This window comes from Hyperolius riggenbachi, chromosome 10 (genome assembly GCF_040937935.1).
Source record: "Hyperolius riggenbachi isolate aHypRig1 chromosome 10, aHypRig1.pri, whole genome shotgun sequence".
Taxonomy (NCBI): Eukaryota; Metazoa; Chordata; class Amphibia; order Anura; family Hyperoliidae; genus Hyperolius; species Hyperolius riggenbachi.
Genome location: NC_090655.1, coordinates 214111796 through 214183884, shown reverse-complemented (window position 1 = coordinate 214183884; position 72089 = coordinate 214111796). Strand labels below are relative to the sequence as shown.

The 72089-nt window shown below is 45.3% G+C and overlaps 3 protein-coding genes across 8 annotated transcripts; all 3 read left to right on the top strand.

Moving 5' to 3' along the window:
• The first annotated feature begins 20970 nt into the window (after positions 1 to 20970).
• LOC137534445 (oocyte zinc finger protein XlCOF22-like) lies at positions 20971 to 55044 on the top strand. Of its 4 annotated transcripts, XM_068255936.1 has the most exons (6): positions 20971 to 21013; positions 21348 to 21459; positions 21567 to 21662; positions 23436 to 23544; positions 48740 to 49238; positions 51729 to 55044. In XM_068255936.1, the coding sequence occupies exons 5-6, from the start codon at positions 48833 to 48835 to the stop codon at positions 52811 to 52813; spliced, it is 1491 nt and encodes a 496-aa protein (XP_068112037.1). In that variant the 5' UTR covers positions 20971 to 21013; positions 21348 to 21459; positions 21567 to 21662; positions 23436 to 23544; positions 48740 to 48832; the 3' UTR covers positions 52814 to 55044. The 4 variants fall into 4 exon arrangements, with proteins under 4 accessions (XP_068112037.1, XP_068112038.1, XP_068112039.1 ...); XM_068255937.1 differs by lacking the exons at positions 20971 to 21013; positions 21348 to 21459; positions 21567 to 21662; positions 23436 to 23544 and adding an exon at positions 46919 to 47006; XM_068255938.1 differs by lacking the exons at positions 20971 to 21013; positions 21348 to 21459; positions 21567 to 21662; positions 23436 to 23544 and adding an exon at positions 46971 to 47033.
• LOC137536796 (zinc finger protein 84-like) lies at positions 31390 to 32493 on the top strand. Its single transcript, XM_068258997.1, has one exon. It carries the CDS (start codon positions 31390 to 31392, stop codon positions 32491 to 32493), a length of 1104 nt encoding a protein of 367 aa, XP_068115098.1.
• Positions 55045 to 62094: 7050 nt separating the features above from the next.
• LOC137536260 (oocyte zinc finger protein XlCOF22-like) lies at positions 62095 to 71786 on the top strand. 3 transcript variants are annotated; one of them, XM_068258397.1, is made up of 5 exons: positions 62095 to 62142; positions 64389 to 64704; positions 66715 to 66791; positions 68635 to 69213; positions 70684 to 71786. In XM_068258397.1, the coding sequence occupies exons 4-5, from the start codon at positions 68676 to 68678 to the stop codon at positions 71766 to 71768; spliced, it is 1623 nt and encodes a 540-aa protein (XP_068114498.1). In that variant the 5' UTR covers positions 62095 to 62142; positions 64389 to 64704; positions 66715 to 66791; positions 68635 to 68675; the 3' UTR covers positions 71769 to 71786. The 3 variants fall into 3 exon arrangements, with proteins under 3 accessions (XP_068114498.1, XP_068114500.1, XP_068114499.1); XM_068258398.1 differs by lacking the exon at positions 62095 to 62142 and adding an exon at positions 62354 to 62427; XM_068258399.1 differs by lacking the exon at positions 66715 to 66791.
• Positions 71787 to 72089: the final 303 nt, after the last annotated feature.

The following is a 72089-nucleotide window of genomic DNA, read 5'->3' as shown; positions in this document are numbered from 1 at the left end:
GCAGCAGATAGTGCTGGAGGTGTGCACAGGAGCAAGCACAATCATGCACAGCTGTGCTTCAGCTACACGCCTTATATCTACGTCCTCATGGCTTAGATGAAGTCACAGAGGACGTAGATATACTGTAGTGGTGGAAAAAGTGGTTAAAGATGTTTGGTAAATTCAGGTCGGTATCTTCTTAGCATGACGTACGTGCCAATCTTCCTCTGCCCACCCCCTGCAATAATATGGATGTGCGATATCCTTACCAGTCCTACTGCGATACCATCGTACCGTTTGGGTCCAGGGTGTCCTCCATAATTCCAGTGGTTGAAGCGTCCTGTTCCAATATGCCACTTACTGTTATCCCGTTAATGCCTGAATCAAAGTCCGTGCCGTGTACACCATCTCAGGCCTTAGCATTCATGCGGTGGAATTACAATGACTTAATCCGGCGCTGGATTCAAACCGCCCGCATAACTACAGAGGGATAACCTCGCCCATCCGTACGGAGAGCTCCGATCACCAGGGACATAACCCCGCCCTCAAATTAGCTGCATGCTTTTTTCTAAAGTTATTCAGACACTTCTGCAGCCAAATAGATCAACAGGGCTGCTAGGCAACTGGTATTGTTTAAAGCGGATCCGAGATGAAAAACTAACTAGAACAAGTAACTTGTCTATATATCTTATCTAAAGTTTAGATAGTTTACACAGCAAATCTTGCTGCAAACTGCTTTAATAGAATATGATTATTTCTTCCTGTGATATGACAGCAGCCATGTTGTTTGTAAACATTACACAGAGGCAGGCTTATCTGTATCTTGATCTCTAAGCCTGTGAAAAAAAAACCCCAATCCCCCCCTCCTCCTCCCTCCTCCCCTCTGCCTCTTAAATCAATGGCTAGTAACACCTCCCCCTCCTCCTGCCCAGACTGAGCTCCCATGAGCCCTTGCTACTGCCAAGGCTCTCTAAAAACCTGTGGGCTTGGCTTTTTTAGTTTATAGGGAATTAGGATATTAAAACAAAAACAAAAAAGTATTTGGCTTGAGGAATGCCCTATAAACAATAGGAAAGGAACAATTATGCAATGAGTAAAAGTTCACCTCGGATCCACTTTAAAAGGAAATAAACATGGCAGCCTCCATATACTTCTCACTTCAGGCTCCCTTTAAATTCGATCAAGCAGGATGTGTTAAAACCATGAGTGAGGGACCTGGAGGATGGCTGCTTATGTCAAATCCTCTACCCTGAGGCAGGGAACACACTTTCAGTTTTCTGAGCACGTTTTTCTGGTTACTTTTTCTGCACACCAAGTGTGTTTCCATGCACTAAAACGCATGTGTTTTTTCACAGCAGCTGATGTAATTGATAGAGAAAACTGACAAAATGTGCAGAATCATGATGCAGAATGTCAGGTTTTTTGCGCACGAACAACATATTAAGTGTGAACTAGCCCATTGATTAACATGAGTTCTCAGCTTTTCTGTGCAGAAACCGCGCACGAAAACAGTCAAGTGTGTTCCCTGCCTCAGCTGTTCATATCCTGTGGGAGCTTCCCACAATTCAGAGTGCTCACCCTGTGGGAGTGGCCACTAATCTAGACACAACTACCCCGTACATAGCTGAAATCTTACACCACACTAATGTTCCTCTCCAATACACTTTATTATCATTATTTAGTATTTATATAGCGCCAGCATCTTCTGCAGCGCTGTCCCTCTGAGGTGCTCACCTACCAAAGTCATATGCCGGTGTACTTATCGCGTAGTGTATGCATCACATTTCATCCACCCACCCCCCTTACAAGTTAAACAACATTCACATCCCAAGAGCCCCATGTCACTAACAACCATCTCTCACGCCACATCCCTCCACCATACACAGTGTGCCCTTACCCTTTACAGCTTACCCTCCATCCACCTATATGGCTTCCCCTCCCTTCTGATTTATTGCTGCTCAACTTGCTGTCACTCTTTGGTGCAAACAGTATATATTGCAAATATAAATCTAAAAATAAAATTCCTCCATTCTTAGTGTTAAATTAACCTCCCTGGCAGTATAATTATTTCCAGATTTTAGGGTGTAAAAGCAGTAGAATTTTTTCACGAGCTTTAAGACCCTAAACAGGAAAAAAAATCATGTTTATATTTGAGAACAGAGGCGCCAAAAGAATAAAAACAGTATTTAAAAGTTTTAAAAAATTGCGTGAGAGGCAGTGGTGGACTTAACTCCCGCAAGCAGACACAACACTGTGTATTCAAACAAAGGGAATATTTATTGGTATACTCCAAGGGTAGATCGCAACGCGTTTCGCAGGTCAAGCCCGCTTCATCAGGCAAATACAGGATACAAATACGGTGTGCTCCGTCCTGTATTTGCCTGATGAAGCGGGCTTGACCTGCGAAACGCGTTGCGATCTACTCTTGGAGTATACCAATAAATATTCCCTTTGTTTGAATACACAGTGTTGTGTCTGCTTGCGGGAGGTAAGTCCACCACTGCCTCCCACGCAATTTTTTAAAACTTTTAAATACTGTTTTTATTCTTTTGGCGCCTCTGTTCTGAAATATAAACACGTCTTATATCCACCCTTGGTGGAGGGGGATACCCCTTCTTGTTTTCCAGTCTACAGAGAGCGACTTCTTAATCCTGAGTGAGGACAGGCTAATCTCCTCACCTGCTTATACAGTGGTTGCCTGGAGGTAACCCTGGTTTGTGAGTATCTAATTTATACTCGTTCCATTTTCCAATTGCCTTAACATACTACACCATATTGGGCTCTCGGTTCTTTTTCTTTTTTCAGGAAAAAAATCATGATGGCAGTGAGACTTCTGGCAGCCCCAGCACTTACCTCCCTCAGATCCAGCGCTACAATTCTCCCTCCATCCTTTGGGTGGCACTGTGCCCCTATAGTGATATTGCTGTCTGTCGTCATGACAACAAACAGTGATCTCATCCGAAGGATCCAGAGCCTCCGAGGACCAGAAAAAGAATGCCTGCCAGCATCTGGATCCTGGGGGAGGTGTATTGAAACGCTGCGCACTCTTCACTGTCTCTCCATACCTCCCAGCGACTACTCCGAGTCAGCCTCGGGATTACCACTCTTGGCTCCTTTTTTTCACCTTGAGCCTGACTCGGGGGTTACCGCCAAGGAGCTTAATGCAAATAAACATACAATCAGTGTAATCAAGGAAAAACAGAAGTTTGAATATAGGTTTTCATACATTATTACTCTCTGGGCAGGAAGTACATCACTGGGATTTCCAACATGATACACTGTGCTCCCATTGATAAAATTCTTACATCGCCCATTGACTCCAATGACATCCACCGCCGCATCACGGTGGAAGTCATACAGTAACGCACTGCAGACTTTGCATCAGCTCAGAAGTGATCCGGAAGTGTCCGGCGCAATGCAACATGGCAAGTGTGCAAGGCCCCATACACTTGCATTGCCATTGCGGTATCTTGTGGTAAAACAGGGTAACACAATGGCACACTTGCAATGCAAGTGTAAAAGGGGCCTTAAAGTAATGGTCCAAGCAAAAAATAAAATAGTTCTGCGCCTGCGCAATACAGACCTGATGACGTCGGCGAGACCAAGTCACTGGCGCCGCGGAGTGCTCAAGAAGCTGACCGGAAGCCGACCTGGCGATGTCGGCTTCTGCAGCAAAGGACAACGGGAGCCACCGGAGCTGCGGCGAAGGCACAGGACGGTTGCCAGGGGCTGGAGGAAGCCCCAGGTAAGTGGATTTTGATTATATTCTTTGCTTGGATGTTTCCTTTAATGTGTACCTGAGATCTAAACTATGGCTGTATTTATACTTATCTGGGGCTTCCTCCAGCTCCATGAGGTCCGTGGGCTCCCTCTCTGTCCTCTCCGACCGCTCCATTCTCTTCTTATCGCCAGTCATGCACTTTGTGCATGCGCTTCCCGATTACGCACGTGCTCCTGTTGCGCTTGCGCACTCGGGAGCATTTTGCACCTGCACAGTACTAGTGCAGCCATAGTTTAGATCTTAGGTTTCCTTTAACCTCTGCAGCAAGGCTGCCAGCACTCTTTTGTCTATTTACAAAATACAAGCACTAAACTTTTTTAACTTACCTGTGATTATATCACATATATATATACCTACTGTACTGATTTCCTGCACATCACTGTCAGAGCATACATATGTTTATCTGTATTTTCTTTTTAACATTGTTTTTTTTCTGAGCGTATATAACATGGTCTAATGTATTTTTATAATAAGAAGCATTACATGGTGTACCTGTCCATTTACTAAACGTTCGGATAAGTTGCTGATTTTTTTTTTATTTTACTATATTTGTTTGTTTAATTATCCTTTTTCTGTAAATAGCTCTGTTTTTTATTAAAATATGTAAAATCAATTAAGCTGAATCACTAATTTACTGAATCAACTGGTTGACACAAATATCTTTAGGAGTTGGGTAAATCTATTACATCAATTTAAACATTAATTCCAATATCAACAAACAAGCCTTATAACATAAAACACATTGTTTACATACTGTAGATTTAGGATCAGTATAAGATCCAATAAAATCCATTTGTTTCTTCAGCTGATATATTTAATAAAAACAAGGGCTTTAAAGGATACCACAACTGAAATGTAACATAATGAGATAGACATGTGTATGTACAGTGCCTAGCACACAGATAACTATGCTGTGTTCCTTTTTTTCTTTCTCTGCCTGAAAGAGTTAAATATCAGGTATGTAAGTGGCTGACTCAGTCCTGACTCAGACAGGAAGTGACTACAGTGTGACCCTCACTGATAAGAAATTTTCCTTTTTTACCTCTTTCTTGCTCTCAGAAGCCATTTTCTGCTAGGAAAGTGTTTTATAGTTGGAATTTCTTATTAGTGAGGGTCACACTGTAGTCACTTCCTGTCTGAGTCAGGACTGAGTCAGCCACTTACATACCTTATATTTAACTCTTTCAGGCAGAGAAAGAAAAAAAGGAACACAGCATAGTTATCTGTGTGCTAGGCACTGTACATACACATGTCTATCTTATTATGTCACATTTCAGTTGTGGTATCCTTTAAGTGTGATGATCCGCTCAGCTGGCTGCACAGGCAGACAGCTGTTTGTCCATTCCTCTAGTCTGTGGGCTGCAGGTCTCTGGAACAGAGACCTGTCTTTCCATTGCAAGTTTCTGTTCTGTTCTCTTGCTGGGGAATTTGCATACATTCGTTATGCAAATCCCCTACCTGCCTTCTTTGATGACTGGCACTATAAGAGCTTTATGTTTCCCAGAATGCTTCGCTGGACATTTCCCTTCCATGCTTAGTTCCTGATGGACACTGCTGGAGTGTCAGCCATTGCTATCTAGTATAGTTAATTCCTGGGGGTTGCTTTAGGCTCCCCTTCTAGCCCAGTCAGGTTGTATTATCTGTATTGCCTGTTCTGTCTTGTCTTGTCTTGCCTGTTTGCCATTGTCCTGTCCCTATGGTGGTTGACAGGAAATGGTTCTGATCTATGTTCTTGGAGTATAGCTGGTGCAGCGGTTGGTACCAGCTATCTCTTCTGTTCTGTCTTCTGGGATCGCGCTAGCTACTTTGTGCTAGCGCTGGGGATCCTTCTGTTCTGTCTCCTGGGATCGCGCTAGCTACTTTGTGCGAGCGCTGGGGATCCTTCTGTTCTGTCTTGTCGGTCGCGATTGCGCTGTCACCAGCGGCGGTTGATAGCGAATCGTTCTGTCTTGCTGAGATCGCACTAGCCGCTAGCGTTAGCGGCTGTGGATCTTTCTGATCTGTGTTCCTGCTTGGATCACACTTGCTCTGGCGGAAGAGCGGTGGATCCTTCCTGCCTAGTTCTTGTTTTTCGTGTGTCTGTCTTGTCCGCTGCGCTAGCTACAGGCTCGGTGAGGTAACCGTTAAGCAAGCGCTCGCGTCCCCTGTTTCATGTTTGTCTGTTTATGGTTAGTTAGGCGTGCTTGTCTCTATTGTGCTTATCACGTGGAGATCGCGCATAACCGCGTGCACTGTTGCGAATGAGTGCGGTGTTCGCGGTTAGCTAGCGTTGTTATTTTCCATATCTCCTTATTGTATTTGCTGTGCCTTTGCTACCCTCGTATTCTGTTCTGCCTTGTGTCACGTCTCGCGATCGCACCTCTCGCGATCGCGTTCCTATTTCGTATCTGCTGTTGTGTGTGCGCGGTCGCGGAGTGGCGACTGGATTGGCGCACACACATACAACCTATCCCTTTTGCTCAATCTCATTCGCAATTGCCTCTCTTGCGATTGCGTTCTGCGTTTCGTACAATTCCTGTCTGGCACTTGTGGAGGTACAGAGGATTGGTTCCTCTGCACTCCCCAGCGCCATCTGCCGACAGGAGTTTCCCTCTACAGGTGCGTAGCACCTTTTGCTGGGTTCCTGCAAATTATACGCTTGTGGAGGATCTCCGCCGTGTCAGCGCACGCGTTGTGCGCTGATCACGGGGAAAGTTCCACAATCGTGACAGAATGTCCAGCCCAACCCAAAACCCCAGTGTAGACGGAATTTCCGATTTGTACGATTTTGTCGAATATGGCTCTTGTACCTTTAAGAGATTTAAAAAACTTGAACCTGAATCAGCAGACGAATTTTTGTCTGAGTGTACGAAACTGTTAGCGAACCCTGAATTCCAATGCACCCCAGTGTCTACCTGGGCCCCCCAAATGGTCTACATTCTGTTGGGGGGCGAAATGTCAATGTGGGGTTATGATGTGTTAAAGCATACCACCCTGAGTCAAAGACCCCTGGAATTCTTGGCCTTTTTAATTCACAATTGGCTGAGATTACCTCAATTACCATACCCCCTTAACCACTTGCCGACCGCACACTCATAACGTGCGTCGGCAAAGTGGCAGCTGCAGGACCAGCGACGCAGTACTGCGTCGCCAGCTGCAGCCTAATTAATCAGGAAGCAGCCGCTCGTACGAGCGGCTGCTTCCTGTCAAATCACGGCGGGGGGCTCCGTGAATAGCCTGCGGGCCGCCGATGGCGGCTCGCAGGCTAGATGTAAACACAAGCGGAAATAATCCGCTTTGTTTACATTTGTACGGCGCTGCTGCGCAGCAGCGCCGTAAGGCAGATCGGCGATCCCCGGCCAATCAGCGGCCGGGGATCGCCGCCATGTGACAGGAGACAGCCTGTCACTGGCTGCACAGGACGGATAGCGTCCTGTGCAGCAGGATCTCCAGGAGGGGGCCAGGTAGGAGAGGGAGGGGGAGGATTTCGCCGCGGAGGGGGGCTTTGAGGTGCCCCCCCCGCCACCCACAGCAGGCAGGAGAGATCAGACCCCCCCAGCACATCATCCCCATAGGGGGGAAAAAAGGGGGGCAATCTGATCTCCCTGCCTGCACCCTGATCTGTGCTGGGGGCTGCAGAGCCCACCCAGCACAGATCACTCAAACCAGCGCTGGTCCTTAAGGGGGGGTAAAGGGTGGGTCCTCAAGTGGTTAATGAGTTGTTGTCAGCAGCTCAATCAGCTGTTCCATCTACTCTTTCATCCACAAAGCAGCCATCCAAAGCCTCTAAAGCTACGTACAGACATGCGATAACGATCGTTCGTAAGCAACGACGAACGATCAATTAAGGAGAGAAATGAAAAGGTCGTTAGTAAAGAGGTGTTGAAAGTGGGAAACGATCAGATCGTTTCCGAACGAACGATGCGGAAGTGACGAACGTATGATGCAGCGCATCTAGTATGCTAAACGTTATTCAGATCAATGAACCCGGAACGAACGTCATTGTTAATGGCCAGTAGGAAAGAGGAAGTTGCGTACAGATATATATATATATATATATATATATATATATATATATATATATATATATACACAGGGAGAGAGAGATATAGATAGATATATCTCTATCTATGTCAACATATATCTATATATCTCTATACATCTATCTACAACTATATATACATATATATATTTCTCCCATCGTCCTCCAGGACGGCTGCTGCTGAGACATTTGGATGTCTCCTCCCCACCTGGAAACACCTGAAATATTTTAAATTGATTAATTGCCTGTGAGCCCATAAAGGAACTCCACCCTCCTTACATCATCAGTTTTTTGTTTGTTTCCCATTTCACCCACTGGATTCACCTGGATAGGTCAGGTTTTATTATGTTGTGAATGGTATGGGTTTTTGCCTGGGGCGCCCATATCTTACATAGAGTAGTTTTATCTACTGTCTAGATGTTGGCTGGGGCTGGTAACTGTTGTTTCAGCCTGGTAGGAGATAGGTAGGACATCCCCCAAAACTCTCCTATGTCTCAGGCCGGGATGGTCTGATCAGCCGACGTTTCCGCCCTGATTCCGGCGTCTCCACTGTGAGGTGGGAAGTAGCGGTGGCGAAGTCCCGCGGGATGAGACGTCGGGCTGGCCGCATCACTTCCGCTAGCGGCTGATTGGTGGCAGACGAGACTTCTGGGCGGCGTCTTGCACCAGGAAGTGCGACTGGGTAAAGGCGCACTTCCCCTAGCCACGAGGAGACGCCGCTCACGCTGCAATGGAGCAGACGCAGCCCTCCGACAATGCAGCCGATGAGACCCCAGCGGGAGACCCAAGCAAAACGGGTAACAGCCCAAGGGTATGTTAAGAACATATATAACCTCTACCAACCCCGTTTATGTAGAGCTTGTTATTGAGGAAGATTGTTTTTCTGTTGTTTTTTCTTGCAGAAAGCCAAACAGAGAATTAAATGCCGGGTTTGCAATGCAAGGCTGCAGGAGGGGGCAACCAAAAATATATGTAGGGATTGTTATGCAGAATCAAAACAGCCTGCTAGTCAGGCTGCAGAGACTTCACAAACTACTCAGGCTTTATTAGAGTTAATGAAATCTGTACAGGATGAAATTTCAAATACATTCACTGCATTTAGATCAGCCCTGGCAGTAGAGGCAAAACAACCTCAGATACAGGGTGTCGGGTCAACTGCCTCATCCTCCCATACGGCGGATTCAGACAATCATTCTATTTTTATAACGCAGAACGTGCCTCAGAGTTCTCCTCAGGCTTCAGTATCACAGGTCCCGTCAGGTCAGCAGGCACAGGGTCCCCTTGCTCTACCGGGGGGGGCTCAATTTTCCTCAGAAAATTCTGAGGAGGAAGGTGAAGCAGTTGAGTTAGATTCTGACGGTTCCCAAAAATCTAAGGTGGTAAAACCGTCACGATATTTGTTCTCTGCTGAAGATACAGAGGAAGTTTTAAAGGCGGTGTATGAGTCAGAACAAATTAAGACTGACAGTCCGATTGTTTCTGTTCGGGACAATATTTATAGGGGATTGGGTGCCCAACCTACAAAAGTTTTCCCTATACATGACTCAATAAAAGAGCTTATAAAATCTCAGTGGAAGGACCCGGAAAAACGTTTGTTTGTTCCCAGGTCCTTTAAAAGACGTTTTCCCTTTAAAGAGGATGAGGAAACGCCTTGGATTAAATGTCCCAAGTTAGATGCAGCATTGGCCCAGTACTCAAAAAATTCCGATTTATCCTTTGAGGATGCTGGGGCCCTAAAAGATCCCATGGACAGGAAAGCAGAGGTCTTACTTAAGCGCGCATGGGATGCAGTGGCATTTTCATTTAGACCCGCAATTGCATCAATTTGTCTGGCCAGGAACCTGGTTAGATGGATTGAAGGATTACAGAGTCACTTAGTGGCAGGCACCCCTCATGAAAAGATTTTAGAGTCATTACCGGTTATTTCCAAATCTATGGCTTTTTTGGCTGATGCAGCATCTGAAAGCCTAAGATCCTCGGCTAAGGCCGCAGCCCTAGTCAATTCCTCTAGGCGGGCAGTTTGGCTAAATGCCTGGGAGGGAGATTCAGCATCAAAACACAATTTATGTGCAATGGAGTTTCAGGGGCAGTTATTGTTTGGTAAAGATCTGGATTCAGTATTGGAAAGATCATCAGACAAAGGAAAGAGGTTTCCCGATAAAAGGAAAAAGGTTCTTAAAAGACCTTTTCCAACCAGAAGGAATCCTTCAAGGGGGGAATCCTCTAACAGGGGTTCCTTTCAGTCCAGAAGATGGTCCTATAACTCAGGAAGGGGTAGGGGCTCCTTTTTATTTAACAAGCCCCAACCCGCTCCCTCAAAACCCGGAAAGTGACTATCGGGGGGTTGGGGGGAGACTAAGTTATTTTTTCCCGGCCTGGGAAAAAATCACAGACAGTCCTTACATTCGGGACATAATTCGTTCCGGATACAGGATCGAATTCAGTTCCTTTCCTCCTCCCAGCCGACTGTTGACGGAAGTACCGAGGGACCCGTTAAGGGCGCAAGCACTAAGGGAATCGGTAATTTCGCTATTACAGAAAAATGTAATCAAAAGAGTACCTCTACAAGATCATTTTCGGGGGTTTTATTCGAGGGTTTTTCTAATCCAAAAGCCATCCGGAAAGTTCCGCATGATACTAAATCTAAAGCCCTTGAACCCTTACATTGTGGAGAAGAGGTTTCGCATGGAAAGCATTGCCTCCGTCAGAAATACGATTTGGCCGGGAGCATTTCTGGCGACGTTAGACCTGGAGGATGCGTATCTCCACGTTCCTATTCATCCGGCGTATCAGAAATTTCTAAGGTTCGCAGTCCGGTTCGGAGAGTCAGTATGCCACTACCAATATCGGGCCCTTCCGTTTGGGATCTCGTCCGCCCCGAGAATTTTTACAAAGATAGTGGCGGAGGTAATGTCTTTCCTCCACCTCCACAATGTAAGGGTTCTACCGTATTTAGACGATTTTCTCTTTCTGGCAGGTTCAGAAGAAGCCTTAAAGAAGGATCTAGATTTTTCAATCAAAACTTTATCAGAATTGGGTTGGATTATAAGCAGGGAAAAATCCCAGCTAAATCCAACCAGGAGACAAATCTTTCTAGGATTACTTTGGGACACAGAGTCGCAAAGGGTTTATTTACCAGAGGACAAAATAGGAAAGATAATTCAAAAAGTTCAGACATTCACAGGAGGTACCAGAGTGTCGCTAAGGGACACCATGTCTCTCCTGGGGCTAATGTCTGCAACATTTCCGGCGGTGGATTGGGCTCAAGCCCATTCACGGACGGTTCAGGAATGGTTTCTGTCAATTTGGGACAAAAAGAAAGCTTCCTTAGACAAATTTGCAGTTCCCCCAGACCATGTCCAGGAGTCTCTGCAGTGGTGGAGTTATCCACAGCACTTGTCTCAAGGGAGACAATGGCTCCAGAAATCCCCAGCAAAGCTTTACACGGATGCCAGCATTTGGGGGTGGGGGGCCCATTATTTAAGTTACCAGGTGCAAGGAGCCTGGGATCAGGAGATGAGGAACAGATCATCCAACTACAGAGAATTGATGGCAGTAAATCTGGGATTACGTCATCTCCAGGCCCAAGTAGTGGGGAAGGAGGTCCTTGTATATTCAGACAACAGTGTCACGGTATCCTACCTCAGGAAACAGGGAGGCACCAGAGTGAAGGATCTGAGAGATCTCGCGCTGGACATAATGTCTTGGGCAGAGTTGAATACACTGTCGCTTACAGCAGTACACATTCGGGGGGTCAGGAACAGGTGGGCCGATTCCCTCAGCAGAGGGATGACGATGGAGGCAGAATGGCAGCTCAACCAACAAATATTCCTCGAAATAGTACAGAAGTGGGGGCAGCCAATCATCGATCTATTTGCGAGTCCACACAATGCAAAAGTAAAGGATTATTGTTCGCTGCATCCAACAATGCCGGAGAATCGTTTGGATGCACTGACGGTGGAATGGCCGTCAGGACTCCTGTACGCTTTTCCACCCTTCAAATTAATTCCCAGAGTGTTGAGGAAAATAGAAATTTCAAAATGCAAAGTGATTTTTTATAGGTCCTTGGTGGCCCAAAAGGACCTGGTTTCCTTTCCTTCAACAGCTAGTGGTCAAGGGTCCGTGGCACCTAGGCAGCAGGGCGGACCTCTTAGTTCAGGAGGGGAAATTCCATCCGGACCCTCAAATGTTGAACCTGACAGCCTGGATACTGAGGAGACTATCCTAACGAGGCAGGGGTTTTCAAAGAAAGTGGTAACCACGTTGGTTAATTGCAGAAAGTTAACGACGAGGAAAAAGTATGAAAAAATTTGGAGAGCTTTTGGAAGTTGGAAAGAAAAAAATGGGGTCACCTCAAATGACCTTAAATTTATTTTGGAGTTTCTACAAAGTGGTGTAGATATGGGACTAGCAATCAGTTCGTTAAGGGTTCATGTGTCAGCCCTTTCAGTTTTTCTCAATAGACGATTGTCAAAAAATATTTTCGTTAAAAATTTTCTTACTTCGGTTGCTAGATCCCAACCGGTGCCAGGGAAGTTAGTGCCTCCCTGGGACTTATCGTTAGTTCTTGATTTCTTAACGTCAGACAAGTTTGAACCATTAGCACAAACTTCACTTAAATTCCTTACCTTAAAAGTGGCTTTTTTAGTCGCCATTACATCGGCTAGGCGAATAGGTGACATCCAATCTTTATCCATTAAAGATCCATACATGGTAGTACACCAAGACAGAATAGTCTTTAGACCTGATCCAGCCTATTTACCGAAGGTCGCTACATCCTTCCATAGGTCACAGGAAATAGTGCTTCCGTCCTTTTCTACAGATCCTAAGAATGATAGGGAACGGAAATGGAGTACCTTAGATGTCAGAAGGGCAATCCTAATGTACTTAAATCGTACAAAAGATTGGAGGAGATCTAGCCATCTATTCATCACCTATGCAGGGGCAAGTAAAGGTCTACAGGCATCTAAGGGTACGATTGCAAGATGGGTAAAAGAACTTATTGCCTTAGCTTATAAGTCTGCTAGCGCAGTACCTCCTACAACTTTAACAGCACACTCAACAAGATCATTAGCAACATCTTGGGCAGAAAGATCAGGGGCAAGCTTAGACCAGATCTGTAAAGCTGCAACCTGGGCAAATCAAACGACATTTATCTAGCACTACCGAGTTGAATTGCTGTCAAGCCAGGACCAGACCTTTGGAAGAAAGGTTCTACAGGCCATCATCCCTCCCTAAGGTAAAATTTCTCGCTGGTCTCAGCAGCAGCCGTCCTGGAGGACGATGGGAGAAAGCCCCAGCTGCTTACCTGTAGCCGAGTTTCGGCGAGTCCTCCAGGACGGCTGCCTGAGTTCCCACCCCTGTGTGTGTGTGTATATATATATATATATATATATATATATATATATATATATATATATATATATATATATATATATATATATATATATATATATATATGTAGTTACATGTATGTGTATATATGTAGTTACATGTATGTGTATATATACGCGGGAGGTAATATTCATGGTTCAAAAAAAAAAAAAAAAAAAAAAAGATAACTATAAATGAATGGATACTCGTAATAAACTGATGATGTAAGGAGGGTGGAGTTCCTTTATGGGCTCACAGGCAATTAATCAATTTAAAATATTTCAGGTGTTTCCAGGTGGGGAGGAGACATCCAAATGTCTCAGCAGCAGCCGTCCTGGAGGACTCGCCGAAACTCGGCTACAGGTAAGCAGCTGGGGCTATCTATATACATATATCTATATACATCTCTCTGTCTCTCTCTCTCTGTCTGCGCATGTACGGTACTTAACGAACGATCGTTTTTGTAACGATCAGCATACACACGTACTTTTGCTAACGATCGTCGTTACAAATAATCCGCCAGGACGGATTTCCAGTTTGCAACGACTTCAGTCGCTGATCGTTACCCTTAACGATCGTTAGCGGTTATTTTGTAACGATCGTCGTTATAAACGATCGTTAGTCGTTCGTTACCAACGACTTTAGTCGCATGTCTGTATGCCCCTTTAGTCTAAACGTAAAAGATCTAGGAAGGCCTCCCAGCGGAAAGATCCGTTGCTCCTAGCAACCACAAATAAAGAGGTTATTTCTGTCAAGTCTGAAATGGGCAAAACCATGCAGTATGATAATGATGTTTATAATGCATCTGCTGATCAGTTTCCAGGTTTTTTGCCCCAATCCAAAGCTTATGTGGATCCTGCTATAGGTAGGATCGCACACTACATTAAAGCCGTTAAAAAATCTGTTCTTGTTCCTGAACTCCACCCCTATGGAGATTATTTGGATACTGGCCTGTTTGAACCCCCATTTGCTTCCTGGGATATTGGGGCCTTGCTGGAAGAATTCGATTTTGATTGGAAAGCCTTTTGCGATTTTTACATCGCAAAAAGCGAAGATGTCTTGAATGCTTGTCTCGATTCTATGTACCTTCTGATTGATTCCGATGAATGTGACAAGGATGATGTGGATCTGGTGATCTATGTATGGCAAACGATTTTGGATGAGTTGCACACACACCAACCAATTGATTCCAATAAAGAGACATCGTTGTCGGATGATTGTTCCTGCCTTTCTGGGGTAAAGCATGAGAGTCTTGACTTTGTGCAATCTGAAATGAATGACAGTGTGCAGTTTGAATCTGTGCGATCTGATGCCTGTTTCTCGGATGTTCCTGCAGATTGTGATCGGCATGAGTCTGCCGGTTTCCTCAAGGATGTGTGGGATCCTTTGTCATTTAGAAACAGATCTTTGAGATCTTCCGTCTGTGACCCTGCTATGGGGAAAATTTCTCGACTATGCAGCGTCAAAAGTAAAATTATTATGCCTAATAAAGTTTATCCTGTTGATGTCGCCATTTCTTCTGCAAATGAGTTTCTGTCTCACCCTGTTCACACCTGTGCAGGCCTGTTGCCTGATGACAGTTGCTCCAGTGTTTCTGTCCTAGATGCCTTGCAGTCTGCTCCGCAGATCGCGGAAGTTTGCGATATGGAAGCGTCAGTTTCGCAACCTAAAGCGATCTTGGATCCGCAAATTTTGCGTTCTGACTCCTCGGATTCGACATTGTTAGCCGAATCTAAGAATGAGACAGCGCTTCGGTTTTGCGAATCTGATGCTGAAGCTTCTTTGCCTTGTCCAGAGAAGCTTTCTCTGAACCTGCCCTGTACCATGAATGAAGGCATGATGTCCACTTGCATTGACATTTGCGAGTCTGATTCTGAAGAAAGTATTGACTCTCCACCCAGTACTCTGGATGAGTCAATATTGCCTTGTACAATATCTCCTGCCCTGCCCCTAGAGGCTCGTCTAGGTATTGCTGCTATTTTTACCTGTCTTTCTGCAGTTTTGGAATTGCAAGCTAGTTTGACTACTACGCAGAGTTCTGGGTGCAGTGAGATTAAAGTTAGGGAGTCAGTGTGTGGTCCAGTGAATATTCCTGTACGTTCCACTCATGATGATGAAATTCAGTCTCAGTTTATGGTGGAACCTTCCCTGGGACATCTGCCCTGTTCTCAAAATAAAGTTCCAGTTTTGCCCTGTAACATGGATAGTACAGAATCCTTCTTAGACAACTTGAAAAATGATGTTCCTGAGGTCTTGTTCGATGATCTAAAGGTCTCCGAGTTCCTCCCAAGGGGTGCAGAACTTGTGGGAGATGTCTCCTGCCCCCCAGGTCCTTCTGAGGTGTTGCTCACTTCAATAGGCATTGCTGCCTTGCTGACTACTTTTGCAGCTCTTGTAGAGCTTCATTCATGTGTAGTCAATGATGATATTACAGTTACAGAAAATTCTGAATTTGAATCCGAGTCTTCTTTTGAAAGACCAGTACCTGTGATCTTTACTCGTGATGATTTTCTGCCCGGTACTGGTTTTGGTCTTGTCGTGTCGGACTCTGAGGTTGGCAGTTCCCCGACATGTCCTGAGGTTTCTCCTGTACTAGTGTACCCCGATGTGCTCTGTGACCCAGAAAGCCCAAGTGTGCCTCGGTTACCAGCGTACTCAGATGCTTCCTCTGTGGAGACATGTTCTGATATAGCCTGCCTGCTTGCATGCCCAGAAGTGGTCCCTGAAAGTCCTGATCTTGATGGGTGTCCTGCTAATTTTGAGTCTGGAATGATCATAGGTTCCATAGGGGTTCTTGGTGGTTCTCCATGTGAGCCTGGTGAGCGTTCTGGCTTCTTGGGATCTCTGCGGAGCTTCAAGGCATTCTGGGAGATTCCGGGAAAAGTTTTGCTTGGTGCCCTGAATGCGATCAGCAATGGCTTTGGTGTTGTAAGGGACACTTCGAACAGGTATTGCGGCAGGTTTGGTATTCTTGGACGCTCCTTGGAAGGTGGTGGGTATTGTCTGGAGGGTGTCCATGGCTTCTTCTCTGGTGTCCACAGTCCTGATGGATGTTGCGCTGAGACTTGCAGTGCTGATGGGCATGTTTCGGTGGCTTCTGCTTCTGATGAGGTCGGTTTCGGATGGACTGACTCTGGAATTGGGCCTTGTCGGGCTGTCCTGACCTTCATGAGTCTTCAGTTAGAGTTTTGTGATGTTACCAGTCTTGAGGGATGTCTGGCATCCATCCCTAGAAGGGGGGGTACTGTGATGATCCGCTCAGCTGGCTGCACAGGCAGACAGCTGTTTGTCCATTCCTCTAGTCTGTGGGCTGCAGGTCTCTGGAACAGAGACCTGTCTTTCCATTGCAAGTTTCTGTTCTGTTCTCTTGCTGGGGAATTTGCATACATTCGTTATGCAAATCCCCTACCTGCCTTCTTTGATGACTGGCACTATAAGAGCTTTATGTTTCCCAGAATGCTTCGCTGGACATTTCCCTTCCATGCTTAGTTCCTGATGAACACTGCTGGAGTGTCAGCCATTGCTATCTAGTATAGTTAATTCCTGGGGGTTGCTTTAGGCTCCCCTTCTAGCCCAGTCAGGTTGTATTATCTGTATTGCCTGTTCTGTCTTGTCTTGTCTTGCCTGTTTGCCATTGTCCTGTCCCTATGGTGGTTGACAGGAAATGGTTCTGATCTATGTTCTTGGAGTATAGCTGGTGCAGCGGTTGGTACCAGCTATCTCTTCTGTTCTGTCTTCTGGGATCGCGCTAGCTACTTTGTGCTAGCGCTGGGGATCCTTCTGTTCTGTCTTGTCGGTCGTGATTGCGCTGTCACCAGCGGCGGTTGATAGCGAATCGTTCTGTCTTGCTGAGATCGCACTAGCCGCTAGCGTTAGCGGCTGTGGATCTTTCTGATCTGTGTTCCTGCTTGGATCACACTTGCTCTGGCGGAAGAGCGGTGGATCCTTCCTGCCTAGTTCTTGTTTTTCGTGTGTCTGTCTTGTCCGCTGCGCTAGCTACAGGCTCGGTGAGGTAACCGTTAAGCAAGCGCTCGCATCCCCTGTTTCATGTTTGTCTGTTTATGGTTAGTTAGGCGTGCTTGTCTCTATTGTGCTTATCACGTGGAGATCGCGCAAAACCGCGTGCACTGTTGCGAATGAGTGCGGTGTTCGCGGTTAGCTAGCGTTGTTATTTTCCATATCTCCTTATTGTATTTGCTGTGCCTTTGCTACCCTCGTATTCTATTCTGTTCTGCCTTGTGTCACGTCTCGCGATCGCACCTCTCGCGATCGCGTTCCTATTTCGTATCTGCTGTTGTGTGTGTGCGCGGTCGCGGAGTGGCGACTGGATTGGCGCACACACATACAACCTATCCCTTTTGCTCAATCTCATTCGCAATTGCCTCTCTTGCGATTGCGTTCTGCGTTTCGTACAATTCCTGTCTGGCACTTGTGGAGGTACAGAGGATTGGTTCCTCTGCACTCCCCAGCGCCATCTGCCGACAGGAGTTTCCCTCTACAGGTGCGTAGCACCTTTTGCTGGGTTCCTGCAAATTATACGCTTGTGGAGGATCTCCGCCGTGTCAGCGCACGCGTTGTGCGCTGATCACGGGGAAAGTTCCACAATCGTGACATTAAGTGTGTTTTATGGTCTGCTGACCACTTCTTCAGAAACAAATTCATAAAAACAAATACTGTTGACATAAGTCACCAAATATCAATTCAGATGGGACACATAAATAGGAAGCCTTGGCTTTAAGACGGTCATTTGACTTTATACCAGTCATATGTTTGCGGAGAGTCCTGCTCTGGACCATCCTACTCAATGTCTGATTCTGTAGTGTATTAGATAAGATCAAATTCAAACGGTTTGGCCTCAACACCAAGTGGTCTATTGAGCGGAAAGCCAGTAGAGCACACCATGCATACAGTAAAGCATGGTGATGGTAGCATCCTGTTGTGGGGTTGTTGCTCTGGAGCAGGGTTAGGAAACCTATGGCTCGGGAGCCAGATGTGGCTCTTTTGATGGCTACATCTGGCTCACAGACAAATCAGTAGAGGTTGATTCACTAAGCTACATTGCTCAAGCAGCGCAGCTTAGTGTGGCAGTGCAAGTCAAATTTTCAAAGTAGGCACGCTACTGCTGTAGCATGTAGTAGCACTACTAACTTACTTGCTCTCCCTCAAAAAGAACAAATGCTGCAATTGTCCCACTCTGGACCCTGTCAGGTCCAGTGACTTTGTAGAACGAGATCCTCGCACTTATGCTTAATTGGGCCAAAAGTGTGGGAATCTCATCCTACAATGTGAATCAATCCCCAAGTCAGCTAGCTAATTGTGCAAGCTGTTAGTCTGTATTTCTCCTATCTGGCTCTCGGATGTTGCTGAAACTCAAGAGAAGCTGAAGACGTGTCTGACAATTCCGCTGTCCAGTGGATCACCTGTGTACACAACACCATGGCAACAGGGACGTAAGCCCTCTGCTGCGCATGTGCACTATCCCAGTTTGAAACATTTTGTATGGCTCCCACAGAAATAAATTTTTAATATACCGTATATTCCGGCGTAGGACGACAGGGCGTATAAGACCCCCCCCCAACTTTTCCAGTTAAAATATAGAGTTTGGGATATACTCGCCGTATAAGACTACCCATCTTCCAACGCACATCAAATAAAAATTTAAATAAAAAAATCATGTACTGGTGCTGTGTATGAACAGATACTGGTGCTGTACTGTATGTGTTACCCAGTATATAAAGCCTGGTGCGCACCAAAACCCGCTAGCTGATTTTGAAACGCTTTTTCTTATTTTTCTGTAGCGTTTCAGCTAGCGTTTTGTGTAGCGGTTTTGGTGTAGTAGACTTCATATATTGTTACAGTAAAGCTGTTACTGAACAGCTTCTGTAACAAAAACGCCGGCAAAACCGCTCTGAACAGCCGTTTTTCAGAGCAGTTTGCGTTTTTCCTATACTTAACATTGAGGCAGAAACGCATCCGCAATCCAAAAAATGCCTCACCCCGGGAGTATGCATTTCTGCAAAACGCCTCCCGCTCTGGTGTGAACCACCCCATTGAGATACATTGACCAAGCGTATCCGCAGCGGCTGCAGAAACGCTGAAAAAGCCGCTAGGTGTGCACCAGCCCTAACAGTATATAGTCAATTGACTTGTTGCATTGGTCAACTCTCCTAAAGAGAGTCTGAAGCGAGAATAAATCTCGCTTCAGACCTCATAGATAGCAGGGGCATGTGTGCCCCTGCTAAAACGCCGCTATCCCACGGCTTAACGGGGGTCCCTTCACCCCCAAATCCCCTCAGTGCAGCGGGGGAGCGCTTCCTGGTTGGGGCAGGGCTAACCGCCGCAGCCCTGCCCCACGCGTGTCTGTCAGCGCGTATCTCCGCCTCTCCCCCGCCCCTCTCAGTCTTCCTTCACTGAGAGGGGCGGCGGAGAGGCGGCGATGCGCGTCTGATAGACGGCGCTGAGAGGCAGGGCTGCAGCCGTTAGCCCTGCCTCCAGGAAGAGATTTTTACGACCAAATTTGTGACCAACTTTTGCGGGGCGGGTTTGGGGGTGAAGGGACCTCCATTAAGCCGCGGGATAGCGGCGTTTTAGCAGGGGCACACATGCCCCTGCTAACTATGAGCTCTGAAGCGAGATTTATTCTCAGATTTATTCTCGCTTCAGAGTCTCTTTAAGTAGACTGGTCAGCTCTCCTTGTCTATCTGTTTATCAGCGTATCCAGAACTTCCTGGTATTTTTCCAGCTGGGTGGCATGAAAAAGTAGCTGGGGGGAGTGCAACCAAGGGAATGGTTACAGCATAGGAGGAGGATGCGGAGGTGAGCCAATGACAGCCGGGTGCTCCCCTAAATATGCTGGGTGGAGCACCCGCCTAAAAGAGCCTGCAGAGAAAACTGATCCAGTAACGACAAGGGATGTGTTATTATGCTGACTGTACCATTGTGTGTGTGTCCATCTTTCAATAGGTTTCAGGTTGTCACCGCCTATCTCTTCATGGCATAGCGGCAGTATGTAGAAGGATACTAAGATCTCTGTGAAGACATCATTATGGAGAATCATCCACCACTAGGTAAGAGGAGACTTTCATTTCTTGTATAGAAGAGAGCAGGACAGAGGGTCCACCATTTATTAACTACTCTAAGACCGCTCCACTCCAGTGGCCGTGGCCGTGGCGGCAGCCTCAGGACGCCTAACGCCAATTGGTGTCAGGTCCTGGAGCCGGCTACTGAAGGAGATTGCGCGCACATCTCCTTCTCGGGGGGCGGAGCTCCACTCCGTCTTCAGTATCCGAGCGGCTATTGCCGCTCGGAAGACTGTTAGACGGCGTGATCGCCTTCTATTTATATGTACAGCGCTGCGATCAGCATAAGCGCTGTACTGGGGACAGCCATGTGACACGGCTGTCCCCCTGGGGGACAAGAGAGCGATCGGCTCTCATAGGCAGAAGCCTATGACAGCCGATCGCTATGATTGGCCGGCTGGGGGAAGGAGGGGATTAAGAAAAAAAATTGTAAAAATATTACAAAAACAACAACATAAATATTTATTTAAAAAAATAAATAAACACAAGGGGGGCGATCAAGCCCCACCAACAGAGAGCTCTGTTGGTGGGGAGAAAAGGGGAGGGGGATCACTCGTGTGCTGTGTTGTGCAGCCCTGCAGCTTGGCCTTAAAGCTGCAGTGGCCAATTAAGTAAAAAATAGCCTGGTCTTTAGGGGGGTTTACCACTGTGGTCCTCAAGTGGTTAAGTGTGTATATTTCCTACAGATGGATATAGTAGCACTCTCTAGAGGGATCTACAGGTCCTCTTTATTCCCAGACTTGTGCACCGGAAGATCACCCTGTCCCTCCTCATTATCAGGTAGTGCAAGTGAGGGTGGTCACTCCCTCCCAGGACTGTGGATTCAGTACATAAATCCTTTCGACTTCTCAGTTATGGTATCAACTCCAACTCTTCAATTTTCTATACAGTATACTAATTTATTGACTGGAATAATGCAACATACACATTTTTTCATGCACTATATGAACTGGGCCTGTGAGCGGCAGACAACACCTCTGCATTTAATGTGCACAACGTTCTCAATTGGAGTATTGCATCATTCTAATTAAATGATATAAATATGTTGCATGGTCTGTAGGGAAGCTGTGGGGAAACTATAGTTTCTATTCTTCTATCTGTGGTCTTATTTTAGAGTGAAGATGTGATTACTGTTAAAGCAAAGATTGAAGAGGAAGGAGAAGATACGTACATGAGGGGTGATGAGCCGTGTAAGGATGAGGAGGTTCCTTCACAAATCACCACAGGTCAGTAATAAACACCAAACGCAGGAAATATTCCCAGGTTCTTCTACTTCATTCTCCACAACAATCCCCTCTCCTCCCCTCTCAGTCACTGTGTGCAATTCCTACAGATGGATCCAGTTACAGAAACCCACCAGAGAGATGTACAGGTCCTCTATTCCCAGGAATGTTCACAGGAAGATCTAACCATCCCCCACCATAATCAGGTAAATTAAAATGAGAAATTTACCACAGACCACAGTTACTATGTTGTGTCCCACATTATTGTTGTAGAGAGGTTTATTATACATGGTTATAAGAGAGATTATTATAAATGCCACAGTTAGTCTTTATGGTATAATCACTGGGAAGGAGGCACCTCAAAAAGTATAAAGTAGCTAAAAAATGTTTAAAGTCCAACCAAAGGTAAAGAGTACCTATCATGGTAAACCAGAACTCCTGAGAGTGTGTAAGGGATGACAATGGACCTAAAAGCTCCCTTACTAAAATTCCATGGAAAACAAAAGTTTGCTTTCTTAAAACAGAAAGTATTTGCGATAATTCAGGTTGGAGTGAGCTCGAGATGTCTCCCAGAGCACCACTGCTGAATATATGCAAATTATCCATTGCTGTTGTTGGAAGCTAGCCACACCTGAAGTCCAACCAATGTGCCCTGTAAAAAAAGTTAGAATGTCACCTATTTAGAAGGAAGGCTCTGGACCCTATAGAGCCCTCTCTCTGTCCCCTCTTTCCTCCGCTGTCCCCTCAGTGATCTTATTTGACCAGCAGTCAGGCTTCAGGAGTACTCGTGTCTTCAAGTACTTCTGAAGATGAACAGATCTGTACTGCACACGTGTGAGTCCAGCCTCTCGCATGTGCAGTATGGATGCGCCGGTCTTTATAAGCACTTGCGTCCCAAAGGAGTCTTGAATGTATATCATTTGAAAGGAGGACATCGATGGAATGAGGTAACGGAGAGAGGACCAGAGCCTTCACTTTAAATAGATATTTAACTTTTTAAAGCATGCTTCAAAATTGCTTTAAAAGGTAAGCTCACTTACTGACTGTGTTAAGTGTTAAAAAAAACTTTTTTTAGTTTATTGAAAAATATTATTTTTGTTCATACTTGCCACAATTTCCTTCTTGAGGTAAGTCATATTACCTTTAGATTTTTTTTTAGCTATTTTATATATTTTGGGGGCCACCTTCCCAGTGATTAGTTACTTCAGTCCCTTCAGGGGCTGTTTTTATGTTGGACATTTTCGTTTTTACAACTGTTCCTACAAAAATCCCTTATTTCCGGAGAGAGACCGAATCCATCCTAAAGTGTATACACCCTGCTAGCGATTGGAGGGATTTCTTTTAAGCGTTGCAATTGTTGCAACTTGGGTTTGTGAGTACCCTCCTTTGTTATGTCATTTATTTCTCCTTTTTGGAATAGACTACACAGTATGGCCTTGTTGTGTTTGTTCTTCTTCTGGAAATCTTACAGTATCTTCACAATAAATGGAGGCAAATGAATCAACAGTAAAAGCATGTTTGCCCTGACCCTCACCACAGTACCATATGGGGTCCCAGTCCACGATGCACAGAAGGTCGACAACACACTGAAGTAAGAATAGCTCTTTTTTGGTTTATTAAATCATCTTAGTATAAGTCAGACAGGTGAAAGTGACAGCACACTTTTTTAAAGTTGCCCTCTTTATCAAGTTGCTCGAGTCATCATAATAAGCTATTCTTCTCACTTCAGTGTGGTGCCAACCCTCCGGTGTATCCTCCCTCAGCTATCTTCATACAAGATCAGCATTGTTAAAGCGCTATTGTCTGTTTCATCTGCTGTTGTTTTCCGTTTTCTTCTGAGCACTGAAGTAAAACCACAATGGTTTTTGGATTAACATTCTCATAGTTTCAACTGTTCAAAAGGCTGCAAACCATGTTGTATGATCCATGGAAAAGCTGTGTGGTGCTTATACACTCTTCTTTTTGTGGTCTTTTTTTAGGGTGAAAATATTGTCATTGTTAAAGTAGAGGTTAAAGAGGAAGAAGAAATGTCTGCGAGAAATGAAGAGTTGTGTAAAGAGGAGGCAATTCCTTCACAGATCAGCACAGGTCAGTAATAAACACTCAATACAGAAATGATTCCCAAGTCCTCCTTGCTCAGTCTAAAGAGCAGGGTGAAGTTATAGTGACCGGTGAATTTACAATGCTGGCATCAGGCAGTGATGTTGCCTATGGCAAGCTGAAAGATTCTCTATCTCATAATGGGGTAGATTAATCAAATGTCGGTAATACTGGGGTGCACACTTGTGGTAATACTGGGGTGCACACTTGTGGTAATACTGGGGGGCACACTTGTGGTAATACTGGGGGGCACACTTGTGGTAATACTGGGGTGCACACTTGTGGTAATACTGGGGGGCACACTTGTGGTAATACTGAGGTGCACACTTGTGGTAATACTGGGGGGCACACTTGTGGTAATACTGAGGTGCACACTTGTGGTAATACTGGGGTGCACACTTGTGGTAATACTGGGGTGCACACTTGTGTTAATACTGGGGTGCACATTTGTGGTAATACTGGGGTGCACATTTGTGGTAATACTGGGGTGCACATTTGTGGTAATACTGAGGTGCACACTTGTGGTAATACTGGGGTGCACACTTGTGGTAATACTGGGGTGCATACTTGTGGTAATACTGGGGTGCATACTTGTGGTAATACTGGGGTGCATACTTGTGGTAATACTGGGGTGCATACTTGTGGTAATACTGGGGTGCACACTTGTGGTAATACTGGGGTGCACACTTGTGGTAATACTGGGGTGCACACTTGTGGTAATACTGAGGTGCACACTTGTGGTAATACTGGGGTGCACACTTGTGGTAATACTGAGGTGCACACTTGTGGTAATACTGGGGTGCACACTTGTGGTAATACTGAGGTGCACACTTGTGGTAATACTGGGGTGCACATTTGTGGTAATACTGGGGGGCACACTTGTGGTAATACTGGGGTGCATACTTGTGGTAATACTGGGGTGCACACTTGTGGTAATACTGAGGTGCACACTTGTGGTAATACTGGGGTGCACACTTGTGGTAATACTGAGGTGCACACTTGTGGTAATACTGGGGTTCACACTTGTCCGTCATGCTCCAATAGTGGAAATCTGGGACTGTTCTCTCAAAACAACCTTTTCAGACAAGCTTATAATTTGTTATAGCTAGCATTGGAGGCTCACTGCCTCATCCACTTACTCCTTTGTCTCCTTCTGCACTACCCTCTTGATTGCAAGCTTAACCTCTCTGGCATTATGATTATTTCCAGATTTAAGGTTTAAAGCCATAACATTTTTTCACAAACTTTTAGAGTCAGACCCTAAAAACAAGAAGAAAAACATACCTCAGAGAGGTCTGCAGCAGCTCCTGCATTTTATTCATCATGTTAATTTTATCACTGTCATTACTAGTGATGTCGCAAACCTCTGATTTTAGGTTCGTTCGGCAGTGGCGTCCCTACAATAGAGCGCAGGGGGGCGGGGCGCACCGGGTGTCAGACACCCAGGGGGGTGTCGCCACGACCCCCCACAGCAGCACAATCGGAGGGGGAAGCAGGGCTAGAAGGAGAGGCTGTGGAGGCAGCGGTGGGGAGGGGGGAAATATCCCCCCCCTCCCTCACCTGGGACCCCTCCTTCTGCCTCTCTCTCCCCCTCCAGGAAAGCGGCGATAAGTGCGGGGCGGCCGGAGGCAGGGCCGCGCCTGGGCGAGTGCTGTGGTGTGGGTGCATTGCACCCAGGCGCCGGGCTGTGCTTGCCCCCAGTCTGGTCTTCACCGGTGCCCTCTGCCTCCCCCTCGGTCACCGCTCTCTCCCCCTGGCCGCCTGCAGCATCAGACCTCATCAGCGGGCGACCAGATAGACGGGCGCCGGCGCTAGGACCTAGCGGACACCGCTCATGCGGAAGTGACATCACTTCCGCATAGCGGTGCGCCCGCCGCCCGCTCTAAGGTCGGGTCGTCCGCTGATAGAGAGGTCTGCTGCTGCTGGAAGGTGAGGGGTCCCTGTCACTCACCCTCTACCTAGCCTGGGGGCACCTGTCACTCACTGGGGTCCCTGTCACTCACTACCTACCTAGCCTGGGGGCACCTGTCACTCACTGGGGGTCCCTGTCACTCACTACCTACCTAGCCTGGGGGCACCTGTCACTCACTGGGGGCACCTGTCACTCACTACCTACCTAGCCTGGGGGCACCTGTCACTCACTGGGGGTCCCTGTCACCCACTACCTACCTAGCCTGGGGGCACCTGTCACTCACTGGGGGCACCTGTCACTCACTACCTACCTAGCCTGGGGGCACCTGTCACTCACTGGGGGTCCCTGTCACTCACTACCTACCTAGCCTGGGGGCACCTGTCACTCACTGGGGGCACCTGTCACTCACTACCTACCTAGCCTGGGGGCACCTGTCACCCACTACCTACCTAGCCTGGGGGCACCTGTCACTCACTGGGGGCACCTGTCTCTCACTACCTACCTAGCCTGGGGGCACCTGTCACTCACTGGGGGTCCCTGTCACTCACTACTTACCTAGCCTGGGGGCACCTGTCACTCACTGGGGGTCCCTGTCACTCACTACCTACCTAGCCTGGGGGCACCTGTCACTCACTGGGGGTCCCTGTCACTCACTACCTACCTAGCCTGGGGGCACCTGTCACTTACTGGGGGTCCCTGTCACCCACTACCTACCTAGCCTGGGGGCACCTGTCACTCACTGGGGGTCCCTGTCACTCACTACCTACCTAGCATGGGGGCACCTGTCACTCACTGGGGGTCCCTGTCACTCACTACCTACCTAGCCTGGGGGTCCCTGTCACTCACTACCTACCTAGCCTGGGGGCACCTGTCACTTACTGGGGGTCCCTGTCACCCACTACCTACCTAGCCTGGGGGCACCTGTCACTCACTGGGGGTCCCTGTCACTCACTACCTACCTAGCCTGGGGGCACCTGTCACTTACTGGGGGTCCCTGTCACTCACTACCTACCTAGCCTGGGGGCACCTGTCACTCACTGGGGGTCCCTGTCACTCACTACCTACCTAGCCTGGGGGCACCTGTCACTCACTGGGGGTCCCTGTCACTCACTACCTACCTAGCCTGGGGGCACCTGTCACTTACTGGGGGTCCCTGTCTCTCACTACCTACCTAGCCTGGGGGCACCTGTCACTCTCACTGGGGGTCCCTGTCACTCACTACCTACCTAGCCTGTGGGCACCTGTCACTTACTGGGGGTCCCTGTCACTCACTACCTACCTAGCCTGGGGGCACCTGTAACTCACTGGGGGCACCTGTCACTCACTACCTACCTAGCCTGGGGGCACCTGTCACTCACTGGGAGTCCCTGCCACTCACTACCTACCTAGCCTGGGGGCACCTGTCACTCACTGCCTAGCTAGCCTGGGGGCACCTGTCACTCACTGGGGGTCCCTGTCACTCTCTACCTAGCTAGCCTGGGGGCACCTGTCACTCACTGGGGGGTCCCTGTCACTCACTACCTACCTAGCCTGGGGGCTCCTGTCACTCACTGGGGGTCCCTGTCACTCACTACCTAGCTAGCCTGGGGGCACCTGTCACTCACTGGGGGTCCCTGTCACTCACTACCTAGCTAGCCTGGGGGCACCTGTCACTCACTGGGGGGTCCCTGTCACTCACTACCTAGCTAGCCTGGGGGCACCTGTCACTTACTGGGGGGTCCCTGTCACTCACTACCTACCTAGCCTGGGGGCACCTGTCACTCACTACCTAAAGGGCTCCCTGTCACTCACTACCTAAAGGGCTCCCTGTCACTCACTACCTAAAGGGGGTCCCTGTCACTCACTACCTAAAGGGGGTCCAGGCTGGCTACATATACTGGGGACACTGGCTGTCATTATGTGCATTTACTGGTGAAAAGCTGTCTCTTATTATGTGCATTTGCTGGTGAAAAGCTGTCTCTTATTATGCGCATTTACTGGTGAAAAACGGTTTCTTATTATCTGCATTTACTGGTGAAAAGCGGTTTCTTATTATGTGCATTTACTGGTGAAAAGTGGTCTCTTATTATGTGCATTTACTGGTGAAAAGCGGTTTCTTATTATGTGCATTTACTGGTGAAAAGCGGTCTCTTATTATGTGCATTTACTGGTGAAAAGCGGTCTCTTATTATGTGCATTTACTGGTGAAAAGCGGTCTCCTATTATGTGCATTTACTGGTGAAAAGCGGTCTCTTATTATGTGCATTTACTGGTGAAAAGCGGTCTCTTATTATGCGCATTTACTGGTGAAAGGCTGTCTGTCATTACGTGCATTTACTGGTGAAACGCTGTCTCTCATGTGCATTTAGTGGGGAAATGTTGTCAGTAAAAATAATCTTTTGTCCGTAAATTTTTAGGTATTTGTCAGTAAAAAATAACGTGAAAGGTTGGCAACACTGGCAGGCTGTGTGGCGCAACGGGAAAGATACAGGCAGCCCACCTCACACTTGGGCTTGGCGGGGGGAGGAGCCGACGATAGCGAGCGAGAGTAGGGTGGCCGCAGGCAGCCATAAATACGCAGTGTGTGACTGTGTCGCACTCGCAGAGCCTCTCAGCCTGAATCAGTCCAGAGACTCGCAGGCAGCCAAAGCCAGCCAGGAGCAAGCCCATGGAAGAGGGGTAGGAATGGAGTATCGCATGCATGCGTAAAGAGGTGGAAGGTGTGGGTGTGATGAGGCAGGACATGGGTGTGGTTATGTGGTTGGGCGCGGTTAATTTAACCACTCCCATAGGCGCCAGAGAAAATCTTGCACCCAGGTGCCAGGCACCCCAGGCTCTCACCCCTGGGCGTATGGACAATTACTTACTTGATTTCCGCGTTCCAAGCGTGGAGCGCAGCGTCATGATGACGTTACAGGTCTCCGTCTTCAATGCCGCACACTGTGCTTCCTGATTAGCGGAAGCACAGTGGGCGGCATTGGAGGCGGAGACCTGTAACGTCATGACACTTGGATCTCCCCACCACTACCTCCACAGCCCCTCCATCTAGCCCTGCTTCCCCCTCCTGGGGCACCTACACAGGGGGCAACTATACTAGCTTACTGGGGGCAACTATACTAGCCATACTGGGGGCAACTATACCAGCTATACTGGGGGCAACTATACCAGCTATACTGGGGGCAACTATACTAGCCATACTGGGGGCAACTATACTAGCCATACTGGGGGCAACTATACTAGCCATACTGGGGGCAACTATACTAGCTTACTGGGGGCAACTATACTAGCCATACTGGGGGCAACTAAACTATACCAGCTATACTGGGGGCAACTAAACTATACTAGCTATACTGGGGGCAACCAAACTATACTAGCTATACTGGCTGGGGCAACTATACTAGCTATACTGGGGGCAGCTATCCTGGCTGGGGGGCAACTATACTAGTTATACTGGCTGGGGGCAACTATACTAGCTGTACTGGCTGGGGGCAACTATACTAGCTGTACTGGCTGGGGGCAACTATACTAGCTATACTGTCTGGGGGCAACTACACTAGCTATACTGGCTGGGGCGACCATACTAGCTATACTGGGACAACTATACTAACTTCATTGGGGGCAACTAGCTACACTGGGCCTGGGGGCAACTGTACTAGCTATACTGGGGGCAGCTATACTGGGGGCAACTATATTACCTACACTAAGGGCAACTATACTAGGTATTTTGGGGGCAACTATACTAGCTATACTGGGGCCGCTATTCTGGAGGGGGAAGAGAGAGGCAGAAGGAGGGGTCCCAGGTGAGGGAGGGGGGGATATGTCCCCCCTCCCCACCGCTGCCTCTACAGCTCCTCCATCTAGCCCTGCTTCCCCCTCCTGGGGGTACAGCCTCCATATCACTCCTATCCCGGGTTCACTTTAAATTAGTTAGCTCTGCCCTCATCTGGTCATGGCCATGCCCATTTTCCACCACAGCGCGCTTTGCGCGCCGCAATTTATAGCCACGCCCATTTTTTTTGGGGGGGGGGGGTGTCTTTTAATACCCAGCACCGGGTGTCAAATGCCCTAGGTACGCCACTGTCGTTCGGTTCCGCGAACCGCAATAGACTTCAATGGGGATGCGAACTTTGAAAAATAGAAAAAATTATGCTAGCCACAAAAGTGATGGAAAAGATGTTTCAAGGGTGTAACACCTGGAGGGGGGCATGGCGGAGTGGGATACATGCCCAAAGACCTGGGGAAAAATCTGGATTTGACACAAAGCAGTGTTTTAAGGGCAGAAATCACATTGAATGCTAAATTGCAGGCCTAAAGTGCTTTCAAACATCTTGCATGTGTATACATCAATCAGAGAGTGTAATTAGAGTACTGCTTCACACTGACACACCAAACTCACTGTGTAACGCACCGCAAACAGCTGTTTGCTTAGTGACGGCCGTGCTGGACTGATGCGCAACATGGCCAGAGTGCAGGCCGTGGCAGTTTTCAAGCCCATATGGTCGCCGGGCTGTGGTAGCTCAATGATAGAACAACAGTGACTGTCCAGCTGATCAAATTTGGTCTGTCCACAATGAAGCAACGACCTTATTATCTTCCTGTATGTAAGTAGGCATAGGTAGGAGTCCCAGTATAGGTAGGTAGACATAGGTAGGAGTCCCAGTATAGGTAGGTAGGCATAGGTAGGTGCCTCAGCAGTTAGCTAGGCATAGGTAGGAGTCCCAGTATAGGTAGGTAGGCATAGGTAGGTGTCCCAGTAGTTAGCTAAGCATAGGTAGGAGTCCCAGTATAGGTAGGTAGGCATAGGTATTAGTCCCAGTATAGGTCGGTAGGCATAGGTAGGTGCCTCAGTAGTTAGCTAGGCATAGGTAGGAGTCCCAGTATAGGTAGGTAGGCATAGGTAGGTGTCCCAGTAGTTAGCTAGGCATAGGTAGGAGTCCCAGTATAGGTAGGTAGGCATAGGTAGGAGTCCCAGTATAGGTAGGTAGGCATAGGTAGGTGCCTCAGTAGTTAGCTAGACATAGGTAGGAGACCCAGTAGTTAGCTAGGCATAGGTAGGAGACCCAGTATAGGTAGGTAGGCATAGGTAGGTCCCCTAGTATAGATAGGTAGGTAGGTGTCCCCGTATAGGTAAGTAGGTGCCCCAGTAGTTAGGTAGGCATAGGTAGGTGTCCCAGTATAGATAGTTAGACAGGGCCTGGCTGGCACAGTAATAACAATTACCAAGGTCCAGCTGCAACAGATAGGGCTGTATAATGTCAGTGAGCAGCACAAAAAAAAACACATCAAGAGAACATTAGCTCTCAAAAGAGCTGTTGAGGGGTGCTATTTTAGCAATAACAATCAGCCAGGAGCAAGCCAAGAGCCTAACTAATCTTTCCCTAGGAGAACAAGTCTGCAGCAGCTGTCCCTAGTCTGTCTCTAGCAGGCACACGAGTGAGTGTAATGGCCGGCAAGCCTGCCTTATATAAGGGGGATGGGGCTCCAGGGCTTAGTGTAGCCTGAATGGCTACAATGTGCCTGATGACTGTGATGCAGAGAGTCAAAGTTGACCCTCATAGTGCATTATGGGGCGAATCGAACTTACGCAAAAGTTCGCCTGGTCCAAGCGAACGCGAACCACCAAAGTTCGCCTGGAACCGTTCGCCGGCGAACCGTTCACTACATCTCTAGTCATTACCAATTCTATAATTTGTTTTTGTATCATTCTTTGTATTTTGTCACTAATTATGTATCTTGTATTTTGGTGTACACCATTGTCTGTATTATTATGTACCCATGTTTGTTCCTTACTTTGTACAGCGCCACGGAATATATTGGCGCTTTATAAATCAATAATAATAATAATTGGGGATGTCTCAAACTACACTACAACTATGCATGTATTTGCATGCGTATTGCTGGATATTCTGATTGTACAGGGTTCTTGAGCATTTCATGTAACTATGCACCCCATGTTCCCATGTTCTGAATGTGATAAATGTTCTAGAACAAAATCACTTCTTGTCACACATCGGAGGGTGCATCCCGGGGAGCGGCCATTTTCATGTTCTGTGTGTGGGAAATGTTACACACAGAGAGGACATCTTTATGTACACCAGAGAAGTCACTCAGGGGCATGTCCATTTTCATGCTCCGACTGTGGGAAATGTTTCCCCCAGAAAGCCCACTTTCTTACCCACCAGAGACAACACACTGGTGAGAGGTCGCTCTCATGTTCAGAGTGTGGGGAATATTTCACAGTGAAAGGACACCTTCTGAAACACCAACAAAGTCACACAGGTGAGCGGCTTCTTTCCTGTTCAGAGTGTGGGAGAAGTTTTACTCTGAAAGCAAACCTTCGTAGACACCAAAGAGCTCACAAACGTGAGCGTCCTTTTTCATGTTCAGAGTGCTGGAAAGGTTTCACACAGAAAGTAGACATTCTAAAACACCAAAGAATACACACAGGTGAACGTCCATTCTCGTGTTCAGAGTGTGGGAGGAGCTTCAGTCAGAAAAGAAGGTTGCTTACACATCAGAGAATCCACACAGGCGAGCGGCCTTTTTTATGTTCAGAGTGTGGGGAAAGCTTTATTGAGAAAAGTGTTCTTGTAATACATCAGAGAATTCACACAGGTGAGAACCCGTTCTCATGTACAGAGTGTGGGAAATGTTTCATTCAGAGAGGAGACCTCCTAGTACACCAGAGACGCCACCCAGGTGAGCGGACTTTTCCATGTTCAGTGTGTGGGAAAGGATTTATTCAGAAATATCAACTTCTTTTACACCTGAGATCTCACACTAGTGAACATCCGTTTTCGTGTTCAGAGTGTGGGAAAAGCTTCACCCGCAAAGGATTTCTCATTAGACACCAGAGAAGCCACACTGGCGAGCGTCCATTTTTATGCTCAGAGTGTGGGAAACGCTTCACTTGGAAAGAATCTGTCCTTAGACATCATAAAATTCACACAGGCGAGCGATCCCTGCCTTTTTTCAGTTCAGAGTGTGGGAAATTATTTTCAGAGAAAAGAAATCTAATCAACCACATGAAAAAGCATGCATGCTGATGGAGGCATTTTATAAACGGATTGTTTTAGAAATGAATGATTGTATGGTGACATCAGGAGTCTGTAAAAGATGGTGGAGTCACCTGCTTGGTGTCCTTTATCTCTTGAATTCTTCCATGGGGAGATATGCCAGTCATAATACTAGGTTACTGGCCTGGTTACTTTTAGCTACCACCAAAATCGTTGTTAGATTCTCCATATTATGAAAAACATTTATTTATTTTATTGATTTATTTATATACATGTACCATGTAAAAAAGAAGCATTGTAGTGACATAGTTGAACGTAGTAAATTATTCAGAATATTCTTTACGTAATTTTCCTACTTTTAGCATCAGAAACACTTCCTATAGCTATATATTGCTGTATATTGGCGTGTAGCCCTTCTCTCCCAGTGATGTCACAGCCTAGTCTTTTTAGCTATGCGCAATTCTCCTCCCCGAGTATTTTGGGAATCCAGGTGTTCTTTCTACTGACTTCAGAAAGACAGTAGCAAAACATTCAACCCAGAAGAATGTAAAACTTGAGCGCTAGACAACAATAATAATTCCGCAGCCAGAGGTTCATCCAATCCACATGGAAATAGATATATAGTTTTAGATCCCCTGATGACGGCTTACTGCCGAAACCCGGTTGGGAAGGAGAGATGGGCTATTTACATCTCCAGTAATTACCTATAAGGTTGATGAATAAGGTGCACTGAAGTGAATACTCGTCGTGCAGATACCTTATATGCGATTGTATGCAAGTAGGGTCCAGTGTGCATAGACTCTCAAATATAAGGTTGTTGTTTTTACATTTGTGCAATATTTTAAATAAATTGTTATAACCCCCTGTTGCAAAGAAATCTAAGCCTGTGTTGTGGTTTTTACCCTGGGTGGTGGCCACACTGTATTGTTGTGCACTGGGTGACTGCAGGCTGCAACTGGAGGGGTGTCTTAAAGCGGAATATAACCCTGCATTTCAACTTTGCTCTAAAATATTATTTACAGCATATTATATGCAAAAAGCATTTTTTTTTTACTAGACCAGCATTGGAAGGGTTAAACACAGAGGTTTAAAGTTCCGTGGAGAGATATGCAGAAGTTCAGATTGTTACATTCTATTTAGTTATATGTATCTATTGATAAATGTTACACACTTGGCTGTCCTCCAAGCTCCTTCTCAGTCGGAGAGATGAGTCACATTCAACACTTAGATACATTTATGTAAACAAAATGTATCTATTTCAGCTTCGGATGTGTCTGCAGAAATCGCCAGGAACTTTAAAGCCCTGTGTAACCCTTCCAATGCTGGTCTAGTAAAAAAAAAATGCTGGTTGCATAATATACTGTAAATAATGTTTTAGAGCAAAGTTGAAATGCAGGGTTATATTTCGTTTTAATGTACAATGCTGAGGATTACAAAAACTATAAATCATTCAACCCAGAAATACAATTGCCAGCTCTAAACATGCCGCCATCTGTGGTAAATGCAGAATTTCAGAATGTAAATCAGGGTGAGGAAATATTTAACAACAGTAAAACACTGAGTAAATAACTTATGAAGTAGTATTGTAAAGAAAATAAGCAATTTTATTAATAATGTGATTTTCAGTACAGTTCTTCCTTAAAGTACATGCTGCTCAAAAAAAATCCAAAAAACATACTGTATACACTTATTCCCACATTTACAATAGTCCAGATCCTGAACAGAAATTAATTAGTTTTTATGGCCACTTCCACAGCATCTTTTGCTTCAGCTGACAGGCTTAGGTAAAACACAAAAGAGCAGGGAAAGAAGGCTGTACATTTTCCCTGGTCTGCGCATAGTGCTGCTGACATCACCAGCAAGATGGCAGTAACCATGGAAACATGCAAGCTGCGCATAACAGAGGTTCCTGGCTCTTCTACTGACCACATATGCTATTGCTCCGTTGTTATTGCCTGATGAAGCGGGATCAAACCTGTGAAACGCGTTGCATATTTGGAGTTCATAAATAAAATATATTGACTGTCTTTACTACAGTCGTTGTGTGTCTACTTGGAGGAGGTAAGTCCACCACTACCTCCTCTATTTACCAAGAATTTGGTTTTTTAAACTCATTTAGCTTCCTTTTATCCTTTTGGCGCCTCTGTTCTCCTGCATAAGCTGCGCATAATGTCACATTTATTTGAAGTCTACATTAAATACTGAAGCGGTGAAAAAAAAACTTTTATCTGGATCCTATAGAGCCTTCCCAGTCCTCACTTAGGTCCTGTAGTACCAGCGCTGTCACCCCGTTGCACTTATTTGACCAACTGGTCGGATAAGCATTCAGGGACCCTCAGAAGGCTTCTGAAGCACTTGTGCTCCCGAGTGATTCTGAAGACAGGTGGCACTGTACTGCTCATGCGCAAGCGCACACACGCACATACTCAGTATGGAGCCCCTCATCTTAGGAAGCACTCAGGGACACAAGTGCTTCTGAAGCCCTCAAGGTGGCAAATTTGAGTGAGGGACAGTGCTGGAATGGGGGACAATGAGAGAGGACTGAGAAGGCTCTCTGGGATCCAGCGCCTCCCCTCTCCATAGGCGAGTATCTGACTTTTTTCTTACAGGTCACTACAGATTTGCTTTATGGCTCAGCTCACATAATGTTGTAGTGGCAACATATAGTAGTGCTGAGATCTGTGGCACTGGCTACTGCACTCAGGATTGGTTGGGTGGCATTTTGTCCGATGAATGGAAATGTATCTGCTTTTCGAAATAATCATGCAGGTCGGGTTTCTGCATTACAAACACAACACACACAATGGAGATGGACATGTTGGAAGAGGTCCTTTCGGCCTGTCCATTGGTCTGCTGCTGCCCCCTCTTGGTAGTGAGTCCAGCAACTGACCAAGTGTGAACTGAAGCAAAGGAAAGTTTTGTTTTTTCTTACCATGTACTTGAAGGCAGACATAATTTTTACTTCTCTATGGGCATTAGCAATGTTAACTCCTATATACGTTTCCTTCAAAATTCTACTGCTACTGCTTTTTCCTTCCTGTCTTTTTCCAGTCTGTGCAGCCCCAGCTAAACATTCCAGACATCCAGGGGAATGCTCAGAAAACAGTATTTCCTAATCAGGTATTTATCTGCTTAAAGGAGAACTGTAGTGAGCGGTATATGGAGGCTGCCATATTGATTTCCTTTTAAGCAATACCAGTTGCCTGGCAGCCCTGCTGAGCTATCTGCCTGCAGTAGTGTGAATCACACCAGAAACAAGCATGCAGCTAATCTAGTCAGATCTGACAAAAATGTCAGAAACACCTGATTTGCTGCATGCTTGTTCAGGGTCTAGGGCTAAAAGTATTAAAGGCAGAGGTTCTGCAGGGCAGCTAGGCAACTGGTATTGCTTAAAAGGAAATATATATGGCAGCCTCCATATACCTCTCACTACAGTACTCCTTTAATGCTCTCCAAGGTAGCACTGTCTGCAGCTCCTGATATTTCTCCTTCAGGCAGTGTAAACCACTGTGTAAACTTCTGGGATAGCATTGAGCAGACAGATGCCGGACTACCTGTGTGCAATTGGACCATTATCCAGTTTTAGACTGTAGAGCAGTAGCAGGAAAAAGCTGGGAAGACCTATGAAGTTAGAGTTGGAACATTTTGGAGCAACAGAATGAAGCAGAGCAGGGCAGAAGTAGCAGAGCAGGTGCAGGGTAGCAGAGTGGAGCCAGGATATTAGGTGCAGAGAGGAGCAGGGCAGCAGAGCAGGAGCAGAAGAGCAGTAGCAGAGTGGAGCAGAGTAGCAGGAGCAGAGTGGAACAGGAGCAGAGTGGAGCAGGGTAGCCGGTGTAGAGAGAAGCAGGGCAGCAGTAGCAGAGTGGAGCAGAGTAGTGTTGGGCGAACAGTGTTCGCCACTGTTCGGGTTCTGCAGAACATCACCCTGTTCGGGTGATGTTCGAGTTCGGCCGAACACCTGACGGTGCTCGGCCAAACCGTTCGGCCATATGGCCGAACTAAGAGCGCATGGCCGAACGTTCCCCGAACGTTCGGCTAGCGCTGTGATTGGCCGAACGGGTCACGTGGTTCGGACCCGAACGCGCTCTGATTGGCCGAACGGTCACGTGGTTCGGGTAAATAAATACCCGAACCACGTCATATCTCCGCCATTTGTCTGTGGGTTTAGCTTTGGGTAGGCAGGCAGGGTAGTTCGCGCTCCAGCCACGCTAGCCAGGGTCCCCCCTGTCATTGTGTCACTGCTGGGAACAGTAGTACACCGCTTGCTCAGCCACACTATATAGCATTCTGTTTACTGCCACTCTGTGTACCTCGCTCAGCCACACTATATAGCATTCTGTTTACTGCCACTCTGTGTCTGCTGGGAATAGTAGTACACCGCTTGCTCAGCCACACTATATAGCATTCTGTTTACTGCCACTCTGTGTACCTCGCTCAGCCACACTATATAGCATTCTGTTTACTGCCACTCTGTGTCTGCTGGGAATAGTGGTACACCGCTCGCTCAGCCACACTATATAGCATTCTGTTCACTGTTCTGTGTCTGCTTGGAATAGTGGTACACCGCTCGCTCAGCCACACTATATAGCATTCTGTTTACTGTTCTGTGTCTGCTGGGAATAGTGGTACACCGCTCGCTCAGCCACACTATATAGCATTCTGTTTACTGTTCTGTGTCTGCTGGGAATAGTGGTACACCGCTCGCTCAGCCACACTATATAGCATTCTGTGCACTGTTCTGTGTCTGCTGGGAATAGTGGTACACCGCTCGCTCAGCCACACTATATAGCATTCTGTTCACTGTTCTGTGTCTGCTGGGAATAGTGGTACACCGCTCGCTCAGCCACACTATATAGCATTCTGTTTACTGTTCTGTGTCTGCTGGGAATAGTGGTACACCGCTCGCTCATCCACACTATATAGCATTCTGTTCACTGTTCTGTGTCTGCTGGGAATAGTGGTACACCGCCCGCTCAGCCACACTATATAGCATTCTGTTCACTGTTCTGTGTCTGCTGGGAATAGTGGTACACCGCTCGCTCAGCCACACTATATAGCATTCTGTTCACTGTTCTGTGTCTGCTGGGAACAGTAGTACACCGCTCGCTCAGCCAGAGTATATAGCATTGTGTTTACTGCCACTCTGTGTACACCGCTCAGCCAGACTATATACCATTGTTTACTGACACTCTGTGTACACCGCTCAGCCAGACTATATACCATTGTTTACTGACACTCTGTGTACACCGCTCAGCCAGACTATATACCATTGTTTACTGCCACTCTGATTCTGCTGGGAACAGTAGTACACCGCTCGCTCAGCCAGACTATATAGCATTGTGTTTACTGCCACTCTGTGTACACCGCTCAGCCAGACTATATACCATTGTTTACTGACACTCTGTGTACACCGCTCAGCCAGACTATATACCATTGTTTACTGAAACTCTGTGTACACCGCTCAGCCAGACTATATACCATTGTTTACTGCCACTCTGATTCTGCTGGGAACAGTAGTACACCGCTCGCTCAGCCAGACTATATACCATTGTTTACTGACACTATATAGCAGACTATATAGCATTGTGTGTACACCGCTCAGCCAGACTATATACCATTGTTTACTGACACTCTGTGTACACCGCTCAGCCAGACTATATACCATTGTTTACTGCCACTCTGATTCTGCTGGGAACAGTAGTACACCGCTCGCTCAGCCAGACTATATACCATTGTTTACTGACACTCTGTGTACACCGCTCAGCCAGACTATATACCATTGTTTACTGCCACTCTGATTCTGCTGGGAACAGTAGTACACCGCTCGCTCAGCCAGACTATATACCATTGTTTACTGACACTCTGTGTACACCGCTCAGCCAGACTATATACCATTGTTTACTGCCACTCTGATTCTGCTGGGAACAGTAGTACACCGCTCGCTCAGCCAGACTATATACCATTGTTTACTGACACTATATAGCAGACTATATAGCATTGTGTGTACACCGCTCAGCCAGACTATATACCATTGTTTACTGACACTCTGTGTACACCGCTCAGCCAGACTATATACCATTGTTTACTGCCACTCTGATTCTGCTGGGAACAGTAGTACACCGCTCGCTCAGCCAGACTATATACCATTGTTTACTGACACTCTGTGTACACCGCTCAGCCAGACTATATACCATTGTTTACTGCCACTCTGATTCTGCTGGGAACAGTAGTACACCGCTCGCTCAGCCAGACTATATAGCATTGTGTTTACTGCCACTCTGTGTACACCGCTCAGCCACACTATATAGCATTGCGTACTCTGCCAGTCAGTGTGTATATTGCTGGGATCAGTAATACTCCACTCACCGTCAACCACTATATGAGCTCAACATGAGTTCCCCAGAGACCTCCGCTGTGAGCAGCACTCCCAACAACAGCAACAGCCAACGCCCCACGCAAGCTATAACATCCACCCCAGCAGCCAGTGGTCAGCAGCAGCCCTCCCCGGAGGAGAACGTTGTGTCCATCAGTCCGTCGCCAGAGCGATTAATGAGGGCTGCCATTGAGGAGATGATGGGGCCTGATGTGGAGGAGGAGGTCTGGCTCAGGCCAGCATCCCAAGTTAATGTTGAGGACGATGAGGGGTCTGTGTCTGGGGATGTTGGGGTGGCAGAGGTGGTGGGTGGGTCAGACTCAGGAGAAGAGTTGTATGATGAGGATGATGATCGGGACCATCTGTATGTGCCTCAGAGTCCGACCCCGGAAAACATGTTGTATCGTGTGTTTAGGTACTAAAATCTGCGTTCCCTCCCAGTAGTGTTGGGCGAACAGTGTTTGCCACTGTTCGGGTTCTGCAGAACATCACCCTGTTCGGGGTGACTATATAGCAGACTATATAGCATTGTGTTTAATGCCACTCTGTGTACACGGCTCAGCCACACTATATAGCATTGTGTTTACTTCCACTCTGTGTCTGCTGGGAACAGTAGTACACCGCTCACCCGCCACTGTATAGCATTGTGCTCTGTGTCACTGCTGACAATAGTGGTACACCGCTCACCCACCACTGTATAGCATTTCTGTACTGCCACTGTACTGCTGCCAGTCAGCGTGTACTTTAAGGATAAGTGAAATGAGGAAGAAATCCGGTGAAAGAGGGAGGGGCAAGGGAAGAGGTGTTTCCCCTGACGGTTCACGTACAGGCCACAGGGGAGCACCCAAGAAAACCCACTCAATACTGCCCATGTTGTCCAGGACAACAACCCTCACAGATCCAAAAGAACAGGACCAGATAATTACTTGGATGACCTCTCAAGCGTCCAGCAGTGGGTTAAGCAGCACCAGCACATCACGCACGAGGTCCGAGTCCTCAGCCAGTTAAAGTCTGGGCTTTCTTTGAAGACTGCACTGAGGATGTTACCATGGCGATTTGCAAGGTGTGCAAGACCCGCCTGAGCAGGGGGAAAAGTATTAACAACCTCTCCACCACCAGCATGAGCCGCCACATTCTATCCAAACATCCCACTCTGTGGGCAAACGCGGCAGGACAGGGTACCACCAGCAACACTGCCTCCCTTGGGTTCACCAGACTCACCACCAGACCCGCCTCAGCAGCAGCAGTAGCCCAGCCATTGCGTGGTTCACAACATTCACAAACATCAGACGATGCTGACACTGTCACTTTCCGGACTAGTGCTCTTGAGGTCTCCCAGTGTTCATCAAACACAACAACCAACAGCCCTTCGGTGTGCAGCGCTACGGTTGAGTTGTCTGTCTCTGAGATGTTTGAGCACAAGAGGAAATTGCCAGCAAATGACCCCCGGGCCGTGGCAGTAACAGCCAGCCAGCATAGCCAAGCTTCTGGCCTGCGAAATGCTGCCATATCGAGTGGTGGAGACAAACAGCTTCAAGGGCATGATGTCAGTGGCCATCCCACGTTACGTTGTTCCCAGCCGCTACCACTTTGCGCGCTCTGCAGTGCCTGAGTTGCATGAGCACGTGGTCAGCTAAATAACCCGAAGCTTGAAGAATGCCGTTGCCTGCAAGGTTCACCTCACCACTGACACCTGGACGAGTGCGTTCGGCCAGGGTCGATACATCTCCCTTACCGCGCACTGGGTGAACCTTGTGGAGCCTGGCAGCGATTCCTCACCTGCTACGGCGCGGGTGTTGCCCACGCCGCAAACAGCTGGATAACAACAGCAGCACCTACCTCTCTGACTCCTTCTCCTCCAACGCATCTCAAAGCTGTACCTCATCCGGAAATGCTAACCCAGCACCAGCAGCAGTAGGATCGTGGAAGCAGTGCAGCACAGCTGTTGGCATGCGTCAGCAAGCGTTGCTGAAGCTGATCTGCCTTGGGGATAAGCAGCACACAGGGGAGGAAATTTGGAGGGGAATAAAGGAACAGACGGATTTGTGGCTGGCACCGCTGGACCTGAAACCGGGCATGAAGCTAGACACCTGGCACGAACTGGCAATGTACGCAATAGAGGTGCTGGCTTGCCCGGCAGCCAGCGTTATGTCAGAACGCTGTTTCAGTGCTGCCGGAGGCATCATCACAGATCGGCGTATCCGCCTCTCCACAGAAAATGCAGACCGTCTGACTCAAATTAAAATGAATCAATCCTGGATTGGAAACGACTACGCAACACTCCTGGACCCCAACCAAGTAACATGACCGATGAACATCTGGGATGGTTTAGCGTTTCCGGTCCCTGTTTATTGAACCTCTCATCTGTATTACATTTATGACTGCATGGCGGCAAAAAGCATTGCTGCTATATCCGCACGCTTTTTGTCCTCATGCAAGGCCTGGGTTGTTGTGTCTCACAAAGCGTGGCCTTCTCCTCCTGCGCCTCCTCCTGTTCCATCACGTGTGCTGCTGCTGCTGCTGGGTTAGCGTTGCCGCGTGGTCCCTGTTTATTGAACCTCTTATCTTTATTACATTTATGACTACATGGCGGTACAAAGCATGCTATCCGCACGCTTTTTGTCCTCATGCAAGGCCTGGGTTGTTGTGTCTCACAAAGCGTGGCCTTCTCCTCCTGCGCCTCCTCCTGTTCCATCACGTGTGCTGCTGCTGGGTTAGCGTTGCCGCGTGGTCCCTGTTTATTGAACCACTTATCTTTATTACATTTATGACTGCATGGTGGTACAAAGCATGCTATCCGCACGCTTCTTGTCCTCATGCAAGGCCTGGGTTGTTGTGTCTCAAAGCGTGGCCTTCTCCTCCTGCGCCACCCTCCTCCTGTTCCATCACGTGTGCTGCTGCTGGGTTAGCATTACCGGTCCCTTTTCCTGGAACCTCTTATATGTATTACATTTATGACTGCATGCCGACAAAAAGCATGTTACCTGTGCAAAGAAAACAGACATTTCCCGCATTTAAAAGACAGTTTTCCCTTTGAAACTTTAAAATCGATTTTCTCAAAAACTATAAGCTCTTTTTGCTAAATTTTTTTTTCCTCTTGTACCCACTCCCAAGGTGCACATACCCTGTAAATTTGGGGTATGTAGCATGTAAGGAGGCTTTACAAACCACAAAAGTTCGGGTCCCCATTGACTTCCATTATGTTCGGAGTTCGGGTCGAACACCCGAACATCGCGGCCATGTTCGGCCTGTTCGGCCCGAACCCGAACATCTAGATGTTCGCCCAACACTAGAGCAGAGTAGCAGGAGCAGAGTGGAGCAGGGTAGCAGATGCAGTGTGGAACAGGACAGCAGTAGCAGATTGGTGCAGGGTAGCAGGAGAAGAGTGGAGCAGGGTAGCAGGAGCAGAGTGGAGCAGGGTAGCAGATGCAGTGTGGAGCATGGCAGCAGTAGCAGAGTGCAGCAGGAGCAGAGTTGAGCAGGGTAGGAGGAAAAGAGTGGAGCAGGGTAGCAGGAGCAGAGTGGAGCCGGGTAGCAGGAGCAGAGTGGAGCAGGGTAGCAGGTGCAGAGAGGAGCAGGGAAGCAGTAGCAGAGCAGAAGAAGGGTAGCAGGTGCAGAGTGCAGCAGGGCAGCAGTAGCAGAGTGGAGCAGAGTAGCAGGAGCAGAGTGGAGCAGAGTAGCAGGAGCAGAGTGGAGCAGGGCAGCAGTAGCAGAGTGGAGCAGGGCAGCAGGAGCAGAGTGGAGCAGGGCAGCAGGAGCAGAGTGGAGCAGGGCAGCAGGAGCAGAGTGGAGCAGGGCAGCAGGAGCAGAGTGGAGCAGGGCAGCAGGAGCAGAGTGGAGCAGGGTAGCAGGAGCAGAGTGGAGCAGGGTAGTAGGAGCAGAGTGGCGCAGGAACAGAGTGGAGCAGGGTAGCAGGTGCAGAGATGAGCAGGGTAGCAGGTGCAAAGTGGAGCAGGGTAGCAGGTGCAGAGTGGAGCAGGGCAGCAGTATCAGAGTGGAGCAGGGCAGCAGGAGCAGAGCAGGTGCAGAGTGGAGGGGGGTAGCAGGTGCAGAATGGAGCAGGGCAACTGAGCAGGAGGTGACTAGGAAAACCTATGGAGTTGGAGTGTTTAGTAGGCTCAGATTAGAGCAGGGTAACAATAGCAGAGTAGGAAGGGGGTTGCTGTGTAGAAATGGGGCTACTGTGCAGCTGCTGCAGATAAACAGTGGGAGGTGGCGCAGCGTCATGCTGAATTTCATACAAAATCTATCTTTCCTTGAAATTGCATTACTGATATCTCCCATCATTGTAGTTACACTTTATGAAATGCTAATGGTTATACAGTATTTTAGAAGAATGAAAAGTGGCCTGGTGGTGGGAAAATATATAACCTTCCCCTATGTTGCTAAAAGCATTCATATATATTTTCAGCTTCTTGTCCTTACTGAGATGTAAGGGGGTGGCTGTGACAGATGGCCCCCCTCCCCCACCACTCAACAGTGAGTGTGACACATTGTAATACAAGGTCATGTGACTAGCAGCGTATGTAAAGCCTGCAAGGAATTGGATTGGACTTTGTTTTGTGTGTGTATATGATACAGCAATATGTGTGTGTATATGCCTATGTTAATAAAATTCCATTGTGGCCGGGGTAGGTTCGGTGTTTGTCCCTTTGGCTAAGTTTCTGGATAAGCTTTTACAGCCCTTCGTTGTGTCTTTAGATTCTTATCTAAAAGACACCACTATGTTTTTGGAGAAGTTGGGTAAACTTCAGATTGATTATACGGATCTCGCGCTGGTTACATTGGACGTCGAGAGCCTCTACACCTCCATCCCACATAATGGGGGTGTGGAGGCTGTCGATTGGTATCTTCTGACACAGTCTGACCTGACCGTTGAACAGAGAAAGTTTGCAGTTTCACTCTTGAAGATTATCTTGGAGGAGAATTACTTTGAGTTCGAGGGTGTCTTCTATCAGCAATTACGGGGGACGGCTATGGGTTCTAATGTGGCCCCCTCCTACGCAAATCTTTTTATGGGCCTCTATGAAGAGGCATTCGTCTACACCAGCATGTACTTCCGCCAACATGTGGTTTGTTGGTGGAGGTACATTGACGATATTTTTTGCGTTTGGAGGGGGCCACAGGCGACCCTTAATTCATTCATTGAGGAGCTTTCGAGCAAATGCCCCCCCATTAGACTGACGGCACACTTTGACTCGAAGAGTGTTTCCTTTCTGGATACTCAGGTTGTCTTGGGACCCGGTGGTTTCCAGACACATCTGTATGTTAAACCAACAGATAGAAATTCTGTTTTGGAATTCTCTAGCTTCCACCCCAGGTCGACTAGGGAACACATCCCTGGTGGACAATTGCAGAGAGTCTCCAGGATTGTGTCTGATTCTGGCCAGTGCGAGATTCGTCTTAATGAGATGAGGGACAGATTTAGGTCAAGGGGGTACCCTGAACACACCCTGGTATCCAATAGACCCACCAGAAGACGCCATGGAGGAGTGAGACTCCCTTTTGTTTCCAGGTACAATGCCTGCAGCTATAAGCTGGGGTCCATTGTACGGCAGCATTGGGGCCTCTTGCAGAGTGCTTTTCCTCAGGTTCCGGAGTTTAAATTTCCTCCTTTGCTATCCTTCAAACGAGCCCCTACGGTTAGGGACAAGATTCAAGCACGCACACCTCGAGCTGTGGTACAGAGTGGCTGAAGTGGCACCTTTCCATGTCTAGGATGTCATATGTGTGGCTTGATTTTTAAGGGAGATAAGTTCAGGCACCCATCCAAGGGTACTGAGTTCAGCATACGTGGTCTGTATACATGTGATTGTTCATATGTAGTTTATATACTAAAATGCCAATGTGGGCTATTATATGTGGGAGAGACCACTCAACGACTGCGTGAACGTATCTCCTCACATAAATCGGCCATCAGGACCAAGAATATGTCCCAATCTGTCTCGGCCCATTTTACCCAGTTCCGCCACTCTATACCACAGCTCCGTGTGCAAGTTATAGATGGGGCTCCTGTTCATTTTAGAGGAAATAGGGAAAAGGAATTACTTCGGCGGGAGGCGGGTTGGATTAGGAGGTTGGGTACCCTGGGAGGGGGCGGTCTCAACCGTGATTATGACCTTTCCTTTTGCATTTAAACTTTTATATCCCATTTGAGTATAAGATTCATTGATATATTGTGCCCTCACATGTTCTTGTGCGGTCTGCTATGCTGCGTCGGCGGTGTGCTGACTGCCGAGTCCAGCTATGTGTGTTTCCCTTGTGGTTACACTTTGAGTATTCTGGGGGTTGCAATTTTGTGATGTGCAGGTTTCTTTATTGTTATTGTATTTTTTACATCTAATACAACGATTTACTTATAAGGGTGATTATCTCACATGGCACACTCAGCCTTACTTTACCACAGCACTAGCATTTTTTCGCTTTTGGTCATCATCTGATGATCTATGGTGCTGACTTCGTCAGCTTGTTCTGCATTACATGCGTTTTGTGCGCCGGTTTGCGTGTTTTTGCGTTTGGCGTAGCGGCTATTCTGTATGGTTCTGTGTTTGATTTTGTGCGTATGTTTTTGTCGCGTTTTTTCGTGTTTTTGGCGCGTGGTTTGGACGTTTTTACGCACAGAGGCCATTTTGTACGCGTACGCTTTTACGCATCGTTAGGACGCTTTTACGCATGGATGCTATTGAGAATCATATGCGTACGTTTTTACACATCGCTAGGACGCTTTTACGCATGGAAACGGATGACGTCATGACGTCATTCATTCCGTTTTTTAGCAGTACGCTTCTCGCATTGCCCCCTGGGAGATTGGGAGGAGCGTTATGACATTGCTGTGGTTTCCCATCAGGTCCTCTTGACTTGGTAAGTGCTGATTGGCCATTGGGGTTATGACACTTTTTAAATCATGCTGTGATAACGGCTGCTGATTTACATATCTGTTTCCCATCAGGTCCTCTCATTATGCCTTGCCCTGTGATTGGACACGTATGTCTTTTTGTATTGTGATGTTATCTGATTGGTCCATGTGACCCTACTGAAACTGTATATAAATGCTTTTGTGTTTGTTACCTCTCTTGAGTGAGCCTATACAGCTTGAGGAAGGAGCTTGTCTCCGAAACAGCGTCTGTCGCTGTCCCTGGGCGCTTTCTTTATGCAATAAAGAGCTTGAATACATCCACGTGGTGCTGCTGATCTCTTCAACCGATACTTTGGGAGCTGCTGGACTACAGCGCCATATCAGCTTAGCACACATATACCCTCACCAGGGTGCCTATCGACTGTGGTGCAATAAAATTCCATTCACATCACTTTATGTAGTTGTTCCTTTTGTGCTTCAGGCTTTTTATTACACAACATATTTCTAACAGTGGCCTTAAACTTCCATCCTAAGTCTGCCGATGGTTTACTGGGAAGCCTCTTTTGCTTTCATTGCTGTGCAGACAAGCTAAAACTGAGTTAAAAACAGCTAAAAATAGAAAAATAGAGGTGGCTTACCTCAATAACAAGTTCATATAAATATGAATTTCATTAAGCATAGGCAATGCATTTCGTGGGTCTGTGCCCACTTCCTCAGGCCGAATAAAAAACCAGAGTTGTATTAGAGCCAGTTGTATTAGAGCCAAGTCCATTAAGCTTATGCATTGCCTCACCTCTCATTTGGTTGTAAGCTTGCAAGGGCAGGGTTATCTCCCTTTTGTTTCTTGGTTTTGCTGTGTATTTTGTTAGATATGTATTAATCACTGTGACGTTTATGTTGTCTGGCAACGCTACATTATGTACAAGTGTCTATATTTAGTATCCATGCTTGCTTCTTACTTTGTACATTGCCATGGAAAATGCTGGGGCTATGTAAACGTATAAATCAATATTATTAATATTGTATATTATGTTGATAATATAATATTAAAAATAACAGAACAACCTGTATCACAAAGACAATTCGTGGACACAGAATAAAGAGTGTAATGATGGTTGCAGTTCCGCTATTCTCCACAAGATGGTAATATAATTTAGACCAAATGGAACGCAAATATAGGAAGTTATGGAACCACGAAAAGGAAGTGATTTTATTTACAAGACAAAGAAAGGGTGGTTCATAAACACAGGAAGTTCCAGATTTTTAGTGGATTGATTGGAAAAACAGAGGAGACATTGCTGGAACTGGCAGGAGGTATTAGGAATATCATTATTATATTATGTACGTATATAACAATGATATCTTCCATAGCACTTAATAAATTACACAGTCCTGTCATTGACTGACCATTGGAGGAGTTCACAGTCAGACCCTGCCATAATCTAAAGTTAGGTACAGATGCTCAATCAGCATCACCCCTCAAAATCAGACTCCCCCCTTTGTGCAACAATGCAATGCATAAACGGTGTACATTCTCTATTCTATGGAGAATGGAAGAGAGACAACAGCTCAGCAGTCAATGGAACTGCTTCCTGCAAGCAGGTGAGGAGGAGATTGGACGTTAGGGGACACCTGTACACACACTAGTACATCTAGCATGTGTATGTAGTTGAAGGCTAATTTGGGAGGGGGGTGGTTATGGATCAATTAGCTTATCAGTGTGTTTCAGGGAAGGACCATACTTATGTCTGTGGGAAACACAGATGATTCCTTGCAGACGGTTTTCTAACTATACAGTATGCGCGTTTGTCTGCAATTGAACACTTTTTTTGTTGTTGTTGCTGCTTTTATACTTTACAGTTGCCAGTAAATTTCAATGATGAATGCGCAAAAGTAGTGAAGGTTGTCTCTTTTTTTAAACGCTATATACAATCGTACATGGCTCCTGAAAACTCAGTGCCCCCATTACTTGCATTTTGCATATGATTTCACTTTTCTGTAACAAGTGTGACCCCTCCCTTAGGGAAGAAACTGCTGTGCTTGAAGGAAATTCGCACAAACACGGAGAACATAGAAACGTCATGCAGACAGTGCCCTGGCCAAGTTCAGATCTGTACAGCTATCCACGACTAAACCACCATGCCACCAATGTGCCACACACAGATATTTATGTGTTTATGTAGTACCAACATATCCTGCAGCTCTGTGCTGAGATCTCTCCATTCATATCAGCCTCTGAACCACAGGAGCTTACACTCTAATTCTTCCTGCATAGCAGCTAATATAGTTATTGGTACTGATGAGTGAATCAATCGCTTTCCCTTTACATTTCATCAAGCCATAAGTAATGATGAATGGAATGCTTCAGCTGTCCACCAAAAATGTGTGCAGTTGTACGTTGGCGGGTTCACATTGCGTTGTATTGGAGAGGTGACAGCAGTACTTTTGTATGAAGGCTACCATAGTTAGTGCTAAAGTATTAAAGAGTGCTTGCTACACAATCAGCGACTGAGAACTGATCATATGTGCATATGCCTGCTATACAACTAGTGATTGCTTTTGCTCTTGACCGGCTAATACATCAAATGCTATTTGGATGCCATTCAAAATTAGCGCTGGCTCTTTTTTTTTCTACCTGCATGGCCTATCTGCATGTGTAACTGCACATTAATGAATTGAACTTAGCCTGCATGGCTTGCCTGTTCACATAACTCCATTCAAGCGCTTTATTGCATTAACATCTTACTTCATATATGTGGTACCACCAACAGAGAGTCGACTTTACAACTGACTGCCTAAACATCTAGATTACTATAATTTCTTCTGCAGAAGACGTGTACGCTTATATAAATGTCAGGTGGCTATATGTGTGTGGTGTGTGGCGAGTGACGTTTGTGGAGATTAGGCTGATCATATGGTAACTCCTCTTTTAATTAAATTTGGTGTTTGTTTGCTCAGTACTTATACATTTGTTGATTAATAAAAAAAACCTTTTTGATATTTTTATAAAAAACCTTTTTGGTCGTTTCATCATTTTAATGATTTAGAGTGAAGACTACATTGATTTTAAACTTGAAGCTAAAGAAGAATAAAAAGAGACATACTTGAGAGGTTATCTGCCATCTCTGGACGAGGGTGAAATGAAGAGACCAATTAAAGAGGAAGAAGAAAAGATATATGTGAACAGTGATCTGCTGGATCTAGAGGAGGGTGAAATGATACAGACAATTAAGGAAGATGATGATCAGATGCATGAAGATGAAATGATATGGACAATGAAGGAGGAAGAAGATATTTATGGAAAAGAGAAAAAAGACATGTGTTTGAGGAGTGATCACCAGTCTATAGAGGAGGGTGAAATGATAGAGACAATTATAAAGGAAGAACATACTTGTGTGAGGGGTGATGAGAAGACTGACGCTGAATTGATGCGATCAGCTACAGAGGAGGAAGAGATGTGTGTGAGGGGTGGCCAGCAGTCTATGGAGGAGCATGACAGGAAATGGCCAATAAAGGAAGAAGTCTCTTCCCTGGATGTCAGTACAGGTTGGTTATCAGCATACAAGTACATGTTTCATATTTTCACTTTACCTTTATGTGTAAGACATGCAGGCTGACAGAAAATGAACAAGTAATAGTGAAACCCTATCCTCTAACACTAACCTCCCCTCTACATACATCTAACACTAACCCCCCCCCCACACACACACAAGCCTAACACTACCCTCTCCCTAACTTACTCCTAACACTACTCACCCCCCCCCCCCCCACACACACACACACATACAAACACAAGCATAACACTACCCCCCCATACACACACACACATACACACACAAGCCTAACACTACCGCCCCACACACACACACAGGCCTAACACTACCCTCCCCCTAACTTACTCCTAACACTACCCCCCCCACACACACACACACATACAAACACAAGCATAACACTACCCCCCCATACACACACACACATACACACACAAGCCTAACACTACCCTCCCCCCAACTTACTCCTAACACTACCCCCCCCCCCCCACACACACAAGCCTAACACTACCCTCCACCCAAATTACTTCTAACTCTACCCCCCCCCCCACACACACACACACATACACACACAAGCCTAACACTACCCTCTACTCTACATACATCTAACACTACCCCCCCCCCCCCCACACACACACACACATACACACACACAAGCCTAACACTACCCTCCCCTCAACATACTCCTAACACTACCCCCCCCCCACACACACACACACACACACACACACAAGTCTAACACTGACCTCCCCCCTACTTACTGCTAACACTAAACCCCCACCTATGCTATATCTGAGTGAGCTCCACACCAATACCTGTCCATTGCAGTAACAGCAGTTGGTTATAGATATCACAATACCGTTACTGGGCTATACATGCCGCAATGATCTGCAGTTTGGATATACAACTGTATATACAATAGTATCTGGCGCAGATTATCACCCCCATTGCATGATTCCTAAAAGTTCAGCTTTATAATAGCCAAACTCGGACACCTAATGTACACAGTTTATAGGCTATAGCCAAAATAACCCAGTGCCAAAATTATTCATGTACTTCATGTTTGTTTTTCTTACTTTGTATAGCGGCACAGAATATGTTGGCACTTCATAAATCAATAATAATAATAAATTATATGCAGCTTGAACTTGGACCAATAAAAATTAACAGGAAGTAATTCAGATTGGTTCATTATTAAGCTGCATATCATGTTACATGACATTTGAATGTTAGGAGAAATGATTTACATCTCATTAAGCATCCCTACTGCAAAGCAATATAGCTGTGCTCATCCTGCAGAGATCCTATATAACAGAATGACAAGCGCTAGCAGTTGTGTGGCCAAATTGAATGCACACCAATATTGAACTCTTGCACAGGACAGAAAGAAAACAAAGAGAAATGCGCCCCGTATGTATTTAGAGAGTTAAGCCTGACTAATTCCCCCTCATCTGTGTCTAATCACAAGTTGTAATTTGATCTCTCCCCTGAGTCACCTGATTGCCATGGCAGATAAGCTCATTTGAAAGCTCAGGATGTTAACAATATGTCTGCTTCCATTAGAGCAGGATGTAGACACACTGCAGATTTAGTGTAGGATTTGTATCAGCTGTAACAAAGAAATGTTTTTCTGTAAAGGTTATTATGCTGTTGCATATCTTTTAGAGCAGAGAGTATGTTCTGATTCCAGTTCCGCTTTAAAGTGAACCTCCAGACTAAAAATCCACTCAGCAGCACTGAAAAGGCCTGGTGTTTCTTTAACAGTTTCTCAGCATCAGAACTTTGTTTCTCTTATACAAGCCTCATTTTTAGCTGCACAGAAGAAAACTGCCCGGGCATTTTTTCCCTGATGCTGTGCAAAGCATGATGGGATTTCTGATGTTGTTGCTCTCATTCTGCTGTTTTGGTGCAATTTTTTTTTTTTTTTTTTTTTACGCTTTGAATTTGACATTTGAAGCCTAGTGTGTGCAGCTGGGAGGGGTAATCAGGACACAGGATAGTTGGAACTGTGTCTCCTGCTCCCTGTCACCTCCTTTCAACCAAAAAGATGGCTGCCCCCATGACAAAGATGGCAGCCTCCATGAATCACAAACATTTGCTTGTTCTTTTAAAACAGGGTGGGTAAGAGATTATATTACCTATCTATTCTAATTAACATAACTAATGTTACTTAATGACAGTATGTTTGTTTAGGCTGAAGTTCCCCTTTAACCTAATAGTTCAATGCTGTGTGCTGTACATACGCATCACCCAGCTACAACATTGTACCATCCCACCTATCAGAACAAGGCTACTGTTGGGACTGCAGCTGGTGTGGGAACCCCTCTGACAGGAACTTAGGAGAGATGTGGGCTCCATTGTCTCATCTCCAGCACTCCTGTCACACATGCCAGAGTGACAGCATTCACTGTTAGAGCCACATGCATGACTGCAGACTACAAACAGGAGAATGGCTGTTCTTTAACTATTATCGTTTCTCCAATAGATGGACCGGATGTTGGAGACATCTCGGAGGAGCACCTTATTTCATCTCCAGATTATAATGCAGAAGATGATGGCATCACACAATGTTCTCCAGGAGGAAACCCCATTACTGGAAATACACATCAGAGACTTTACCAGGAGGAGAGATCACCAGATCCCTTTAATCCTGAGGAATCTTCTGATAGATCACTTCCTGTTACTACAGACATACATCCACTATGTCACAGTGCCCACACATCAAGAAATCTGTGTAATCCAGAGGACTCTTTTGTTACCTCAAATATGCAACCAAGATTTAGATCAAACAGTAATTCTAAAAACAAGAGATTGTCTTCTGGTGAATCAAATTTTAAAGATATTCCTGGCCTTGTCTTACATCAGAGAGTTCTTTCAGGTAAATATCCACTTTCATGTTCAGAGTGTGGGAAAAGTTTTATTTATAAAAGCGCCCTTATTACGCACCAGATAGCAGGGGAGCGCCCTTTCGCTTGCAAAGAGTGTGGGAAATGTTTCACTAAGAAAACCCGACTCCTTAGACACCAGAGAATTCACTTAGGTGAGCGTCCTTTTTCATGCTTAGAGTGTGGGAAAGGATTTAACCAGAAAGAAGGCCTTCTTGAGCATCAGAGAAGTCACACTGGAGGGAATCCTTTTTTTTGTTCAGAGTGTGGGAAATGTTTCACTCGCAAAAGAAACCTTCTTAACCACCAGAGAATACACACGGGGGAGCGTCCTTTCTCGTGTTCAGACTGTGGGAAAAGCTTTTCTGAGAAAGGATACCTTAGCATTCACCAGAGAATTCACACTGGTGACCGTCCATACTCATGTTCAGAGTGTGGGAAAGGATTCTCTGTAAAAGGGTACCTTCGTAAACACCAGAAAATTCACACAGGCGAGTGCCCATACATATGTTCAGAGTGTGGGAAAGGTTTTCCAGAGAAAGGTTACCTTTATAAACACCAGAGAAGTCATACAGGGGAGCGGCCTTTTTCATGTGACGAGTGTGGGAAACGGTTCTCTATGAAAGGAAACCTGCGGAAACACCAAAGAACTCACACCGATAAAGAACAACTAGTTTCACGGTGAGAACGAGGGAAAGGTTTCCTTCATAAACTAGATTCTCACAAATGCTAGGAAATTCCTAGCGCTGTATCTTAGGAGTGTGGGAAAAGTTTACAAGCAAGCTGTTATTACTCAGGCAGGCTTCTTTTCCATGTTCAGAGTGTGGGAAATGTTTACTACACTTTTTTTCCCATCTGGATAAGAATATCTATTTATTGAAAAAAAAAATAGAAGAATGATGCTCAGAATTATACGGTACTGCAACACAGGAGCAACCTGGCACAAATCCAGCAACTGTACAAAAATATATGACCAAGGCACAGACCGTATTAATATAGCGTAACTTTATTTGCCAAACACTTGACAGACAATCCCATGGGAAACATGATAAACCCCCTAAAAACATGAATCAGGGACACCCCCGGCAACCAGCAATGAGCTCCTAGCTGTCAACCACATCACCCCTCATACACAACAGCACACCACACCAGCTGGCCAGCACTCACACTACAGCGCTGTGTCCAGCAATGAAGGGGTGCCTCGTCTGTTGGAGTCAAAAATGTATGCCGCAGTTTAAGCAGAAAGGAAGCTTCATACATCACCGCCTAGCTGGGTTAGCAAATCACTTGCTCATCCTCTCCTAAGGCAGCAAAGTGATCCGGTCTCTGGATGACACTTGGTGCAGCCGCAGCGGCAAGATGCTGCAACCCACAGGGCTAGTTTGCCTGGGACGTCCCTGGTTCAGCCTCCACTCCACCTTTTTATTGTTCAAAATATTTACACTACAGAGTATCTTTATTTATGTCAATGTGTGAGAAGAGATTTGTTCATAAAGAATCCTTTTTACCCACCAGCAATCTTATAGAGGTCAGTTTTAAATACACTTGTTGTATTTGGTTGTGTCATATATGGCATATATATAAACATAGAGATAAAGTAATTGGCTTCCCCCTAAATTGGCCTTAGACCTTAGTCTATGCATATACATATGCATATACATGCACTTCACGAGACATACATATATGACTATGGTAGGGACTAGATTGTGAGCTCCTCTGAGAGACAGTTATCGACAAGACAATAAACTATGTACAGTGCTTCGTAATATGTTGGCGCTATATAAATAAATAAATAAATAAATACAGCGTGACAATACAGGATAACAAAGGTGCAAGAACTAGCTTCATTTCATTTTACAGGAAGATGGGTAGAACACACCTTTTATATATTTTGCATGGAGTACCTCTTTAACACTGCATACACCACAAGATAAAGTCGTGTAAAACAACAGACGAGAGACTGTTCCATGATCTTATCAAATGTTTATCAATGTGATGTGAATGACAGCGGAAGATTGCAAATGATTGCCAACCAATAGGATTGTTAAATAAAGCAGGATGTAGGGGACAGTGCTGAAGACTTTGTGGATGAATTGTTTACAAATAGTTCGTGGCTCTGTACACACTGCTGACGATAAACGATAATCTGCTGAAGTGATCCATCATTAAAAATGACCAAGTACCGTCATGGATTGTTCGATTAAAGTGTATCCGAGGTGACATGTGACATGATGAGGTAAACATGTTTATGTACAGTGCAAAACATATTCATAACCAGGCTGTTTTACTTGTTTTTTTTTTTTTTTTGCTGACTGAAATTTTTAGGCATGGAAGTGACCGATTCTGTCTTGTCTGTACCTTTTTGGGAATACTGTATCGTGAACCTCACTGATAAGTAAATTACAGCCATTAAAATTTTCCTGGCAGAATACATTTACTGAGGGCAAGGAGAGATAAAATACATAAACTATTGACATTTTTTTTAAACTCTGGAACACTTAATAGGCTGCCACTGATTAGAGACCATAAAACATTCAACCTATTTTGTAAAGCAACGAAGACCTTGGGATACTTTCAAAAAAGTCATTTGTAGGAGGATAAATATAATTGTTTATCTCATCAGTTTATTTTCACCTCATGTTCGCTTTAAGCCGGGGATGTAAAACCGGTCCTACGAGGGCCGAGGTCCTCACACATTTTTGACACAGCTCAAATTAATTGATGGGACTGAATCAGGAAAGGTGTGGTCCATCAGGTAGAACACATTCCTCTATCAGTCCATCCGAAACACTGGCATGGATCTGGCCCTCCTGGCCTGGAGTTCCACACCTGTGCCTTAAGCTGTCATTTGTGCTTTGGAGTTTTAAGCGACATCTGATGGATAAGTCCTTCATCGTTCGCTTTTATCGTTTTTTTTCCTCCCTGTGTTTGAGGCTTAAAGGCACACTGTAGGGGGGTCAGGGGAAAATGAGTTGAAGTTACCCGGAGCTTCTAATGGTCCCCCACAGACATCCTGCGCCCACGCAGCCACTCCCCAATGCTCCGGCCCCGCCTCTGGTTCACTTCTGGAATTTCAGACTTTAAAGTCTGAAAACCACTGCGCCTGCGTTGCCGTGTCCTCACTCCCGCTGATGGCACCAGGAGCGTACTGCGCAGGCCTAGTATGGTCTGTGCCTGCGCCGTGCGCTCCTGGTGACTTCAGGGGAAGCGAGGACACGGCAATGCAGGTGCAGTGGTTTTCAGACTTTAAAGTCTGGAATTCCAGAAGTGAACCAGAGGCGGGGTCGGAGCATCGGGAAGTGGCTGTGCGGGCACATGATGCCTGCGGGGGACCATTAGAAGCCCCGGGTAACTTCAACTCATTTTCCCCTGACCCCCCTACAGTGTCCCTTTAAGGTAACACGTACCATCACTTACCCTGTTTATCTATAATTAATGTCTGCTGTGATCAGTGTGGTTTGGTCATTGCTGTAATGGTTGTTTCTTTTCCTCTGTGCTGTTCTCTGTTCTTGTTACTGTGAGCTGTGTGACGTTTTCTGCTGTAGCATTTTAATTTATTGTGTTGTATGAAAAACACGACAGTAAAATCAAAGTCCGGATCTGTGTTCTCTATTTTTTTTTTTTTACTTAAATTCTGTTCTTGATCTTTTGTGGTCTCTAGGCTGGTCACATAATTAGTGTACAAAATCATGGCTTTGCCTGGCTGTTCATTTACATTTTCCGGCCATGGTTTTGCATCTGGGAAATGTTTTTTTTGTGTGTGAAATTTTGCAGAAAAAAACCTGTATATTGGACATGCATGTGGCATGTGGGAAGTAGATGCATGTAGTCAGTTTTTTTTTAATGTGACACTGATGCAAAAGCAAAAATGCAAAAGAATAGAAAACAATTGGGCAATCCTCTTTAGCTCATAGAAAGGGATTGCAGGTACATTTCTCTGGGTTCGATGCTACTAGCAAACGCACGTGAATAGCAACGTCCGTGACTAGCCCTAGTGTGTGCCCAGCCTAAAGCTAAAAATTCCTTTAACGGGTTGCACTCAACAAACCTGTTAGTGCCAAGGGTGCATACACACATCAGATGGCCCTCATACTGTATGAAGGCTGTTAAATTGTCCAACCAAAATTGGATGTGTGTATGCATCATACAACTTTACAAATACCATGAGCTTTGTCATGGAAAAAAATATGCTAAATTACTCAGTCTGCAATATCCTGAACTAACACTGGAGGCCACCTGCACACTTTCCATTGAGACCAGCTTCTTGCACATAACCATCTCTAGTGCATTGGGCTGCTTTCTTGTTGCTTGCAAGTTTATCTCCGTGATGACTGCAGTCTGGCCCGTCTTGTTACTTGTGCAATATGCCGGCAACTGCATGGGGCGTGATTGAGCAAGAAGAGTGCGGAGACAGCGACAGACAGGTAAAGTATTAATGTACTAGTAGACCTAAGCCCGTTTAAAAACGGGCTCCAGGTCTTTTTTTAACGCCGCTGGCGCCGCCAGTCACTGCGCATGCGCGCGCACCCGCTGCATACACGTAACTGCCGGCCCACCAACCTCCCTCCCTGGTCTCTCCAGCTGTACAAAATTACCAGGGACGCTGCTACACTACTGGACGCAGCGACACAGGGCTTTTATTATAAAGGATAGGCATGGGGAGGTGTACAAGTACAATTGGAGGGATGCGGCGTTGGATTTCTGTTGCGTTCGTTATTATTACTCGCCTTTACCACACTGCACTTGATAGTGCAGGCTGGCCCAATATTTTCTAGCATGTCTGATCGATACATGCAACCAATTTCTGCACAAAATTGGTTGGATTGCCGATCCGGTGTAGTGAAAATTTTTGCTACCCATCATATTTTGCAACTTGCCATAGAGGACAGTGTAGGACTGTGTAGGCGTGGCTCCTCTCTGTTAACACGCCTGTAATTTTTTGCAACCACAGATCCCATTGAGCTAGAAGGGGGATTGTTCCCTCCAGGGGGGGTTATTAGTTGAGCAAGAGGGGGGATTGTTCCCTCCAGGGGGGTTATTAGTTGAGCAAGAGGGGGGGATTGTTCCCTGGGGCGGGGGTTATTGTTCCCTCCATGGGGGGTTATTAGTTGAGCAAGAGGGGGGATTGTTCCCTCCAGGGGGGGGTTATTAGTTGAGCAAGAGGGGGGGATTGTCCCCTGGGGGGGGGTGTTATTAGTTGAGCAAGAGAGGGGATTGTTCCCTCCAGGGGGGGTTATTAGTTGAGCAAGAGGGGAGGGTTCTGTGTGAGAATAGGGTTTGGTTGGGTTGCATTTTCTGATACAGATAGGTTAAAGTCAATGGTTAGGTTGCACTTTCTGATAGCTATACGTATAAATAAATGCAACCGGTTGCAAAATCTGATAAAGTTGCAAAAAATTTCACCACACCGGCATGCTCTTGGTGGCACGATTTTCATCAAATTAGATAGTTATCAAATCTGATGGTCGATCAGATGTATGGCCACCTTTATGAGTCTGTGTTTCCTGATAGGAAGGTGCCTGTGTATGCTCAACCTATTGGCTGTTCTGGAGGATAAAAGGGGAAAATGCAAGAAAAACAGAAATCCAAAAGCAGGGCAATTCAAATGTTGTTAGCTTAAAGAAAAAACAAGACTGTAACCAAGAAATGAACTTCATCCCAATCAGTAGCTGATACCCCCTTTTACATGAGAAATCTTTTCCTTTTCTCAAACGGATGGGGTCTGTATGGCTAATATTGTGGTGAAATCCCTCCCACAGTGTGATGTTAGGACCATGTTCCTGACAGTTTCCTGTCTGTGAACCTCATAGCATTGTGGGAAATAGCTGTTTACAGCTGTTTCCAACTGCCAAAAAAGCAAGCAGCATCTCCTTCCACTGACCTCACCTGCTAGCAATGAAACTGTCCCTATGTAATAAATATCAGAAAGTAAATCAGGGAGAGGGAAGATTTTACAATGGGTAAACACTGACTAAATCATTTATACATAATTATTGTAAAAATTAAGCACTTTTTATTACATCATTTTCACTGGAGTTCCTCTTTAAACTGCAACATTCTTGAATAATAAACAACAATTTAACATTCTATTTTCACCTCAAAACAGTCAGAAATAAGAATTCAGGAAATTGTAACAGGTGATTTAATAAAGGCTGTTTATACTTGTGCCACGTAATTATGTTACATGATAGAACTGCATCTGCATATCCACACATTCATGTGTTATACTGTATATTCCAAATACTGATCCTGATGATCTGACAAGGCAGGAAGTTACAGAAATCTAATCCTATAACAACTATTGTTACTGCAAATAAAAAGGCATTACACACAGTACTCAAACTTCCTGATACTACAAGTGCTCTAGCACAGCTACAGATGATATACTACTACAAGTGCAGCATACAGAAAGGAAAGGGTGTGATGCCCAGAACAGGAAGTAGGGAAGAGCATAGACAGGAAGAATGGCAGGCATGAGCAGGAAGTGATGTCAGAAGCTGAGAGGAGACATTGCTGAGACTGGCAGCAGGAGAGTGGAGGTAATTGTGTATATATATATATATATATATATATATATATATATATATATATATATATATATATATATATATATATATATAATGTTTTACTAGTGTCATTTGATACTTCAGAGGTTCTTTGATGAGCACATAGGCAGTAAGTAGAAGTGGGGAAGGGGATGTGGACTGAGGCAGGAGGAAAGCAGAGGGTATTTGGTGCACAGCAACCCCTCCTTATTTAGCATATATGCTCAACACACACTACACTTGGTTAGTGCAAATTGCTATTATTGTATTGTTGGGATGTAATGTTCAGCCCTTTATTAAAATTCTGTTTACTACCCTGGCTAACCTTTTTTGGAAGGCTGAGACTCCTGGCTTTTCTCTAAACCAGGTCCCGAGTCAGTGCGATGCCCCATTCGCAAGTTAGAGGGTCTTGTAGGAAGGGTGTCCCCTGCACTTAGCTGCAGAGAGCTTATGTAGTGGAATCGAATCTCCAGCCCTGGCCATTAAGACACACAGAGAGAGGAGACAAGGGTGCATTACTGGTGTGTTCATCCTACTGTAATAAACAATACCAGGCACTGGAGACTTGTGAAGACACCGAGTCATGCTGAGGAGGAGGAAGGAGACCTTCCAGGTGCACTGCTGATCATTGTGACGGGTTCATCCTGGAAGATCACGTTGGGTTTGTCTCACTCTTTGCAGGCCGATGCAGGGGACATCGCTCCTTCATCACTTCCTAACTCAGGAACTGTGCATCCCACTGACCCTGATGGAACAAAAGCCTAGACTCTCGACTTTCCAACCATGCTTTGCTGTTACCAGGAGAGTAAATAGAATTTCAACAGTAGTCTGCCAAACTCAGTGGATGGGTTGATACATAAGTACTACTATTTTTCCAGAGATAAAAGAAGCATTGTAATATATGAACAGTATCATTCAGCTAGTTTATAAAGCAATTGGTCCTAGGAGGTGGTGTAGTCAGCATTCATATGCCAGAGATGTCTTTAAAGGACGACTGAATTAAGAAGTATATGGAGACTGCCATATTTATTTCCTTTTAAACAATACTAGTTGCCTGGCAGCTCTGCTGATCTATTTGGTTGCATTACTGTCTGAATAGCACCAGACATGCCGCTAATATTGTCAGTTCTGATAATAATGTCAAGAAACGCCGGATCTGCTGCATGCTTGTGCCTAATGGCTACAAGTATTAGAGGCAGAGGATCAGCAGGATAGCCAGGCAACTGGTATTGCTCATAAGGAAATAATATGACAGCCCCCATATTCCTCTAGTTTCAGTTGTCCTTTAAACTAAGCATGCAGTAAGCTGTGGTACCCACTGGGAATGTGTGTCCAAGGTGGCACAACTTTGTTATATGTTACTGAATCTGCCCCTTAGTGTGCTGAGACTTTCACAGCAGAGCCCTCCTCTCCCTGAAGCATGTTTAGCCCTGCAGTTTACCATAGAGAGCCTTTGGAAGCCATGCTAACAGCTTATTTGTTACATGCCCTTTTTGGAAAACTCTATGGGCTTGATTCACAAAGCGGTGCTAACAGTTAGCACGTGAAGTGCCGTTCGCGGACTTTTGTGCACGCAAAGTACCGTGATTCGCGCGATCGCAGACTTTTGCGCACGCGATTTGCGCATATCGTAACTGTACTGCATAACTGTTAGCACCGCTTTGTGAATCAAGCCCTATGAGAGTCTAGTAGAAGTTAGCGTATTTGTTGCTGCTGATAGCTGAATCTTAGCTATGCCTTATGATTTATTTAGTTTTCTACTGGGGGAACAGGGAATACAGGCAGGGAGAGGAATTATCATGTAAACATTCACTTCTCCATGACAAATGACTAATCACTTATTATTTGTACAGCATGTAAGAATTTCTCATGAAGGACTCTTTCACACCAAATAAGGCTGAACGCAAATCCACTGCAATTGTGTAGTGTTTTTTTGTTTTTGTTCTGTTTGTTTTGTTTATTCAATTCACACGGGAAGCATTTCTGTGTGGGTTTTCTTGCATTTATTGTTTTACTATAATTTTTTTGTATAAGTATTTTTTTGCATCTGTAACTTTTTTTGTGTGTGTATGCATTTCTGTATCCTCTGAGAGACAGTTATCGACAAGACAATAAACTATGTACAGTGCTTCGTAATATGTTGGCGCTATATAAATAAATAAATAAATAAATACAGCGTGACAATACAGGATAACAAAGGTGCAAGAACTAGCTTCATTTCATTTTACAGGAAGATGGGTAGAACACACCTTTTATATATTTTGCATGGAGTACCTCTTTAACACTGCATACACCACAAGATAAAGTCGTGTAAAACAACAGACGAGAGACTGTTCCATGATCTTATCAAATGTTTATCAATGTGATGTGAATGACAGCGGAAGATTGCAAATGATTGCCAACCAATAGGATTGTTAAATAAAGCAGGATGTAGGGGACAGTGCTGAAGACTTTGTGGATGAATTGTTTACAAATAGTTCGTGGCTCTGTACACACTGCTGACGATAAACGATAATCTGCTGAAGTGATCCATCATTAAAAATGACCAAGTACCGTCATGGATTGTTCGATTAAAGTGTATCCGAGGTGACATGTGACATGATGAGGTAAACATGTTTATGTACAGTGCAAAACATATTCATAACCAGGCTGTTTTACTTGTTTTTTTTTTTTTTTGCTGACTGAAATTTTTAGGCATGGAAGTGACCGATTCTGTCTTGTCTGTACCTTTTTGGGAATACTGTATCGTGAACCTCACTGATAAGTAAATTACAGCCATTAAAATTTTCCTGGCAGAATACATTTACTGACCTCACCTGCTAGCAATGAAACTGTCCCTATGTAATAAATATCAGAAAGTAAATCAGGGAGAGGGAAGATTTTACAATGGGTAAACACTGACTAAATCATTTATACATAATTATTGTAAAAATTAAGCACTTTTTATTACATCATTTTCACTGGAGTTCCTCTTTAAACTGCAACATTCTTGAATAATAAACAACAATTTAACATTCTATTTTCACCTCAAAACAGTCAGAAATAAGAATTCAGGAAATTGTAACAGGTGATTTAATAAAGGCTGTTTATACTTGTGCCACGTAATTATGTTACATGATAGAACTGCATCTGCATATCCACACATTCATGTGTTATACTGTATATTCCAAATACTGATCCTGATGATCTGACAAGGCAGGAAGTTACAGAAATCTAATCCTATAACAACTATTGTTACTGCAAATAAAAAGGCATTACACACAGTACTCAAACTTCCTGATACTACAAGTGCTCTAGCACAGCTACAGATGATATACTACTACAAGTGCAGCATACAGAAAGGAAAGGGTGTGATGCCCAGAACAGGAAGTAGGGAAGAGCATAGACAGGAAGAATGGCAGGCATGAGCAGGAAGTGATGTCAGAAGCTGAGAGGAGACATTGCTGAGACTGGCAGCAGGAGAGTGGAGGTAATTGTATATATATATATATATATATATATATATATATATATATATATATATATATATATATATATATATATATATATATATATATATATATATATATATATATATATATATATAATGTTTTACTAGTGTCATTTGATACTTCAGAGGTTCTTTGTTGAGCACATAGGCAGTAAGTAGAAGTGGGGAAGGGGATGTGGACTGAGGCAGGAGGAAAGCAGAGGGTATTTGGTGCACAGCAACCCCTCCTTATTTAGCATATATGCTCAACACACACTACACTTGGTTAGTGCAAATTGCTATTATTGTATTGTTGGGATGTAATGTTCAGCCCTTTATTAAAATTCTGTTTACTACCCTGGCTAACCTTTTTTGGAAGGCTGAGACTCCTGGCTTTTCTCTAAACCAGGTCCCGAGTCAGTGCGATGCCCCATTCGCAAGTTAGAGGGTCTTGTAGGAAGGGTGTCCCCTGCACTTAGCTGCAGAGAGCTTATGTAGTGGAATCGAATCTCCAGCCCTGGCCATTAAGACACACAGAGAGAGGAGACAAGGGTGCATTACTGGTGTGTTCATCCTACTGTAATAAACAATACCAGGCACTGGAGACTTGTGAAGACACCGAGTCATGCTGAGGAGGAGGAAGGAGACCTTCCAGGTGCACTGCTGATCATTGTGACGGGTTCATCCTGGAAGATCACGTTGGGTTTGTCTCACTCTTTGCAGGCCGATGCAGGGGACATCGCTCCTTCATCACTTCCTAACTCAGGAACTGTGCATCCCACTGACCCTGATGGAACAAAAGCCTAGACTCTCGACTTTCCAACCATGCTTTGCTGTTACCAGGAGAGTAAATAGAATTTCAACAGTAGTCTGCCAAACTCAGTGGATGGGTTGATACATAAGTACTACTATTTTTCCAGAGATAAAAGAAGCATTGTAATATATGAACAGCATCATTCAGCTAGTTTATAAAGCAATTGGTCCTAGGAGGTGGTGTAGTCAGCATTCATATGCCAGAGATGTCTTTAAAGGACGACTGAATTAAGAAGTATATGGAGACTGCCATATTTATTTCCTTTTAAACAATACTAGTTGCCTGGCAGCTCTGCTGATCTATTTGGTTGCATTACTGTCTGAATAGCACCAGACATGCCGCTAATATTGTCAGTTCTGATAATAATGTCAAGAAACGCCGGATCTGCTGCATGCTTGTGCCTAATGGCTACAAGTATTAGAGGCAGAGGATCAGCAGGATAGCCAGGCAACTGGTATTGCTCATAAGGAAATAATATGACAGCCCCCATATTCCTCTAGTTTCAGTTGTCCTTTAAACTAAGCATGCAGTAAGCTGTGGTACCCACTGGGAATGTGTGTCCAAGGTGGCACAACTTTGTTATATGTTACTGAATCTGCCCCTTAGTGTGCTGAGACTTTCACAGCAGAGCCCTCCTCTCCCTGAAGCATGTTTAGCCCTGCAGTTTACCATAGAGAGCCTTTGGAAGCCATGCTAACAGCTTATTTGTTACATGCCCTTTTTGGAAAACTCTATGGGCTTGATTCACAAAGCGGTGCTAACAGTTAGCACGTGAAGTGCCGTTCGCGGACTTTTGTGCACGCAAAGTACCGTGATTCGCGCGATCGCAGACTTTTGCGCACGCGATTTGCGCATATCGTAACTGTACTGCATAACTGTTAGCACCGCTTTGTGAATCAAGCCCTATGAGAGTCTAGTAGAAGTTAGCGTATTTGTTGCTGCTGATAGCTGAATCTTAGCTATGCCTTATGATTTATTTAGTTTTCTACTGGGGGAACAGGGAATACAGGCAGGGAGAGGAATTATCATGTAAACATTCACTTCTCCATGACAAATGACTAATCACTTATTATTTGTACAGCATGTAAGAATTTCTCATGAAGGACTCTTTCACACCAAATAAGGCTGAACGCAAATCCACTGCAATTGTGTAGTGTTTTTTTGTTTTTGTTCTGTTTGTTTTGTTTATTCAATTCACACGGGAAGCATTTCTGTGTGGGTTTTCTTGCATTTATTGTTTTACTATAATTTTTTTGTATAAGTATTTTTTTGCATCTGTAACTTTTTTTGTGTGTGTATGCATTTCTGTATGTTTTGCATTTTTCCAGCGCAAGAGGGGAAACATGTTTTTACAAGTGTTGACAAGATTAGGCAGACAATATGCACAATACATGTTTTGATTTTTTTTCTTGTATTTCTATTCATTTTACAGAAAAGCAAATACATAAAAAATGGAGCATGTTCTGTTTTTGCATTTGAAGAACAATCCAAATGTAGCAGTGTGAAATGTCTCCAAGATTGATGTCATCCTGACAATGACCTTGCATTTGGAAAAAGGCCAACATAAGAAACTCTACAAGATCGTAATGTGCCTGGATGGTGACTGTGTCATTGTGTATGTCGGGTTCCTATAAGGAGTCAGGATGTCACTCTCTGTTTCTGCATGGAGGAGTGGCAGTATATGGAAGGACATAAGGATCTCCACAAGAACATCATGATGGAGCATCAGCTGCTCCTCATATCATCAGGTAAGGGGGCACTTTAATGTCTTATGCCTGGTACACACCTGTCGCCCAGCAGGGATTGGTACATTATCCCTTGGGTGACAGTGCAGTGTTGAAGCTGTACAGATGCGTTACTAGTCTCCAACCTAGCGACGCATCTGTAACCCATGAGATGGAGAGAGGGGAGATTGCTAAAGATCCGGCATGCCAGATCTTTAGCAAATGTCGGAGGGTTACTGTATACACACTACATTGACTCTCGATCTTGGCCGAGGTGGTCTTTTTAGTCTATCCAGCGTGTGTATGTAGCATTATAGAGGTAAGATCCACCTAGATCTCCCATGACCTGACAGAAACAATGGGATTAATGCAGTAACGTTTATGTAACACTTGTAGCGCACTTGAGACCGGTTTCAGACTATTGGTTGACAGCAGTGGTGCGTTGTGGCCTAGGGGCCGCACCACCAAAAACAGGCCTTTGGGGATTACCGCGTTAGTATGCGGTATTCCCCTTCTGGCTGAGATCCAAACAGAAAGTAATGCTCGTTTGCGGTCACTTCCTGTTTCATAAAATACGGACGTACCTGGAAGCGTATTGTAAAAAATACGCTTCCGCACATGTGAACTGCACTGCCGCTGCCATCCTTTTGTAAATCCCTGCGTTGCCATAGACTTACTTGACTTCTGGTCTGCCGCAGTTCGACGCAGAACCGTGCGGTAAGGTAGGTCTATCCGAGACCTGCGAAAACTTCACTTCTGTTGCATCGTGCTGTACCGCGGTAGTATGAAGTCTCCATAGACTTTCATTTTCCTGCGGTATGGTGCGGTAATATTACCGCACCGCCCCAGTATGAAACCACCCTCAAGGTTAGTGCAGGTTATGCAAATTATGTGACAAGTGTTATGCAAATAACATAGGCGTGTTATGCAGGCAACATAGGCTTTGCTCATTAGAGCACACCTAAAGTGAGAAAAATATGAGGGTTGATATTTTAAACAATGCACATTGCCTTGCTGTCCTGCGGATTCTACACTACTATAAAGTCTAATGCTGGGAATACACGGCTCGATTTTCCACTCAATTCTCCCGCTCGATCGTTTCGCCGCTCGATTTCCGCGGGCAATTCTCTTATCTTCCGCTCATTTTTCTTATCTTTTTCCATTGTCCTCTATGCGGAATCGAGCGGTGAAACGATCGGGCCGGAGATCAGAGATGTCGGAAATTATCAATCGAGCCATCTTAATGGCTCAAAATCGAGCCATGTATTCCCAGCATAAAGGGGCCCATACACTGGTCGATTCCTGACATCGATCGACAACCGATTTGACCGATCTGATCGAATCAGCTTGAAATCGATGCAGCAGGAAGCATAATCGATCGCCCAACTGATTGATTTCCGACCGATTGGCTCGATTGGTCCGGATGAAAAAATCTGGGTCGATCGGCTGCTGACAGCAGATCAATGGCCCATACAGTTGTATTGGATCGATTGGTGCAATAATGCATTTCTATTGATTTTCAATAGATTTCATTTTGAAAGCTATTGGAAATCTGTTCCTTGTGTGTGGCACACCTCAGACAGATTCCTGTCAAATTCGACCTGACAGGAATCTTTCTGATGGTCAAATCTGGTGCAAATCTATAAGTGTATGGCCTCCTTAATATTTATTTTAACCATTGACTCTGAACTAGCATGCATAGTAGGCTTGTGACTGGATTAGCCATATGCTTGTTTTAGGTGAGTAATTCAGACGCTCCTGCAGCCAAAGGGATCAGCAGGATGCCAGGCAACTGGTATTGATAAAAGTAAATAAATATGGCAGCCATCCTATCCCTCTTAGTTCAGGGGTACTTTAATGCAGGTAATATGAGCAAAGTATGTGTTGTCTGCATAACATCCTTAAAATATTTGCGTAAGGCATGTTAAGCAATTTGTGTAACTTGCACTAACTATTGCCTACACTATCAGCAGAGTGTAAATGTTAGTGAATCAACCCCAATATATTTAGTTGATGCATATGTACTTCCTATAGGTGGATCCAATAGCAGAAAGCCACGGGTGTTCAGGATTGAAATTACAGGAAGGTTACACATCCCCAACCATTATCAGGTAAATGGAATTAAACATCTATAATTCAAAAGTGAATCTAAATTGTAGGTGGGGTTCCATTCTCTTACATGGCCTAAATGTTCTAATGTTCAAAGCCAAAAATAGAGAAAGAGATGGGCACAGCTGCATAAAATACCCTTTATTGTGGTCAGGTAGACACAATAGTTACAGCAGTGGGGGAAAGGAGATGTCTGACAGCTGTTTCGCAGGGATTAACCCTGCTTCATCAGAGACGTCTTAATCCCTGCGAAACAGCTGTCAGACATCTCCTTTCCCCCCACTGCTGTAACTATTGTCTACCCGGCCACAATAAAGGGTATTTTATGCAGCTGTGCCCATCTCTTTCTCTACTTTTGACTTGGAACTTATGGACTTATGTTTTGGAGCACGCTGCAGGTAAGCCCCATGTGGTTTTTGATCCATTCCTGCCGCATTTAGTGCCAGTTGTGAGAGAACGCGGAAAAGCCGCCGCATGTAACAACAGTAAGGCGGCTGGTTCCGCGTCCAGCACAGCTGTTTGCACGCGGCAGCGTGTGTCTGGTGTGGCTGAGTCTGTTAGTGCACACAGGCGTAGGAATGCTGAGAGGCAGAACTCTTATACTGGGCAAGGAGAGGTCAGATGATCACGCCGATCAGCTGACTCCAGAGCAGTACTCTATTGGTTGATCATTTAGGGGTGGTGCCCGAGAGCACAACTCCATATATAATTACTGCTGGCCAGTCTCAAGTTGTCTGCCGTTGCGAACATTACGCGGAAGCACTCAGACCTTAGTCAGATCCAACAGTGTGTTTGAACCAGGTGGACCTGGGAATTCACACTGAGCTAGATTACTTGTATTGTTATTCTGTTTATGCTTAGACTAGTTCCAGGGTGTAGAGACCACGGACCTCACACCCAGACTAGGGAACTCGCATTATCATTTGTGTTATACTCCAGACTAGTTCCAGGGTGCTGAGACCACGGACCTCACACCCAAGACTAGGGAACTTGTGCGATCATTCTGTTATTCATCAGTCTAGTTCCAGGGTGCTGAGACCACAGACCTCGCACCCAAGACTAGGAAACTGTATTATCATTTGTGTTATACTCCAGACTAGTTCCAGGGTGTAGAGACCACAGACCTCACACCCAAGACTAGGGAACTTGTGCGATCATTCTGTTATTCATCAGACTAGTTCCAGGGTGTAGAGACCAAGGACCTCACACCCAGACTAGGCATTGTTTGATATCTGTTATGACCTATTGCTTTCCTGACCACTCCTCTGTCCTCTGATTCGGTACCTCGCATATCTGATACTCTGTTGCCAAACCCTGCTAGCCTTGGACACCGAATCAGCCTTCCGTCTATGTACTTTATCTGACCGTGTGTTGCCGACCTGGCTTGCCCGACCTCGAGAGCTATCTCTCCCATTAAGAGATAGTCTCCAGATCAGATAGTGACATCCACCTTCAAGTGTCACTCACCTTCTGGCCCTTCCTACCTCCAGCCTGACTCCACCCCTTGGAGAGTCTCAGGCTGCTGGAAGGTTTCTGTGTCCTCAAGAGCAGTATTCCTTTACTGCCTTTGATCATCTGCTCAGCAGGTGCGTGACTCAAAGTATTACTGTTACACCAAACACTCACATACCATAGGTGTCCAGAGGTTAGCAATATATCTGTATTGTCGGTGATTCTGCAGATCATCAATAATCAGGTATATATGTGCATTCTTGGTGATACTGCAGATCACCAATAATCAGATTCTCTCTGCGTGCTGACACCAATCGTTACACCAGTCTGTTGCTTCTCTCACCCTTGTTCTAATATTCATATTTAAGAAATATTCATATTCTGTGGTTGTAGGAAGAAGAATTGAATCATCGTAACGTTGCATAAGAAAAGACATGAAGGGTGATGGGCAGTCTACAGAGAAGGGTGAAATTACGAGTTTAATTAAAGAAGAAGAAATGTATGTAAAAGGTGATCAGCAGTCGATGGAGGAGGATGCAATAATGACGACAATTAAAGAGGAAAAAGAAGAGATGTGTGTGACGGGTGATCAGCATCAATCTATGGAGAATGGTGAAGGGAAATTGGCCATTAAGAAGGAAGAAGAGTTGTATGCAGGTCCTGATGGACGGTCTGTGGAGGAAGGTGTAATGATGAGGACAATAAAAGAGGAAGAAGAAGAGCTGTATTTGAGTGATGATCAGCAGTGCATGAGGGAGGGTGAACTGATGGGGACAATGGAAGAAGAGAAAGACAAATATGTGAGGAATAATCAGCTTATGGAGGACGGTAAAATAATGAGGACAATAAAAGAGGAAAGAGAAGAAGATACTTATGTGAGGCATGATCAGCAGTTCATGGAGGATGGTGAAAAGGTGAAGGCAATCAAAGAAGAATGTGAAGAGGAGGACTGCTCAGTTGGTATTGGCTCAGGTAATTATAAAACAAAATTAGACATTCTCGTACAATGGCGAGGGGGGGGGGGGGGGGCGAGGGGGTACGACTTCCCTACATCTTACTATCTTACTTAGTTAATAAGGCAATATGTGGAAACCTCATTGAAAAAGCCATGTATTAGCCGTTTATGTTTATGAGCAGGTTAAGACACCAAGTTTTCTATCCAATCACGTAAATTTGTAGGATGGGCTTGGGGTTACGCGAATGTGCTTTATGATGCTCAGCCAATACACCTGCAATCCTAGTGTGTGCATGGCTAACACCATATTTCTATTGGAAATTACTTTACAGACTAGAAACCAGCATAGCATTGAGCAGCATGAAAGTATGACATGATACATACCAAATATAGGGTGGCTGGTACGTGTAGCTCCTCTAAACAGTGTTTGGACTCACATGCAGGCTGGCATTGTCATGAAAATTTATAGCCTATAATTTAGAGCCCTATAATCACCAGCCTCCATGGTCCATATAGAGGGTAGCCTGAAAGTGAGGCACAGTAAAGTCAGGCTGACTGAGATAAGATTTATTACAACAGAAACATTTATGATAATATTGGAATATTTGCAATGCAGAGTCAAGTTGTAGACTACATAATAAATATAGAGCAGTGGGCAAATGGAATTTGATTTTCGCTATGAAATGAACCTGAGGTGCAACTAAACTTATGAGATACTGAATTCTATGTGCAATACGGATGATAAATAGAACATTAGTAGTATAGAACAGTGTCTTATGTTTTTATTTTCAGTTTTATAACTTAATTTTTAAGATTGCATCAGACTGTCACTGTTGCAGTTGAGATTCCACACTCTGCCTTGTATGGCTGAAAAAGGAGCAGAAGTAATGACCCTTTGAACTTTTTTGCAGCAAAACCTTATCTCCCCTCTACCTGACAGATATCAGCCTTTTAGCTTTTATTTGCTTTTCAGGAAACCAGTCTGAACTCACAAACTCTTGACAAGCTCTTTTGCATAGATAGTTTTTTTTTATAACTCTTGCTGTACTGGAAAACAAAAAGGGACTTCAAATAGTTTTCTTTTTAGCAGGGCTAATAGAAAGGTAAACTATATGTTCCCAACAAATGATGAGGAGATACTGTACACCATATGGAAGGCCCATCTCCATTCCTCAGTATAACATCATGTTCCCAACAAATGAGGAGATACTGTACACCATATGGAAGGCCCATCTCCATTCCTCAGCATAACATCATGTTCCCAACAAATGAGGAGAAGATACTGTACACCATATGAAAGGCCCATCTCCATTCCTTGGAATAAGAATGTTATCAATGTACGGTGTTTGTCAATTTGCAATAGCTGACTTGGATATTCCAGTTATGTGACACAGCTTACTGACACAGGTGACAACATACATGTCTTCTAACTGTAGAATATGAAAATGTAACATGCGTGTAATAGTGATGTTTTTCCTCCCTAACAGGGAGACACGATGTCGGGAGCACCTCAGAGGGACATCTTATGTCACAGCCAGATGATACTGCAGATGAATCTGGTGTCACACAATATTCTCTAGGAGACCCCATTACTGGAATCACACATCACAAATGTTACCAAGCAAATAGAATAATGGCTTCCTCTAGTGATGAGAGGTCTAACATGAAATCACAATCTATCACCTCGAATGTCTACTTACCATTTCACAGAGCCAATCATGCAACAGATCAAACTAATCTGCAGGAATCATCTTTTGATACATCATACCATGATATACATACAAATGATCAGACATTTCCATGTCCTGAATGTGGCAAGTTTTGTAAATCTGAAGCGTCTCTAATAGCGCACCAGAAAAGGCACATGCAACCATTGTCATGTTCAGAGTGCGAGAAATGGTTTAAAAGTAAATCGGAGCTTACCGTACATCAGAGGGTTCATACCAATGAGAGACCCTATCCTTGTTCTGACTGTGGGAAATTGTTTAAAACAAAGTCTCATTTAATTTCTCATCGTAGAGTTCACACCTCCGAAAAAAACTTTTCATGCTCTGAGTGTGATAAATCTTTTAAAACTACAATAGAACTGGTTACACATGAGCGAGTCCACACTGGCGAGAGGCCCTATCCTTGTTCTGAGTGTGGGAAATCATTCAAAACAAAGTCCCAGGTCATTTCCCACCGTAGAGTTCACACAGGTGAAAAAAACTTTTCATGCTCTGAGTGCGAGAAATTATTTAAGACGAAGTCTAAACTTGTGGTCCACCAGAGAAATCACACTGGCGAGAGGCCCTTTCCTTGTTCAGAGTGCGAGAAAACATTTAAGACAAAGTCAGAACTTGTTAGACACCACAGAGTTCACACCGGCGAGAAACCCTTTTCCTGCTCCAGATGCAACAGATGTTTCTCTCACAGAGGGAGCCTCAAAATCCATTTAAATCCCTACAATGGTGAAAATGTCTTTTCCTGCTCAGATTGCAGGAAAGGTTTATCTCTTCAAGGAAACCATTCTATACCCCAGAAGAGTCCACCTTCAAGTTCAGAGTGTGGGGAAGGGTCTCCATTAAAATAAACCAATGAAGTCACATAAGCAAGCATCCTTTCTTCCGATCAGTAATATTTTATAGTATGCTCGACAGCCTGTATGTTGCCATTAGTTACAGCTTTCCTTGGGCTCAATTCACTAAGGGAGGTAGGTTGGTATTTGAGACTTTTTTTTTCAAATTTACTAAGATTTTCAGGCGTACGTACAAAAAGGGCGCCCGGACAAAAAGGGCGCGGGGTGTAAACTCTAAATAATAATTAATAATTAATAGGGTTTATAAAAATAGTGTGCTATATTTCGTTTACAAATAATGTTTAACAAAATTATAAATCATTAAATAATGTTTAT

Excerpts from the sequence above, each read along its gene's own strand:
- LOC137536796 (XM_068258997.1), top strand. The coding sequence starts at position 31,390 with ATGCACCCCATGTTCCCATGTTCTGAATGTGATAAATGTTCTAGAACA.
- LOC137534445 (XM_068255936.1), top strand. The coding sequence starts at position 48,833 with ATGAAGAGACCAATTAAAGAGGAAGAAGAAAAGATATATGTGAACAGT. Across the intron at positions 49,239-51,728 it reads TTCCCTGGATGTCAGTACAG|ATGGACCGGATGTTGGAGAC; the intron begins GTTGGTTATCAG and ends TTTCTCCAATAG.
- LOC137536260 (XM_068258399.1), top strand. The coding sequence starts at position 68,676 with ATGAAGGGTGATGGGCAGTCTACAGAGAAGGGTGAAATTACGAGTTTA. Across the intron at positions 69,214-70,683 it reads CTCAGTTGGTATTGGCTCAG|GGAGACACGATGTCGGGAGC; the intron begins GTAATTATAAAA and ends CCTCCCTAACAG.